Source organism: Eubalaena glacialis, chromosome 2, assembly GCF_028564815.1.
Source record: "Eubalaena glacialis isolate mEubGla1 chromosome 2, mEubGla1.1.hap2.+ XY, whole genome shotgun sequence".
In the NCBI taxonomy this organism is placed as follows: Eukaryota; Metazoa; Chordata; class Mammalia; order Artiodactyla; family Balaenidae; genus Eubalaena; species Eubalaena glacialis.
In genome coordinates this window covers 122,929,305-123,001,393 of record NC_083717.1, presented here as the reverse complement: position 1 = coordinate 123,001,393, position 72,089 = coordinate 122,929,305, and positions in this window count along the sequence as shown.

Below are 72,089 nucleotides of genomic sequence, written 5' to 3'. Positions count from 1 at the left end.
CTATATTACCTTTTTAATCCTCATCAAAAAAAATTTTTTTAGGAGAGGAACCAAGACTCAGAAAAGTTCAACATTTGTGCACTCACATAGGCAGTGAGTGGTGGAGCCAGGACCGTGAACTCGGATCTGATTGGAGAGAACGTATTCTTAATCACTGTGTTGTACTGCATTGCACACAGTGACAATTATAGCTATTAATTTAAACAACAAACTTATTTTGCAATTATTCGGCTAAACTTTTAATAGCCATTATCTTGTGTAATTATCACAACAACCCCATGGGGTAAGCACCGTTATTTATTGTTGTTTTACAAAGGAAACCGAGTCAAAGACAGGCCTTGTGCAAGGACACCCAGCCAGTAGATTTGAGCACTAGCATTTGAAAACAGACTGTCTGACAATAAGAAATTTCTTCCCCAAACGTTTGAAAAATTTTTAAATTTGCAGGGAAGTGCTAAGAATAACCCAATAAACACCCATGTACCATCATCTAGATTCACCAATTGTAACATTTTCTACATTTATAGAACCACTGCCTACCACTATAATTATGTAGCTGAATTATTTGATCAGATTAAATGCTAGAGGAATTTATTTAAAAATTAAATTAATAGATAAGAAAGGCTTCATAGAGGTGGGTCTTGAACTAGTTCTTGAAGTTTTTAGATGAAATAGAAAAAAAGAAGTTCTGAAATAGGGACACTCTGAACACAGCGGGATGATCATGCAGGCATATGTGGAGGAAAGATTTGGGGTGAATAACAGTAGAAAACAAATTTGGGACCAAATTATGAGTATCTGGAAGCCAAGAAAGGGGTTCAGGCTGATTAACATAGAAAAAAGGGAGCCTCTGGCAGCCTTTTCATCAGGAGAAATAGCAGCTAAATATTGGCATTTGTAAATAATTAACTTCTCATTGTTTTTTAAGAACTTCCATACAGTACCACTGCTCTGAGGGAACATACCACTCTTCTCATTCAATTCCAAGAGCTCAGGACTCAGACAATGCTTTTGAAAATCAGTAACCTGAAGAATTATTGCAATGACATTGTATTGAGTGGCCCTTGCAAAAATTAGCAAAACTGTAACAGAAGGAGAATGTGGGTTTTTTTTCATGATTTCTCTACCCACTTTTAGCATCTTCTCTTTGTTCTCCTTAACTAGGACAAGGAAGAGAACAGTTGTATTGACAGCAATATTTGCTTGCTGTCATTGAGACTGCAGATATACTGCAGAATGGCACTTTATATTCCAGAATGTTCCCTTTTTCTCCAACCAAAAATTTACCTGACCTGTACCCTATGTTCATGTTCTTAGGGCCCTCTTAAGTCATATTATCCAAGCTAGCTAACCTAAAGAATTTAGGTGCTAGCTTATAAAAGTGTAATGTATTCCTCTTAACTGATGTGTAGGGGTGAAGAGATTTAGGAGATAATAAAAAGCTGAAGACATGGAACCCTTCGAATCTTACCACATAGGTGGCAAAAAAATGGGCCAATGCTGTGTTCATCCCTGAATGTGGCCACTGGTGTTAATAAACGGGGAAGCAAAAAGTATGCTGAGCTGTAACACTGAATCACTGAAGGTTTTAGAGTTTTACTGCATTCTAGAGGTGTGGATTCATGGTCACTGAGCAGAGGAGCTGGAAAAGGAAAGCTCTTTTACCATCTATATCTGAAAGTCATATTGCCTGTACTTCCCATGCTTGACAGGAAGAACTGAGATGAATATTGCAAAACGAATATGCCAGCCATGTGTGTGATATGCTACTAACATTTCAAACATGTTGCAAATACATGACATGCCTGTCATCCTAACCTTGTAAATCCCTCTGGTTTTCAGGGTGGTGAGTTGTAAACAGTAATGTTTCCAAGTCAGTAGTATTCTCTGCTATTTCAGGGTCAGAAAACCTTGAAATAAACAATAAACACAAAAGTTTATTTTTCAATATTAGTCAAGTTGAACCAATCTCATGCAAAGATCTAAATGGTAACGCTTTCCCTATACTATCCTTCACCAAAACAAAGCCCAAGGTAATTTAACTTCTGTAATTATATTGGGTGATGTTTTAAAAAAAAGTTTATTTTGTTCAAAAATTAACCCAAGGCAATCTGAATAGTTTTTGATATCATGACTGCAGTTTTTTCCTATTACTTGAAAGTTGATGGCATGCAGGAAGCCTTAATATTGAATCAAGAAAAAAGAAATGAATAATCTAAAACTGTTTCACTGCTGAAGGATTTCAATCAGTTTTCAGGCAGTCTTGAGGTTGAAGCAATGATATGAAAGTGTAATAGTCACTGCAAAACTGTATTGTCCTTGTGCCACTTTCCCTCAACTTTGTCTACAATTTCTTTACTGAATTACCATAAATGGTTCTTTACAGGGTAGTGATTCAATGGTCATTAAGAAGTTTACCTTAATACTCGATTTAAAAGAAACATAAATAGTCATAAATATCATTGTGTAAAGAATTACTGTCCTAATTTTACCTCTAAAATATTGTCTATAGCTAGGTAGATAATAATGGAGAAAACATTGTTTTTTAATTGTTAATAAACTTTTTATTTTTTAGAACAGTTTTAGAGTCACAGCCAAATTGAATGGAATGTACAGAGAGTTCCCCTATTTCCCTGCCACCGCACATGCACAGCTTTCCCCACCATCAACATCCCCCACCAGAATGGTACCTTTATTACAATTGATGAGCTTACATTGATAAATGATTATCACTCAAAGTCCATAGTTTACATTAGGATTCACTCTTGGTGTTGTACAGTCTATGGGTTTTGACAAATATATGATATTGTAATATGTATCCACCATTGTAGTATCATAGAGATAGTTTCCCTGCCCTAAAAATCCTCTACACTCTACCTATTCATCTCTCACTCTATTCTAATCCCTGGCAACCACTAATCTTTTTACCGTCTCCATAGTTTTGCCTTTTTGAAAACATCACAGAGTTGGAATCTTACAGTATATTACTTTTTCAGACTGGTTTCCTTAACTTTTAGTAATATGCATTTAAGATTCCTCCATGTCTTTACATCACTTGCTAGTTCATTTCTTTTTTAGTGCTGAATAATATTCCATTGTTCGGATGTACCACAGTTTACTTATCTACCCACCTACTAAAGGACATCTTGGTTGCTTCCAAGTTTGGGTAATTATGAACAAAACTGGGGTAAGCAACCATGTGCAGATTTTTGTGTAATCCTAGGTTTTCAATTCTTTTGGGTAAAAATGAAGGAATGCAACTGCTGGATTGTATAGTAAGAGTATGTTTCATTTTGTAAGAAATTGCCGAACTGTGTTCCAAAGTGGTTGTACCATTTTACATTCCCAACAAAAATGAGTGAGAGTTCCTATGGGAAGAAACTTACTGTAGGGAGGAAGAGTGACTTCTCTGATAAGCATGTAGGATAAAGAACTAAACACATTTGGCTCAGTTTCCATTGGGGTCTTTCTCTATTTCAAAGGTATCCTATCCATACAGCACAGACCTTTATTCTCAGGCTCCTGCAAGGGAGACCTATGGTTGTCCAGTGTTGTCTGTGATTGAATGGTTTAGTGTATCTATTTCAGGGGTGGGATGACAGCAAGACAGTTTGTCTATAACCCTAAAGCCAAATTTTCCATTTGTCTATCTTATTTCGTCTCAAACTCAGGTAGGCAAATAGAATCAATACCGTATATTGCCCTTCCCAACACCAATAGTAGTAATTTTAACTGGAAAAAAATAATACATGGTATAATAAAAGATGATATAATATAAAAGGTTATGCACTGAACAGTTATTACACTTCCCACTCCTGGTTCTAATCAGCCTTCCCAGAGTCAAAAACTAGGTTTTTGGGGGTTTTTTAAAGAAATATTCTATGTATAATCACGCACATGTGTATGTGTGTGTGATTATTCTATATAAATTGTTCCTTTTTTAAATTTTATTTTTTAAATAAATTTATTTATTTATTTATTTTTGGGTGCAGTGGGTCTTCGTTGCTGCACGCGGGCTTTTCTCTAGTTGTGGCGAGTGGGGGCTACTCTTCGTTGCGGTGCGTGGGCTTCTCATTGCGGTGGCTTCTCTTGTTGCAGAGCAATGGGCTTCAGTAGTTGTGGCACGTGGGCTCAGTAGTTGTGGCTTGCAGGCTCTAGAGCACAGGCTCAGTAGTTGTGGTGCACGAGCTTAGCTGCTCTGCAGCATGTGGGATCTTCCCGGACCAGGGCTCAAACTCGTGTCTCCTGCATTGGCAGGCGGATTCTTAACCACTGTGGCACCAAGGAAACCCTAAATTGTTTCTTAATCTTGCTTGTTTCACTTAAATATGTAACTTGGTGATCATTCAATACAGTACATTTGAGGGCTATTTCATTCTTTTTAATGGCAGAAATGTATTCCGTGTTACAGCTGTACTAATGTATTTGGCCAGTACCTTATCTATTGACATATAGGTTGTGTCCATTCTTTTGTTACTAAAACATTGCTTCACTAATACCCTTTGTGTGAGTTAGTACATTTGTAGACTATATTCCTAGAAGTGAATATGCTGTATGAAAGGGTAAGTGCAATTAAAATTTGATACTTATAATTATTGTCAAATTGCTTTCCAAAGGGAATTCTCCTACCAATAACATTTGAGAATGCCTGTTTCTCTGTATCTTTACTAATATTGCATAATATCAAATATTTTGAACTTAACAATTTTGCTTTTTATAAAGAAGATTAGACTTTCTCAGTGTTGCTGCAAATACCATCAGGATATAGCTTATTTACTTTATTGTTTGGTATGAAAAAGCAACAAGAATGTATCAGTTCCCTTTAACTCTCGATGAAAGTAGTTTAAAGAAAAAGGTGTGTGTGTGTGTGTGTGTGTGTGTGTTTGTAAATTCTCTGTTCTTACCCTCATACTTCAAACCCCAAATTCAAACATACTTTTAGGTTTCTTTAAAAAGCACGCACTTGGATACAAAACATTATTCTAATTTCTAGTGTGAGCAGCCCCATCTGCAAAGAGCAAAACTAACTATACAGGTATGTAATTTCATGGTGTCTTATACAAGTGGTCATATTTTGTGAGGAGAAAATGCCAATGAGGCATAGTTAAAGGTCACCTATTTTAATGAACCGGTTTATGACTCATGGTTTTACCCTTACTTTTCTTTTGCTTTTTTCATAGATTATACTTTGATTAGCATATAGATTGTCTAATAATTGTAGTATTTCAGGTTTAAATAATTCCTTATCCAGTGTGCTTCCTCATCCAGAATTAATGGTGAATTCTTACAAGTTGGGGGAGGGGGTGGGGAAGACAAAGGAGGGAGGGAGAGGGATGAGACAGAGAGAAAGAGGGATTACAAAGGTGAAGTGGGAAATGGCTTAAGGAGAAGAAAGCTTAGGTCTCTATTTTGTTAGATTCTCTGTTGCTAGCATCCTGTTGAGGTAGGAAGCTTTCTCAGAGGAAAAGAAATGAATCCTGTGTTCCAGGCTGAGTTGATGCTATATTTTTTCATGTGACTTCATTTTATCTGTTATATTTACTTAGATTCAGTTTATCTTTACTCCTGACTCTGTCGGTGATAGAACGTGGATATCACATAAGCAAAGTAATAACCAACTTAATTCTTCCTAAATGATGTTAGTCCTCTGACTCATTCTCCAATCCCCATGTCCAGCTCCCCCTCCAGACTTTTAGGTGGCATTGGACCTCTGCTCTGATGATTTAAAAAAATACTGTATTGCTGCCTCGAATTATATTTAAACAACTCGAAATTCACATTTACCCAGGAGGGACGACAGCAGAGTTTCATAGTGTCCCTGTGGGTTTCTCTAGGAAGTTATTAGTTAAGCTTATATTAGTTGAGCGCCTTCTATATACAGGGTCAATGTGCTATTTTATTGAATCATCACAACCCCTATGAAGTAAGTATTGTTATTCTAATTTTATAGATTAAGAAACTAAATCATAGAGGCCAAGGACATTGTCTAAAATCACAGGGCTGGGCTCAAGTCACCAGAGCCAAGTTTTGAGCCTGCTCTAACTTAAAGCTGCATGTTTTTCTACCACACTACTTTGCCTAAATGTGTTGACGTTTGTAGGTCCTGTAAGATAATGTACACAAAAGTATCTGTAAAGTATTATGTTAGCAAACTGTGTTATTAATGCTCAGGGATAGTTTTCCTATGTGTTTAATGACTATATTTCCTGTAACATAGAGTAAACAGAAGTGCACGATTAAATAATTTAAAACTTAACAGACCTATGAAAAGATATAATAAGTAATATATACCCATATCCCCACAACTCAACCTAAGAAGTGAAACATTTCAGGACAGTTAAAGCTGTGCCCTATCCTCTATACTTCTCCCCTATCATTTACATTCCTTCCTACCCTTTCTTTTATCTTCCTGAAGAGAAAACCACTATCCTGAATGTGGAATTTATCATTCTTATTTATTTCTCTAATCCGTAACTAATAGAGGTATCTCCTACTTTTCAAAAGTTTGCTTTACACCACTTCACTTTTACGAAAGACCTACATTAGTACCTGTTTTTGCTAACCAGAAGAAATTGAAGAGGACTTTTGCTTTTAGGAAAAAAGGTAAAAAGTGAAAATAGCATTCAGCGATGGTTTTGCAGTGAGCCCTTATAGAGGCAGTGCACCCTGAGCAGCGAGAATGGCACTGCCAAGCTCCTTCTCTGGGAATGACACTCAGCATCTGAGCATCAAACTGCCATAGCTTTGAACTGTGTCTGTGCGCATCTGTCTTTGTCTCGCTTTATTCTGTGCATCCGTTAGCAAGATGTGTCCTAAGGTAATTGTTTCTTTGCTTTATGCCATTGCACCTTAACAAAAGTTTTCATAGGAACACTGTACTTTCAAATAGTGGGAGAAACCTGTACAGTTGACCCTTGAACAACATGTGGGTTAGGGATGACCCCCCTTCATCCCCCCTTCCTGGCAGTCAAAAATCTTCCTATAACTTTACATTTGGTGGTCTGCATCCATGGGTTCAATCAACCACGGATTGTGTAGTACTGTGGTATTTACTATTGAAAAAAATGCACGTGGAAGTAGACCCATGCAGTTCAAACCCATGTTAGGGTCAACTGTATATAGTAATATATTTGGTTTTTAAAATCTCTGTATACATTCTATCATGCTTTATACAGTCATAGGCAACTTGCTTTTTTCATTCAAATTTATGTTTTTAGATTCATATACGTTTGTAAGTATACCTCTAGATTTTTAAGTGAAAACATTTAAAATATTTTTCTGAAAAGTGGATAGTAAAAATAATAACTTGATTCAATGAGCTAGGCCCTGTAACTGAGCACTTTACATATTAATTTATTTAATCTTTACAGTACTAGATTTTATTATCCTTATTGCTGAAGTGCAGAAAGTTTAAATTATTCACACAAGGTAACAGCTAGTCAATAGCAGAGCTGGAATTCCAACACAAATATTTATAACCCCAGTTCTGTACTTTTTCTCTTTTACACTGCACTGACTACCTTTACTGAATTCCAACTTTTCATCTCATTCAGTTCTCTTCAAGATCAAGGCTCCAAGCTCCTGGCCCAGGACAAGGCATAGAGCAAGAAACAGTGACCCCCAAGTGTGCAGAAGCTGCCTTGGTAATGCAGCCCCAAGGGTTACCACCTCCCCACTGCCTCTCATTTACAGAGGCAATTACCCTCTACTGTTACTGTGCTGTGTAGTGACATTTGGCATCACCTAGGGCACCTGTTTCCTGAGACATCCTACCCATAAAAGGAAATAACTACTCCAGGAATCCATCCCCCAACTAAAACCTAGGCCAATTCACTACCATGCACCATGATTGAAAAGATGCCATAGAAAAATGTAACAGGCCTTCACAAACCAACCAACAGAGCAATTGTTAAGCAAAATTGCTGGGTCTACAATTACTACTATTACAAACTATCTATTAAAGAGCAGCCTCTGTCTCCCTCTTGACTCTTTCATTAGCACAATACTCCCACATTAGTACCCAATTATAAACAAGCCCTGTCCAAATTTACACTGCTCTCCAAATTACATACACAGACTGATTACTGTTTCCTTAAAGAGCAAAATCTATGAGAGCACTAAATACTCCTTTCGTTTCAGAGTGTTGTGGCTTTATAGTTGGACCCTTTTGAATACATGTGGTAACAGCCTTTTAACGTGGTCTGCAGAAACAGGCACTGTACTTGGAATGTTTCTTCTAAAGCAGAAATCAAGAACAGCAGGACCCTGCCTACTTCTCACATCATCTAGGAGCTTTCTCCTCTCTCATTGAACCTGCTCCAACCACGCTGTCCTTAAAAGTTCTCAGACTCACCACGTTCACTCCTGCCTTAAAGCCTTTGCTGTTGCCATTTGCTGTTTCCTCTGCCTAGAAGATGGTTTTCCCAGATTTCAGAAAGGCTGACTTCTTGTCAATCATATCTTAGTTCAAGTCTCATCCACCCCTTTGCAGGTCTTCCCTAGCATATATTATATGCTCAATAAATACTTGTTGAATCAATCAATTAAAAGTTGCCAGTGCATTTAATTTCTATATAGCATACATTTTGTATCTGTTGACCTTGATGATGTCATCTGATGTGTGTTTCCATTGAAAGCATGGGTCCAAAAGTTTCTGGTGGGAGGAAGGAAAAAGGCCATTCTATATTATTGTCCCCTGGCTCCATCAGATCTTGCACTCCCTCTGTTGTTCGTTTATTGGGAGGCTTCGGCCTCATGTATAGTATTAAAGTTTGATAAAGAGATGCATAAAGTGGCATAATCGTTTTTTAAAACATAACTAACACCTGATCGAATCAGTGAAGAGGATCAGGAAGAGACAGTTAAACTTTGATATGCAAGTATTGAGTATTTCTTGATATCAAAGTATTTCTTTGTGTATTTTTCACAGTCATATAGCTTCTACACTACCCATCAACAAGTAGAAAGCAGATATTCACTGGACAGACAAGGTAATCTATCATGATATCATCATATCTTGCTTTCTGCTGCCCTATTTAAGGTTGTTGATCAACATTTCTTCAACTTCCACCACTTTAATTCAAGAAAAAACTAAAGCACATTTTGTATATGCAAAACATACTTTCAGCTGTTCACAAGTGCACCATGTCTACCAATACTGCTTGGAGGGTGGAAACAGCACAAAAACAACCTTTCACTTATCATCCTTTTAGATATGGTATATCTAGTTTCTTCTACTCGAGTGCAAACCTGACAAGTGGTAACTCCATAAGTTCTTGTCTCTTTAACTCTTGTCTTCTATATGAGAATGAAACTGATCAATGTGACCACAAACTTATAATAGGATTTTAGGTACATTATCACTGACATAGTAAAAACCCTCTTCCCTCACTGCCATGAGATAATTCTTTTGATCCAGCCCAAAATAGAATTGGCCTTTTCTTTCCTGTTTCTTTGTCAGCAGCTATTTTTGCAAGGTTTTCATTACGTCTTTTTTTTTTTTTTTTTTTTTTAAACATCTTTATTGGAGTATAATTGCTTTACAATGGTGTGTTAGTTTCTGCTTTATAACAAAGTGAATCAGCTATACATATACATACATCCCCATATCTCCTCCCTCTTGCATCTCCCTCTCACCCTCCCTATCCCACCCCTCTAGGTGGTCACAAAGCACCGAGCTGATCTCCCTGTGCTATGCGGCTGCTTCCCACTAGCTATCTATTTTACATTTGGTAGTGTATATATGTCCATGTCACTCTCTCACTTTGTCCCAGCTTACCCTTCCCCCTCCCCCAGGAAGCTTATTAAGCTGTGTTCTCAGGATCAACAACTGTGCAAGGGAGGAGAAAAGAAGGGAAGAAAACAAGAGTGGGCTGTGAAACAGTCACAGCAAAGGCCTCAGCCAATCCCAAGGTGAGCTCTGAAACTAGGAGAGTCCTTTGGAGTTGTCCCACATTATGATGAGCTTTATACTTCTGTCTTGACCCATTCTTGACTACATTTGGTCCCTGGGAAGGGATTATGAACTTAGAAGAGGCAGTCTCTCCAGCTAATGGCAACTTGCGGAGAGGATTGGCAGCTGAGGGCAGTCAGCCAGAGGCATTCCCAGAAGCTGGGGAATAAGCCCTTCAGTCCTTAAGTGGAATCTTTTTTTTTTTTTTTTTTTTTTTTAAACATCTTAATTGAAGTATAATTGCTCCACAATGGTGTGCCAGCCCCTGCCCTACAACAAAGTGAATCAGTTACACATATACATATGTTGCCATATCTCTTCCCTCTTGCATCTCCCTCCCTCCCACCCTCCCCATCCCACCCCTCCAGCCGGTCACAAAGCACCGAGCTGATCTCCCTGCGCCATGCGGCCGCCTCCCACCAGCTATCTACTTCACATTTGGTAGTGTATATATGTCCATGACACTCTCTCACCCTGTCACATCTCACCCCTCCTCCTCCCCATACCCTCAAGTCCATTCTCTAGTAGGTCTGTGTCTTTATTCCCATCTTGCCACTAGGTTCTTCATGACCTCTTTTTTTTTTTTTTTCCCTTAGATTCCATATATATGTGTTAGCATACTGTATTTGTTTTTCTCTTTCTGACTTACTTCACTCTGTATGACAGACTCTAACTCCATCCACCTCATTACAAACACCTCCATTTCATTTCTTTTTATGGCTGAGTAATATTCCATTGTATATATGTGCCACATCTTCTTTATCCATTCATCCGATGATGGACACCTAGGTTGCTTCCATGTCCTGGCTATTGTAAACAGAGCTGCAATGAATATTTTGGTACATGACTCTTTCTGAATTATGGTTTTCTCAGGGTATATGCCCAGTAGTGGGATTGCTGGGTCATATGGTAGTTCTATTTTTAGTTTTTTAAGGAACCTCCATACTGTTCTCCATAGTGGCTGTATCAATTTACATTCCCACCAACAGTGCAAGAGTGTTCCCTTTTCTCCACACCATCTCCAGCATTTATTGTTTCTAGATTTTTTGATGATGGCCATTCTGACTGGTGTGAGATGATACCTCATTGTAGTTTTGATTTGCATTTCTCTAATGATTAATGATGTTGAGCATTCTTTCATGTGTCTGTTGGCAATCTGTATCTCTTCTTTGGAGAAATGTCTATTTAGGTCTTCTGCCCATTTTTGGATTGGGTTGTTTGTTTTTTTGTTATTGAGCTGCATGAGCTGCTTGTAAATCTTGGAGATTAATCCTTTGTCCGTTGCTTCATTTGCAAATATTTTCTCCCATTCTGAGGGTTGTCTTTTGGTCTTGTTTATGGTTTCCTTTGCTGTGCAAAAGCTTTTAAGTTTCATTAGGTCCCATTTGTTTATTTGTGTTTTTATTTCCATTTCTCTAGGACCTGGGTCAAAAAGGATCTTGCTGTGACTTATGTCATACAGTGTTCTGCCTATGTTTTCCTCTAAGAGTTTGATAGTGTCTGGCCTTACACTTAGGTCTTTAATCCATTTTGAGTTTATTTTTGTGTATGGTGTTAGGGAGTGTTCTAATTTCATACTTTTACATGTACCTGTCCAATTTTCCCAGCACCACTTATTGAAGAGGCTGTCTTTTCTCCACTGTATATGCTTGCCTCCTTTATCAAAGATAAGGTGACCATATGTGCGTGGGCTTATCTCTGGGCTTTCTATCCTGTTCCATTGATCTATATTTCTGTTTTTGTGCCAGTACCAAACTGTCTTGATTACTGTAGCTTTGTAATATAGTCTGAAGTCAGGGAGCCTGATTCCTCCAGCTCCATTTTTCGTTCTCAAGATTGCTTTGGCTATTCGGGGTCTTTTGTGTTTCCATACAAATTGTGAAATTTTTTGTTCTAGTTCTGTGAAAAATGCCAGTGGTAGTTTGATAGGGATTGCATTGAATCTGTAGATTGCTTTGGGTAGCAGAGTCATTTTCACAATGTTGATTCTTCCAATCCAAGAACATGGTATATCTCTCCATCTATTTGTATCATCTTTAATTTCTTTCATCAGTGTCCTATAATTTTCTGCATACAGGTCTTTTGTCTCCTTAGGTAGGTTTATTCCTAGGTATTTTATTCTTTTTGTTGCAATGGTAAACGGGAGTGTTTTCTTAATTTCACTTTCAGATTTTTCATCATTAGTATACAGGAATGCAAGAGATTTCTGTGCATTAATTTTGTATCCTGCTACTTTACCAAATTCATTGATTAGCTCTAGTAGTTTTCTGGTAGCATCTTTTGGATTCTCTATGTATAGTATCATGTCATCTGCAAACAGTGACAGCTTTACTTCTTCTTTTCCGATTTGGATTCCTTTTATTTCTTTTTCGTCTCTGATTGCTGTGGCTAACACTTCCAAAACTATGTTGAATAATAGTGGTGAGAGTGGGCAACCTTGTCTTGTTCCTGATCTTAGTGGAAATGGTTTCAGTTTTTCACCATTGAGGACAATGTTGGCTGTGGGTTTGTCATATATGGCCTTTATTATGTTGAGGAAAGTTCCCTCTATGCCTACTTTCTGCAGGACTTTTATCATAAATGGGTGTTGAATTTTGTCGAAAGCTTTCTCTGCATCTATTGAGATGATCATATGGTTTTTCTCCTTCAATTTGTTAATATGATGTATCACGTTGATTGATTTGCGTATATTGAAGAATCCTTGCATTCCTGGAATAAACCCCACTTGATCATGGTGTATGATCCTTTTAATGTGCTGTTGGATTCTGTTTGCTAGTATTTTGTTGAGGATTTTTGCATCTATGTTCATCAGTGATATTGGCCTGTAGTTTTCTTTCTTTGTGACATCTTTGCCTGGTTTTGGTATCAGGGTGATGGTGGCCTCGTAGAATGAGTTTGGGAGTGTTCCTCCCTCTGCAATATTTTGGAAGAGTTTGAGAAGGATAGGTGTTAGCTCTTCTCTAAATGTTTGATAGAATTCGCCTGTGAAGCCATCTGGTCCTGGGCTTTTGTGTTTTGGAAGATTTTTAATCACAGTTTCAATTTCAGTGCTTGTGATTGGTCTGTTCATATTTTCTATTTCTTCCTGGTTCAGTCTCGGCAGGTTGTGCATTTCTAAGAATCTGTCCATTTCTTCCAGGTTGTCCATTTTATTAGCATAGAGTTGCTTGTAGTAATCTCTTATGATCGTTTGTATTTCTGCAGTGTCAGTGGTTACTTCTCCTTTTTCATTTCTAATTCTATTAATTTGAGTCTTCTGCTTTTTTCTCTTGATGAGTCTGGCTAATGGTTTATCAATTTTGTTTATCTTCTCAAAGAACCAGCTTTTAGTTTCATTGATTTTTGCTATTGTTTCCTTCATTTCTTTTTCATTTATTTCTGATCTGATCTTTATGATTTCTTTCCTTCTGCTAGCTTTGGGGTTTTTTTGTTCTTCTTTCTCTAATTGCTTTAGGTGCAAGGTTAGGTTGTTTATTCGAGATGTTTCCTGTTTCTTGATGTAGGCTTGTATTGCTATAAACTTCCCTCTTAGAACTGCTTTTGCTGCATCCCATAGGTTTTGGATCGTCGTGTCTCCATTGTCATTTGTTTCTAGGTATTTTTTGATTTCCCCTTTGATTTCTTCCGTGATCACTTCGTTATTAAGTAGTGTATTGTGTAGCCTCCATGTGTTTGTATTTTTTACAGATCTTTTCCTGTAATTGATATCTAGTCTCATAGCGTTGTGGTCGGAAAAGATACTTGATACGATTTCAATTTTTTTAAATTTACCAAGGCTTGATTTGTGACCCAAGATATGATCTATCCTGGAGAATGTTCCATGAGCACTTGAGAAAAATGTGTATTCTGTTGTTTTTGGGTGGAATGTCCTATAAATATCAATTAAGTCCATCTTGTTTAATGTATCATTTAAAGCTTGTGTTTCCTTATTTATTTTCATTTTGGATGATCTGTCCATTGGTGAAAGTGGGGTGTTAAAGTCCCCTACTATGATTGTGTTACTGTCGATTTCCCCTTTTATGGCTGTTAGTATTTGCCTTATGTATTGAGGTGCTCCTATGTTGGGTGCATAAATATTTACAATTGTTATACCTTCCTCTTGGATCGATCCCTTGATCATTATATAGTGTCCGTCTTTGTCTCTTGTAATTGTCTTTATTTTAAAGTCTATTTTGTCTGATATGAGAATTGCTACTCCAGCTTTCTTTTGATTTCCATTTGCATGGAATATCTTTTTCCATCCCCTCACTTTCAGTCTGTATGTGTCTCTAGGTCTGAAGTGGGTCTCTTGTAGACAGCATATATATGGGTCTTGTTTTTGTATCCATTCAGCCAGTCTGTGTCTTTTGGTGGGAGCATTTAATCCATTTACATTTAAGGTAATTATCGATATGTATGTTCCTATTCCCATTTTCTTAAATGTTTTGGGTTTGTTATTGTAGGTGTTTTCCTTCTCTTGTGTTTCTTGCCTAGAGAAGTTCCTTTAGCATTTGTTGTAAAGCTGGTTTGGTGGTGCTGAACTCTCTCAGCTTTTGCTTGTCTGTAAAGGTTTTAATTTCTCCATCAAATCTGAATGAGATCCTTGCTGGGTAGAGTAATCTTGGTTGTAGGTTTTTCTCCTTCATCACTTTAAGTATATCCTGCCACTCCCTTCTGGCTTGCAGCGTTTCTGCTGAAAGATCAGCTGTTAACCTTATGGGGATGCCCTTGTGTGTTATCTGTTGTTTTTCCCTTGCTGCTTTTAATATGTTTTCTTTATATTTAATTTTTGAAAGTTTGATTAATATGTGTCTTGGTGTGTTTCTCCTTGGATTTATCCTGTATGGGACTCTCTGTGCTTCCACGACTTGATTAACTATTTCCTTTCCCATATTAGGGAAGTTTTCAACTATAATCTCTTCAAATATTTTCTCAGTCCCTTTCTTTTTCTCTTCTTCTTCTGGGACCCCTATAATTCGAATGTTGGTGCGTTTAATGTTGTCCCAGAGGTCTCTGAGACTGTCCTCAGTTCTTTTCATTCTTTTTTCTTTATTCTGGTCTGCAGTAGTTATTTCCACCATTTTATCTTCCAGGTCACTTATCCGTTCTTCTGCCTCAGTTATTCTGCTATTGATCCCATCTAGAGTATTTTTAATTTCATTTATTGTGCTTGTCATCGTTTCTTGGTTCCTCTTTAGTTCTTCTACGTCCTTGTTAAATGTTTCTTGCATTTTGTCTATTCTATTTCCAAGACTTTGGATCATCCTTACTATCATTATTCTGAATTCTTTTTCAGGTAGACTACCTATTTCCTCTTCATTTGTTAGGTCTGGTGTGTTTTGACCCTGCTCCTTCATCTGCTGTGTGTTTTTCTGTCTTCTCATTTTGCTTATCTTACTGTGTTTGGGGTCTCCTTTTCACAGGCTGCAGGTTCGTAGTTCCCGTTGTTTTTGGTATCTGTCCCCAGTGGCTAAGGTTGGTTCAGTGGGTTGTGTAGGTTTCCTGGTGGAGGGAACTAGTGCCTGTGTTCTGGTGGATGAGGCTGGATGTTGTCTTTCTGGTGGGTTCGTCCACGTCTGGTGGTGTGTTTTGGGGTGTCTGTGGCCTTATTATGATTTTAGTCAGCCTCTCTGTTAATGGATGGGGCTGTGTTCCTCTCTTGCTAGTTGTTTGGCATAGGGTGTCCAGCACTGTAGCTTGCTGGTCGTTGAGTGAAGCTGGGTCTTGATGTTGAGATGGAGATCTGTGAGAGATTTTCGCCGTTTGGTATTACTTGGAGCTGGGAGGTCTCTTGTGGACCAGTGTCCTGAAGTTGGCTCTCCCACCTCAGAGGCACAGCCCTGATGCCTGGCTGGAGCACCAAGAGCCTTTCATCCACACGGCTCAGAATAAAAGGGAGAAAAAATGGAAAGAAAGAAAAAAAGAGGATAAAATAAAATAAAATAAAGCAATTATAATAAAAAATAAGAAAAAAAATTATTAAGAGTAAATTTATTAAGAAAAAAAATTTTTTTTAATTTTTAAAAATAGATTTATTAATTTTTTATACTAAAAATAAAAAAATTATTTAGAAAAAATTTATTAAGAAAAAAAATTTTTTAATTTTTTAAAATAAAAAATATGAAAAAACTTATTAAAAATTTTTTTAAAAATAGAAAATAAGGAAAAAATTATTAAGAAAACATTTATTAGGGAAAAAAAAAATTTTTAAGCAAAAAAAAAAAAAAAAAAAACGGACGGACCTAACCCTAGGACTAACGGTGAGAGCAAAGCTATACAGACAAAATCTCACCCAGAAGCATACACATCTACACTCACAAAAAAAAGGAAAAGGGGAAAAGTTAATATATCCTGCTCCCAAAGTCCACCTCCTAAATTTGGGATGATTCGTTGTCTATTCAGGTATTCAACAGATGCAGGCACATCAAGTTGTTTGTGGAGCTTTAATCCGCTGCTTCTGAGGCTGCTGGGAGAGATTTCCCTTTCTCTTCTTTGTTCGTACAGCTCCCGGGCTTCAGCTTTGGATTTGGACCCGCCTCTGCATGTAGGTCCCCTGAGGGCGTCTGTTCCCCGCCCAGACAGAACGGGGTTAAAGGAGCAGCTGATTCGGGGGCTCTGGCTCAGTCAGGCCGGGGGGAGGGAGCGGTACGGAGGAGGCGGGGCGAGCCTGCGGCGGCAGAAGCCGGCGTGACGTTGCAGCAGCCTGAGGCGCGCCGTGCGCTCTCCCGGGGAAGTTGTCCCCGGATTACGGGAGCCTGGCCGTGGCGGGCTGCACAGGCTCCCGGGAGGGGCGGTGTGGAGAATGACCTGTGCTCGCCCACAGGCTGTTTGGTGGTGGCAGCAGCAGCCTTAGCGTCTCATGCCCGTCTCTGGGGTCCGCGCTGATAGCCGCGGCTCGCGCCCGTCTCTGGAGTTCGTTTAAGTGGCGCTCTGAATCCCCTCTCCTTGCGCGCCGCGAAACAAAGAGGCAAGAAAAAGTCTCCTGCCTCTTCGGCAGCTGCAGACTTTTTCTCGTGCACCCTCCCGGCTAGTTGTGCGCTAGACCCTTCAGGCTGTGTTCACGCAGCCAACCCCAGTCCTCTCCCTGGGATCCGACCGAAGCCCGCGCCTCAGCTCCCAGCCCCCGCCCGCCCCGGCGGGTGAGCAGACAAGCCTCTCGGGCTGGTGAGTGCTGCTCGGCGCCGAGCCTCTGTGCGGGAATCTCTCCGTTTTTCCCTCTGCGTCCCTGTTGCTGTGGGATCCGCGCTGATAGCCGCGGCTCGCGCCCGTCTCTGGAGCTCGTTTAGGCGGCGCTCTGAATCCCCTCTCCTTGCGCGCCGCGAAACAAAGAGGCAAGAAAAATTCTCTTGCCTCTTTGGCAGCTGCAGTCTTTTTCCCGGACTCCCTCCCGGCTAGCACCGAAGCCCGAGCCCCAGCTCCCAGGCCCCGCCCGCCCCGGCGGCTGAGCAGACAAGCCTCTCGGGCTGGTGAGTGCTGGTCGGCACCGCTCCTCTGTGCGGGAATCTCCGCTTTGCCCTCCGCACCCCTGTGGCTGCGCTCTCCTCCGTGGCTCCGAAGATTCCCCCCTCTGCTACCCGCAGTCTCTGCCCACGAAGGGGCTTCCTAGTGTGTGGAAACCTTTCCTCCTTCACAGCTCCCTCCCACTGGTGCAGGTCCCGTCCCTATTCTTTTGTCTCTGTTATTTCTTTTTTCTTTTGCCCTACCCAAGTACGTGGGGATTTTCTTGCCTTTTGGGAGGTCTGACGTCTTCTGCCAGCGTTCAGTGGGTGTTCTGTAGGAGCAGTTCCACGTGTAGATGTATTTCTCATGTATCTGTGGGGAGGAAGGTGATCTCCGCATCTTACTCTTCCGCCATCTTCGAACACCTGCCCAGACTCCTCATTACGTCTTAATTGTTCAAACTTCCTATCTTCATTTTTCTTGTTAAGGACCAATTTTACAAATGAGTTCATTATCTCTACCATTTTAGACTCATCATTAATTTCATGCTCCTCATTTATTAGTGGACCTATTTTCTCTTTGGTACTTCTTTTCTCACTGCAGTATTTGTAAAATGCTGTTGTTTTCTTTGAGTCCCCTTTACGAGCTTTATTAAGTTGTCTTTATGCAACTGGTATCTTTCCTATGTTTAATTGATGTATCTTGTTATTCCAAATTGCAATTTTTTTCTTCATTGACTTAATTTTTTTTAACATTTTAGTATATTATCCCATTGCTTCTTTCTATCTATCTATCTATCTATCTATTTATTTTTGGCTGCATTGGGTCTTCGTTGCAGTGCGCGGGCTTCTCATTGCAGTGGCTTCTCTTGTTGCGGAGCATGGACTCTAGGCACACGGGCTTCAGTAGTTGTGACACGCAGGCTCAGTAGTTGTGGCTCACGGGCTCTAGAGTGCAGGCTCAGTAGTTGTGGCGCACGGGCTTAGTTGCTCCACAGCATGTGGGATCTTCCTGAACCAGGGATCGAACCCATGTCCCTTGCATTGGCAGGCAGATTCTTAACCACTGTGCCACCAGGGAAGTCCCTCTTCATTGACTCTAATATGAGATGTTAAAATACATTTATATTTACACTTCATATTTGCACACCTCATTCTTCAAATACATTTTAAATCTGCTGTAGTCTTCCTAAAATATCAATAGAAGAAGTACTGGCAGAAAGAAAATTGAGACAATTCCACATCTTATAAATGCATTACTTTATACAATAAATTTCTTCATCCTTAATTAGTGAAGATATTCATAATAGTTTTATCTGTTAGGCTGATACAGAACATTATTTAACAATGCCCTTGGCCAGGGCACATAGCAAAGCCAAGGTATAGAATTTCAGTTGCTAAACTTGTAGGCATCTGAGGAAAGAATGTGTAGGGTAGAGGTAAATAGCATTGACCAAGATATGGAAGACCTGGTTCTAGATCATGAACATTCCTAAATACTTTTAACCAAGTCTCTTGCTCTTTCTGTCTGCTAGAGTTTCTGCATCTCCATTTTGATCCTCACCTCCCTGTATTTCTTAGAAACATGGGGATAGGGGTGGGAAAGGGAGAGGATGTATTTGCAAGTAGAGCACGCTGGCAGAATCTAGGCAGAAAAAAATACTGTAATCCATGATTCTTGCCGCGATACTACAGAGCATTGGATTAGGAAACAGGAGGCCTGTGGTTTTATTGTAGGTTTCCTATTTTATGACTTCTTGGCAAATGAGCTTTCTCATTTGTAAAATGTGGGACTTGAATTGGATGATAGTTAACATTCCTTAAATTTGGAGTTTATTAAGTCATTCACTAGGAGGTTTATTTATGTATTGGAATTATTAAGCTCCCATTAAGTTCTTCAGTCTCTTTCTTGGAACTCTAAATGAGCCTGACTGTTTCATACACCACGTATGTGCCAGCCCTCAAAAGCAAGTCCTGGATACCAGCCTATGTTTGAAGTTAATACCCAGGGTTCCTGTTTGCCTAATCCCCCAGTGATTTTGTTTATACTCCAGTTTCACTTAGCTTTGAACTCTTGGTGTTGAGGTCTCTGCTGCATATGGCCTCAGTGTTCTCAACTGAACTAGGTCACATCTTTGACTCTAAACTTACTACTCAGGAGGGAGCGCTCAGCCAACTGTAGATCTAAACAACTCAGTTTCTACAAGTTCAAACAAACTAGTTCCTGACTCTCACTGACCTTTGTATGGTTGGGATCGTGCATCAGATAATTATTTATTAAATATTTTGTCCTAGGGAAAATTTTTCTCTGAGACATAGCTCTGCCATTTGTAAAAACTACTTACCTACTTTATCAAATCTGCTATGAAAATCTAATGAAATAATTTCTATGAAGTTTCTTTGTAAAATATCTTGTGCATCCCTGTGTGCAAGTACCTAAAATAATAACTTCTCTGACACTGCTCCTTATTCTTTTTAAACTTCCATGTGCATGTGTTTGTGTTTTTGTTTGTTTGTTTGTTACACATATTCCCACATCTCTCCCACTCCTTGAAAGAGTCTCTATCTTTTTTCAGTCTGGTAGACTCCTATTCATTTCTCAAGACCCAGCTCAAAGGTTATCTCTTACGTGAAGCATTCCTATCTCTTCCAGGCAGAGAAAGCCATGTTCTCCTCCACAGTCATTTTGCACTTTGTTTACATCTTTAGTCATAGTTACAGCAGAAGCAGCAGCAGTCCCATAGGTAATAGGCTTTGAGCACTTCATTACAAGATTGCATTGTACATGTCTTATTTCATTCTGAAACAACAATATCAAGAAACACGTGACCTTGTAAAGCACTATACAATTTAAAGAATCTTCCATTTAAAAAAAAAAATAGGTAACTTTATTAAGGTCATTATGGGAAACTAGGGTCAGATAACTTGCTGAAGATCTACCAATGTAAGTTCAGAAAGGGTCTAAACTTAGACCGGAACCCAAGCCTTAGTCTTCTCACCCCACCATATGACCTTTCAAAGCATCATCTCACGGGAATTGGTAGACTCTACTTAAGCAGTTGTGACTAAGGGTGATGACTCTGCCCTCATCCAGAGTTTCACTTTATTCTCACTATCACAGCTTTGCAGTGCTAAATTTCCCTGCTCTGTATCATTTAATATTCTATTCTACTTTTTGCTATTCTACTTTTTATAATTCTTGCTTTCTTATAATTGGCAGGACTTTTTAATAATATTCACATTAAAGCTCTTAGTTTCTCTGTTTGGAATTCCTCCAAGTTTATACTATGTTCAGAATTATTTATTTTGTTCTTCTTTTTATTTCCAAGGAAGTTTGCCTTCCCTGTAAAATGCCTTCCTTCAAGTCTAAACATCTTGATTTGACTATTATCTGTCTAATTTAGTTCAGCACTGTGTGAGCGTATCTCCCTAATCTCCAGTCTTGGTGGGAGGAGTTATAGAGTCCTCTGGGTTTGTGGCAGAGAGAAAGCAGCTCCCAGGTTAATGCTGATCTTCAAAAAGAAGCCTTCTGCACAAAAGTCCTAGATGTTCTGGTACTTCCCATGAAGTACTGTAGTATTATGAAACAACAGTCATTCTTCCCCTTACTCTCAGTTACAGCCATGAGATATTTGACTAAATCCACTTTGTATCCACTTTGCAGAGGCTCTACCTTCATATTAATATTTTTATTCCCATAACTTTAAAACACTTAGATTGTGTCTCCACTTAATGCCAAATAGCTACAATGTTCAAGGCATCCTGTGTGCCTCCTTAAGTGTTACTCAGCTCCCAGGGACTGGCTTATCAGGCGAGAATGAGTCTGTTACTAATTTCTGAGAATATTACACAGTAAATCTTGATCAACTAGATAATGCAATCCAATTATTTATATTAAATACTCTCTAAGGAAAAAAGGGTGAAAAGCCAGATTAATAAACTTGTAGAGACATTATGAAATCCATAACCTGCAACATATATATTATAATCTTCTTAATTTTGTATATTGGAATTTATGATGATCCTAGGTGTTCACAATGATAATTCCATAATTTTCAGTGATCAAAGAAAAATGCATTTCTGATCCCTATGGTATTAAGGAAAGAGAAATCATGTATTTGAGAAAGATTTTCGGTAATAAAAATTGAAATAGAAAGAGGTGTCTGTTTCATCACAGAATTAAATTAGCTAGAACATCCCATTTCTCAAACATTTCCATTAATCAAGGTTTTACTCTACTTTTAGATAGGAAGTCTAATCAAGACTATCTGAGAAGTCAGTGTATTGGAATGTCACTTACTAAAGGTTTCACATATGCTTTTCAGAGCTTTTAGACCATGACTTTTAGGGAAAGTTCTCTGATCAAAAGACCATTTGCCTGCACAATATCACATAGTACCTTAAACAACTGTCACTAAAATCTCATTTCCTTGTCAAACAGAGGTGGCTTTATTTCTACGATTGTGTGTCCAGATACATATAAATGCACAATAAAATGCAGAAATGTGTTGATATATTCAAGGCATGGCTTAAAAAATGAAGAGACCTTCCTGGAATCAAGATAGCCTTGTTTACTGGATCCAATTGCTCTTTAGACACTTGAGCGATTTAGGCAGAGATGCAGTTTTTGGATCCTTTTGTTTTAAATTGTATCATCCATTACCTAAATGCATTTTTACCCAGCAAGAAATGGCAGAGCCCAGGATTTATAACAACAGCACTCCCAGAATGAGAAAAATGGTGATTCGGCTCATGGTTTCTGAAAAAGTATTAACATGCTTATACATGTCTGTCCTTTCCACATTCCCCCCCAAACCTCAAATATAATATGAATATTTTATAGTGATGTTTAGTAATGAGCACCCAATCCAACCTTAAAATGACTCCTCTTTTAATTAACACATTAGTCACTCAGTAAAAATTGAGTTGGATGAATTATTCAAATAGAATTCAGCAGAGATTCAGGAGCAAATCTGAAAGACAGTGGAAAGAAGAAGCAAGGCTGTCTAGTATTTTTCACTCTCAGAAGGTTTAAGAGGGATCCTGCAAAGCTAAGGAGAGGGACTCATAAGGGCTGTTTGTTAACAGAAGAAGCTGTAGAATGTGTCTGATGCTGCCAGTATCTGAGGATGACCTTGAAGTACTGATAAACACCAAGCAAAGGAGGGGAACACATGTTGGTGAAGTAATACTTCTTTATCTTTTGCTTTCATAGCTTAAATTAAACCCTAAAGAGTACTTCTGTGTACATTTTGGGATGAACTCTCACTAGGCATTCACCTAGTGCCTAAAATACTTTGAACTGGAAAGAAACATTCATGTTGAAGTTTTGTTGCCTCAGGATAATTCTGTAATTTAATGCAGAGAAATGGTCCGTTAGCAGTTGGGACCAGCAGGGGGAAGCTAACTGGAGTAAAGAGGTGAGAGAGAGAGTCAGAACTTTATTCCTCAAGCACAAAAAAAAAAAAAACAAAAAACCAACTGCTCAAGGGGAGAGGAAGTGGGAAAAAGCCGAAGGAAGTAGAATTTAGTAAGTCAGTGGCAGTGATAATTGGAAACAAAAATGACTTTTAAAATACTGCAAGGCCAAAGTCCATAAAAACAAGCAGGGAAAAATCCCCTCAAGTATTTAGATTTTCTCATGAAATTGTTCAGACGAATGGACAATAAACAAAGCATGAACCCTGCAAGATAGATCCCTATCCCATAGGTTTGGGTGAAGACAAGAAATGACAGGGCTGAGAGGAGAGTAGCCATGAAAATCAGCCTGGCTCTCCAGGTAATTTATCTGCAAAGGACATTTGCTTGAACTATTTGTTTTTGGTTGATATTCTCTTTCCATTTCACGTTGCTTTGTCAGAGAAAAACACTTGAAGGCAGGAAGCCTGCTGCGTTGTACTTTTTTCATGCTGAGTGAGCCATTTCCCTGGGCTCAGTAGGAGCTAGTTTGACTTTAGCCTGATGTGCAACCTTAAGGAGAGATCTTGACTTCAAGAAGCCAGGACTCTGGGACTTCCCTGATGGTGCAGTGGATAAGAATCCGCCTGCCAGTGCAAGGGACACGGGTTCGATCCCTGGTCCGGAAGATCCCACATGCCACGGAGCAACTAAGCCCGTGCGCCACAGCTACTGAGCCCACATGCTGCAACTACTGAAGACCACATGCCTAGAGTCTGTGCTCCACAACAAGAGAAGCCACTGCAATGAGAAGCCCACACACTGCAACAAAGAATAGCCCCCACTTGCTGCAACTAGAGAAAGCCCGCACACAGCGATGAAGACCCAACACAGCCCAAAATAAATAAAATTTAAAAAGAAAATTCTAAAGAAAAAAAAAAAAAAAGCCGGGACTTCTTCAGTGGCCATTTTCATGAGGTAGGTTAATTTATGACATCCTTGGCTGGTTCCAGAATATTTGGAATAAATACGGGTCCAGACGTCATTACCGAGTGGCCAAAATCCACATCAGTCTCCTAGAACTGACCCTGATTCACTTCCACTCTAAGAATGGTCATCCATTTATCTACATGCCCACCTGAGCTGTCAGACCCAAATTTAATCTATAGGCTTAACCCAGAAATAACCATCATTTTACTCAAGCGTACTTTGCTTCCCACTAATCATTTTCTGTAATTGTTTGACCCCAGAATAGCCTTGGCTCACAGAAATCTGTTCCTACCTACAGGATACCACTGAAAGGCTAGCAAAATGCTACACAGACCAGGGAGTCTCTTTCTCCCGCTTGGCCCTCACAGGAAGTGAAATTCTATTCCCAGCTCCAGCCTATGAGGGACATATGGAAACTAGTTCATTTTAGTTGAAATTATATTGTCTTTTAACTTGTTTATTTGATCCATGCTAATGTGTACTAATGTGTTTTTTGCTACCCTTGTTACCCATCAAAATGTTAAGCAGCTCTGAGAGAATAGGAAACAAGATTTGGTACTTGTCATCCTGGGTACCCTGCACATAGTGAAACAATAAAGTGTCTAAAATTAAAATAAACAGTAAATGTTTTTCTCACATTCTCCATAGGTAGCCACAATTAATATTTCTGGTAGCGATTATTTCAACTTTTATTTCTTGACAAACTTCAGACAGTTCTAGATATATGAAGATTTGAACATCATAATCCACTTACCTCTGACTTTTGTTAACTATATTATTGTTTTATTGTCAAGTTATGTAAAATTTATATTCTGACTTATAAATAATTCTCATTTTCTTTATTCATAGGTCATCTAATAGCTTAAACAGAATAGAAGCATTATTTTCAGTTTCTTGTTATACATATGTTATTCACTCTAGATCTATTTTGTATGACTGAACTGATAGAGAAAGGAATATGATTCTGCCATTAAATCTCTGCTCAAATGAGAATGATTTGTGTGCAGAGATTCAAGGCATTTCTTTTTAATTTCCTTTTTGCTCTCTTTTATTCTGTCGAGATCATATTTTGCTGCCACTGTTTCTTCTGTATCACATTACCCTTTTTCTTGTATTACTCTTTTGCTGCTTTGGAATGTTGTCTTGAGAGGTCGTATAATTTAGAAATCCATGCATGCTCCAAAGTGTCTTTATGTTGCCTTCATATTGGTTGTTGAGTTCATTTTAGCTAGAATTCTTTTACCTTTTAGCTTGTTTACTTGATTCCTACTAATGTATTTATTGCTATTCATGTTACCTAACAAGATTTAGGCAACCCTGAGGAAACAGGACATGGGATTGTATAAATTTGGTGGGGGGCTGGGGGGAAGTAGATTAACCTGAATGTAGTTTGAAAAACAAAGGATCTAAAATAAGTGTGGCCAAGAAAGATAGACAAGGTGAAAAGGCAGAGGGCTATGTACCAGATGAAGGAACAAGATAAAACCCCAGAAAAACAACTAAATGAAGTGGAGATCGGCAACCTTCCAGAAAAAGGATTCAGAATAATGATAGTGAAGATGATCCAGGACCTCAAAAAAGAATGGACTCAAAGATAGAGAAGATGCAAGAAATGTTTAACAAAGACCTAGAAGAATTAAAGAACAAACAAAGAGATGAACAATACAATAACTGAAATGAAAACTACACTAGAAGGAATCAATAGCAGAATAACTGAGGAAGAAGAACAGATAAGTGACCTGAAAGACAGAATGGTAGAATTCACTGCTGCAGAACAGAATAAAGAAAAAAGAATGAAAAGAAATGAAGACAGCCTAAGAGACCTCTGGGACAACATTAAATGCAACAATATTCGCAATATAGGGGTCCCAGAGGAGAAGAGAGAGAGAAAGGACCAGAGAAAATATTTGAAGAGATTATAGCCGAAAACTTCCCTAACATGGGGAAGAAAATAGCCACCCCAGTCCAGGAAGTGCAGAGAGTCCCATAAAAGATAAACCGAAGGAGAAACACACCAAGACACATAGTAATCAAATTGGCAAAAATTAAAGACAAAGAAAAATTATTGAAAGCAGCAAGGGAAAAACAACAAATAACATACAAGGGAACTCCCATAAGGTTAACAGCTGATTTCTCAGCAGAAACTCTACAAGCCAGAAGGGAGTGGCATGATATACTTAAAGTGATGAAAGGGAAGAACCTAAAACCAAGATTACTCTACCCAGCAAGGATCTCATTCAGATTCGATGGAGAAATCAAAATCTTTACAGACAAGCAGAAGCTAAGAGAATTCAGCACCATCAAACCAGCTCTACAACAAATGCTAAAGGAACTTCTCTAAGTGGGAAACACAAGAGAAGAAAAGGACGTACAAAAACAAACCCAAAACAATTAAGAAAATGGTCATGGGAACATACATATCGATAATTACCTTAAACGTGAATGGATTAAATGCTCTAACCAAAAGACACAGGCTTGCTGAATGGATACAAAAACAAGACCCCTATATACGCAGTCTACAAGAGACCCACTTCAGACCTAGGGACACATACAGACTGAAATTGAGGGGATGGATAAAGATATTCCATGCAAATGGAAATCAAAAGAAAGCTGGAGTAGCAATACTCATATCAGATAAAATAGACTTTAAAATAAAGAATGTTACAAGAGACAAGGAAGGACACTACATAATGTTCAAGGGATCAGTCCAAGAAGAAGATATAACAATGATAAATATATATGCACCCAACATAGGAGCACCTCAATACATAAGGTAACTGCTAACAGCTATAAAAGAGGAAATCAACAGTAACACAGTAATAGTGGGGGACTTTAACACCTCACTCACACCAAAGGACAGATCATCAAAAATGAAAATAAATAAGGAAACAGAAGCTTTAAATGACACAATAGACCAGATAGATTAAATTGATATTTATAGGACATTCTATCCCAAAACCACAGATTACACTTTCTTCTCAAGTGCACGTGGAACATTCTCCAGGATAGATCACGTCTTGGGTCACAAATCAAGCCTCAGTAAATTTAAGAAAATTGAAATCATATCAAGCATCTTTTCTGACCACAACGTTATGAGATTAGAAATGAATTACAGGGAAAAAAACATAAAAAACACAAACACATGGAGGCCAAACGATATGTTACTAAATAACCAAGAGATCACTGAAGAAATCAAAGAGGAAATCAAAAAATACCTAGAGACAAATGACAATGAAAACATGATGATCCAAAACCTATGGGATACAGCAAAAGCAGTTCTAAGAGGGAAGTTTATAGCTATACAAGCCTACCTCAAGAAACAAGAAAAATCTCAAACAATCTAACCTTACACCTAAAGGAACTAGAGAAAGAAGAACAAACAAAACCCAAAGTTAGTAGAAGGAAAGAAATCATAAAGATCAGAGCAGAAATAAATGAAATAGAAACAAAGACAACATGAGCAAAGATCAGTAAAACTAAAAGCTGGTACTTTGAGAAGATAAACAAAATTGATAAACCATTAGCCAGACTCATCAAGAAAAAGAGGGAGAGGACTCAAATCAATAAAATTAGAAATGAAAAAGGAGAAGTTACAACAGACAACGCAGAAATACAGAGCATCCTAAGAGACTACTACAAGCAACTTTATGCCAATAAAATGGACAATCTGGAAGAAATGGAGAAATTCTTACAAAGGTATAACCTTTCAAGACTGAACCAGGAAGAAATAGAAAATATGAACAGACCAATCACAAGTAATGAAATTGAAACTGTGTTTAAAAAATCTTCTAACAAACAAAAGTCCTGGACCAGATGGCTTCACAGGTTAATTCTATCAAAGAGCTAACTTAGAGAAGAGCTAACACCCATCCTTCTCAAACTCTTCCAAAAAATTGCGGAGGAAGGAACACACCCAAACTCACTCTATGAGGCCACCATCACCCTGATACCAAAACCAGACAAAGATATTACAAAAAAAAGAAAATTACAGACCAATATCACTGAGGAATATAGATGCAAAAATCCTCAACAAAATACTAGCAAACAGAATCCAACAACACATTAAAAGGATCATACACCACGATCAAGTGGGATTTATCCCAGTGATGCAAGGATTCTTCAATATACACAAATCAATTAATGTGATACACCATATTAACAAATTGAAGAATAAAAACCATATGATCATCTCAATAGATGCAGAAAAAGCTTTTGACAAAATTCAACACCCATTTAAGATAAAAACTCTCCAGAAAGTGGGCATAGAGGGAACCTACCTCAACATAATCAAGGCCATATACGACAAACCCACAGCAAACATCATTGTCAACGGTGAAAAACTGAAAGCATTTCCTCTAAGATCAGGAACGAGACAAGGATCTCCAGCCTCACCACTATTATTCAACATAGTTTTGGAAGTCCTAGCCACGGCAATCAGAGAAGAAAAAGAAATAAAAGGAATACAAATTGGAAAAAAAGAAGTAAAACTGTCACTGTTTGCAGATGACATGATACTATACATAGAGAATTCTAAAAATGCCACCAGAAAACTACTAGAGCTAATCAATGAATTTGGTAAAGTTGCAGGATACAAAATTAATGCACAGAAATCTTTTGCATTCCTATACACTAATGATGAAAAATCTGAAACAGAAATTAAGGAAACACTCCCATTTACCATTGCAACAAAAAGAATAAAATACCTAGGTATAAACCTACCTAGGGAGACAAAAGATCTGTATGCAGAAAACTATAAGACACTGATGAAAAAAATTAAAGATGATACCAACAGATGGAGAGATATACCATGTTCTTGGACTGGAAGAATCAATATTGTGAAAATGACTATACTACCCAAAGCAATCTACAGATTCAATGCAATTCCTATCAAATTACCAATGGCATTTTTTATGGAACTAGAAGAAAAACTCTTAAAATTTGTATGGAGACACAAAAGACCCCGAATAGACAAAGCAGTCTTGAGGGAAAAAAACGGAGGTGGAGGAATCAGACTCCCTGGCTTCAGACTATACTACAAAGCTACATTAATCAAGACAATATGGTACTGGCACAAAAACAGAAGCATAGATCAATGGAACAAGACAGAAAGCCCAGAGATAAACCCACGTACCTATGGTCAACTAATCTATGACAAAGAAGGCAAGGATATACAAGGGAGAAAAGACAGTCTCTTCAATAAGTGGTGCTGGGAAAACTGGACAGCTACATGTAAAAGAATGAAATTAGAACACTCCCTAACACCATACACAAAAATAAACTCAAAATGGATTCGAGACCTAAATGTAAGACTGGACACTATAAAACTCTTAGAGGAAAACATAGGAAGAACCCTCTTTGACATAAATCACAGCAAGATCTTTTTTGATCCACCTCCTAGAGTAATGGAAATAAAAACAAAAATAAACAAATGGGACCTAATGAAACTTCAAAGCTTTTGCACAGCAAAGGAAACCATAGACAAGACGAAAAGACAACCCTCCAAATGGGAGAAAATATTTGCAAACGAATCAATGGACAAAGGATTAATCTACAAAATATATAAACAGCTCATGCAGCTCAATATTAAAAAAACAGACAACCCAATCCAAAAATGGGCAGAAGACTTAAATAGACATTTCTCCAAAGAAGACATACAGATGGCCAAGAAGCACATGAAAAGCTGTTCAACATCACTAATTATTAGAGAAATGCAAATCAAAACTACAATGAGATACCACCTCACACCAGTTAGAATGGGCTTCATCAGAAAATCTACAAACAACAAATGCTGGAGAGGGTGTGGAGAAGGGGGAACACTCTTGCACTGTTGGTGGGAATGTAAATTGATACAGCCTCTATGGAGAACAGTGTGGAGGTTCCTTAAAAAACTGAGAATAAAATTACCATATGATCCAGCAATCCCACTCCTGGGCATATACCCAGAGAACACCATAATTCAAAAAGACACATGTACCCCAGTGTTCATTGCAGCACTATGTACAATAGCCAGGTCATGGAAGCAACCTAAATGACCATCGACAGACGAATGTATAAAGAAGCTGTGGTACATATATACGATGGAATATTACTCAGCCATAAAAAGGAATGAAATTGGGTCATTTGTTGAGACGTGGATGGATCTAGAGATTGTCATACAGAGTGAAATAAGTCAGAGAAAAACAAATATTGTATATTAACACATACATGTTGAACCTAGAAAAATCGTAGAGATGAACTGGTTTGCAGGGCAGAAATTGAGACACAGATGTAGAGAACAAACGTATGGACACCAAGGGGCATGGGGTGGTGGTGGTGTGATGAATTGGGCGATTGGGATTGACATGTATACACTGATGTGTATAAAATTGATGACTAATAAGAACCTGCTGTATACAAAAGTAAATAAAATAAAATTCAAAAAAATAAAAAATAAGAGTGGCCACTGTAAAGGGCCAGAGAGAAAATATTTTAGGTTTTGCAGGCCGTAGAGTCTCTGTCACAATTCAACTATTGTAGTGAAAATGCAGCCATAGATGATACATAAATAAATGAGCAAGGCCTTGTTCCAATAAAACTTTAGTAGTGTACACTGAAATATGAATTTCATGTGGTTTCATGTGTCATGAAAGTGATTTTTAAAAATTATTTAAAAATGTTAAAACTCTTCTTAACTTTCAGACCGTACAAAAACAGGCAGCAGGCTCAATTTGGCCTGCAGACCATATTTGCCTACCTGTGGTCTAAAAGGAAAACAAGAGGTTTTCCTTTCTCTCCCCATTATAATTTAAAAAAAATTTGAAACCTAAATGTGTTTCAATTGATTTTTTCCTTAATACTTTGAAGACTTAGTTCTATTGTTTTCTAGCATCCCAGGTTGCTGATGAAGAGTCTGATGGTGGTGTTATTCTCAGTCCTTAGTAGGGAACCTGCCCCCTCTGCCTCCTCTGTATCTTCAAATGCTGAAATTTCACCAGGATCTGTACGAACGTGGATGTTTAAGGTATATTTTGCTTGATTCTTAGTGGCTGTGTTCTATCAGAAGGCTGTTACTGTTCTCCAGCTCAGGGAAATTATTTTGTATTTATGTGATTTTATTGCTTTTTCCTCTTCCTTCCCCCTGCCCTTCTATAATTCCTAATAGAATGTTATTAAATCTCTTCTGTATATCATTCATGAATCTTAACTTTTTTTTTTGACTCATTCTCTTTTAAACTTCTTTCTGGGAAATTTCCTCAATTTTATCTTTTAAGTTAGAAGCTTCTTGCTGCTCTTCCCATTTGATTATTTTGTCTATTCATTGGCTTTTCAAAAAAATATGTCCTCATATTTTTAATTTAAAAGAATTACTGTTTACCCACAGTGAAGTTTTGTTGCATATTTTGTTGCTTCGAGTTTTTGGAGCCTTTTCGGAGTACAAGGATGACCCACTCGTATGTCAGTTGTCTTCCCCAAAGGTTTCTCTCTGCTGTTTCTTTATTGATCCAGTTCCTCTAGACTGTCTTTCTTTCAGTAAAACTTGTGCTTCACTTCTGATTCTTTTTTAGTCCTTCTTACTCCTCCCCTCACCTCCCACAGTCCTAGAACTGTTATGGTTTCTTTTTATTTGCAGATATTCTTTTTGTCATTTTCTTCTTGAGAAGGAAGAAAATAGATGTATGTCCTCAGTCTGTTATCTTGAGCAGGTAGATAAGGATGAGGACAGCATATAAGTTGATGGGAGTATAGGAAAAAGGAAAAGATGTTGCTTGGATTCCTGTGGAACCTCATTTGGGACAACATGGGAGGAACTGAGTACACTATAGGCAGGAGGGAACAAAATCAAACTTGGACCCCTTGACAATTTGGGGAAGAGGACAGAAATGCAAAACCTTTCCTAAAACAGAACCTACAAAATTTCAACTAAAGTTGTGTAGCTAGTAGATCCAAATACTAAGTAAGGAGTTTCATAAGTTGAGGTGGTACCATTGATTTGTTATTGAGATATTGCAAACATGTTTGCACCAACCCATGACTTCAGTCGTGCAGAAATGGCCAGTCTAGTTTTATTTGATTTCCTGGAGACCTAACCAATTGACTATGGATAAGAACAAGATGACAACTATGACAGATTCCACTAAGGTCTCCTTTTCTGTATGATGAAATAATTAATGTCTATTTAAATATGTTAGCAAATTTCCCCAGTATCAGTGCCTGTGATGTTCTCAATTAGTAGATAGGCCCACCAATTTTAATGTTTTCTTGTCTATAAAAGCATTTTAATCTTTATCTTCTCAGTGAATGTCAGGTGTACATCACAGTAAGACCACATTTTGGTGTCAAAATATTTGTGAGAGTGGCTAAATGTAGACATGGTTTAATCCTGTTCCCCAAATTCCTTCATGTCATTAATAACCACCCTCAGAGTGCAGTTTTCTGGCCATATCACCTTTATGTTCTTCCTTTGAATGGTCCACAGTTTGCACGAATGAGACTCAGAAGGGTACTCTGTCCGAGTTTTAATGATGTTCATGAACTGAGTAGAACTTGGGAAGAAAAGATAAAGAACATTAAAAAACCTGCCTAACCTAAAGTGTGGAGCTGTTCCCAGAGTGTACAGACCATGGATGTTCATTTTGTGTGCAAATAAAATCTAATCTTTTCCTCTCTCTCTCTCTCTTTATAATGTAGAGCAGCTGTAGCAGTTTGGTCTTTTCCTCTGAGCTCTGTGTTGCTGAATTGAATAGTAACTTGAAAACCAATCTGTAGCCCAGGGAAGGAAAACAGAAATTAGTTCTTAATCCCCTACTCTTTATACTATATGTGTGACCCTTAATTACGTTCACAGGGTCCTATTCAGAATGTGTAATGCAGGCCTAGGAGACAATGGAGCTACCATACAAAATCAGACAAAAAAGATAACCCTGCAAAGCTTTTGTTTGTGAAATAATACCATGCTGGGTTATAAGTTTTACAAGAAAAAAATACATGAGAATAATAGGGTTTTCTAAATCAATTTGGGCTTCAGAGTTTCCGTTTGGGGCTCACCCACATAAATGAAAGCAATGATATTAAATTTATTTCAACCTTTTCATCAGTACTGAATTTAAATAGGATCATACATGTAATAGAAAACACTGTGTTATCTCCTCAAGCTGATCTTATCTCTCAGGATGAGGTCATACCTAAACCTGAAACCATTGTTACTGATTTTAAGGCCAATGTGTTAATTTATATGTATCCAACATTTTTTTAAAATTTGTGCATATATCAGACATTTAAAATGAAACATATTAGGAAATACATAACAATCTAGTATACCAAAATCACTGTATGTATAACATTTCATACGTGCATGTATTATCAATTTTAATACATAAAGGAAGGAAAAATGGCTAGGGCAATGATTCACTGATCATTAAGAACTTTGATATGACTGCATATTTTTTCTTGTTAATATAAATAAATAAGTTTGTCTACTACTACTTGCCAGTGGTACCTTGGCTGAAACCTGATTGGTGTGTATCAGAAAACATTAAAATGTTAATGTCACTTTACCTTTCTGTACCTCAGTTTTCTGATCTACAAAATGAAGGAGTTGGGATAGATTATATCTAAATTCCAACTTGGCACATAGAATTTTTAGTGGTACAACTTAGTTTGTTCACTCTCAACCCACCAATTGGCATAATTTACAACAAACTTACCTTTTCTCATTGGAAATCTTAAGACTTGAGAAATCAAAATTGAAAAGGAAAGGAAATCAGACTGGAAAGAAAGAGGATGCATCCTAGTTTCTTACTTCCTTAGATGACTGGTTTTATAAATAGTCCAAAATGTAAATGTTTAAACTGTATGTATATTTCTCTCATAATACATTCCTTCCTCAATTCAAAAATCATTATGATTGCCAACTATATGCTTGAGTCTCCAAGTATATTTCCCATTTGCTTGCTAAACCCTGGTGCCATGTTAAAGAAATTAAAGGCCACTGTTATAATTAGAAGGAAGTTTTAAAAAGCAATTACCCTAGAGGGGCAACCATTAATTTAAATTTAGAGTAGAATGTAAAGTTTATAAAATTATTTGTGAGCACAGGTTTATATTTTACAATGTAATTGAGGTATAGTTGATATAAAATGCAATTTACATATTTAAAGTATACAGTTTGATGAGTTTAATATATGTTTATACTTCTGATACCATCACCACAGTCAACACACTGAACATTTCTAACACTCCTAAGAGTTCCCTTATAGCCCTTTGTAATCCAAGCTTCTTTCACCTGTCCAGCTATCTCCCAGGAAACTATTGTTCTGCTTTCTGTCGCTATAGATAAGTTTACATTACATAGAATTTAATATAAATGAAATCATACTGCATGTACTCTTTTTTAACTGGCTTCTTTCACTCAGCATGATTATTTTAAGATGAAATCTATGTTGTTGTGTGTATTGATAGTTTATTCCTTGCTATGGCTGAGATTCCACTGCATGGATATACCACAATTTGTTTATGCATTCATCAGTTGATGGAGATTTAAGTTGTTTCCAGTTTGGGGCTACTACAAATAAAGCTTCTACGAATGTTCATGCACAAGTCTTTATGAGGTTATATGCTTCCTTTCCTCTTGGATAAATACCTAAGAGTGAAATGGCTGAATCATATAGTAGGTGAATGTTTAACTTTTAGAGAAACTGTCAAATTGTTTTCAAAGTGGTTGTACTATTTTCAGTTCCCACCAGCAATGTGTGAGAGTTCTAGTTGCTCCATACCAGAGATCAGCAAACTATGTCCCATTGACCAAATCTGGCCTGCCATCTGTTTCTTTATGGCCCATGAGCTAGGAATGGGTTTTACATTTTCAAGTGGTTGGGAAAAAACTCAAAAACCACTTTGTAAAATGTAAGAATTGTGTAAAATTTGGATTTTAGTGCCCATAAATAAAGTTTTATTGGAACATAGCCATATACATTCATTTATGCATTGTCTGTGGCTGCCTTTGTAGTACATTGTTAAATAGTTGTGACCAAGACCACATGACCAGTGTGCTCTTGATGTCTTTCCATTTTTATATATTTTTAGATTCAGCTAAAATTTTGTTGCTAATTTTACATCTATAGTTATGAAGAATATTGGTGTATGGGTTTGTTTTATTGTAATGACTTTGTCTTGTTTTCATATCATGGTAATGCTAGCTTCACAGAATGATTTGTAAAATGTTCCCGCTTCTATTTTTGAGAAGAGCTTGTATAAAAGTGGTATCACTACTTCTTTAAATGTTTGGTAGGATTCATCAGTGAAGTCATCTGGGTTTGCACTTTTCTTTGTTGAAAGATATCTAACTAGAAATTCAGTTTTTCTAATAGATACACAAATATCCAGGTTTTCTATTTCTTCTTGAGTGAGATTTGGTGGTTTGTCTTTTTCAAGGCATTTCTCCATTTCATCTAAGTTATCACATGTATTAATATAGTGTTGTTCAAAATATTCCTTTATTGTCTATCTATTAAATGTCTATAATATCTGTAATGATAGTTTCTCTTTCATTTAGATGATAGTAATTTATGTCTTTTTTTTCCTGTTAAGTCTGGATAGAGGTTTCTTATTTTTGTTAATTTTTTAAAACAATGAGTTTTTGTTATTATTGATTCCCTTTCTTTTTAGTTTTATTTATTTGATTTCTGCTCTTATCTATATTACTTACTTCTTCATCTTACTTTGGGTTTAATTTGTTAATCTTTTTCTAGTTCTTTAAGGTGAAAATGCAGGCAATTGATTGCAGACCTTTCTACTTTATTAATATAAATGTTTGATGCTATAAAATTTTTTAAGCACTGAATAAGATGCATACCACAAATTTTGACATATTATCATTTTTATTCAATTCAACATATATTCTAATTTCTCTTGTGATTTCTTATTTGAACCACAAGTCATTTATAAATTTGTTTTCAAATTTATGTTTGGGAGTTTCCAGAGAACTTTTTGTTATTTATTTCTAATTTAGTTCCAATTTGGTTAAGAACATTCTTTGTAAGATTTGATCATTTTAAAATTATTAAGAGCTGTTTATGGACTTTCAGAACATAGTTTGTCTTAGCTTTATGTGTATTTGAAAAAAATGTTAGGTGGAATGTTTTACAAATATCTACTAGGTCAACTTTCTTGATAATAATATTTGTGCCTTCTATATGCTTACTGACTTTTGATTTAATTCTCCTACATATTATTGAGAATAGAATGTTGAAATGCCAACTATAATTGTGGCCTTCTCTATTGTTCCTTGCTGTTTTTTCAGTTTTTGTTTTTATTTTGAAGCTTATTATTAGATGCATAAATGTTTAGAATTTTTACATCTCATTAAAGAATTGACCCCTTTATCATTATGAAATAATCCTCATAACCAATCCCTAGTAATATTCATTGCTCTGAATTCTGCTTTGTCTGGTATTAAAATAGATACTCTAGCTTTATTTTGATTAGTGTTTAGCATGGAAATTTTTACTATCCTTTTATTTTTAACCTATCTATTTCTTTATATTTAAAGTGAATTTCTGTATATTTAAAGTGAATTTCTTGTAGACAGCATGTAGTTGAGTTTTTCCTTTTTATCCAATATGATCATCATTGCCATTAATTGGGGTATTTAGACCATTTACATTTAATAGGATTATTGATATGATTGGGTTTAAATCTATCATTTTGTTTGATTTGTTTGTTGGTTTTTATTTGTTCCACTTGTTCTTTCTCTCTATTTTTGCCTTCTTCTGAATTAATTTGGTAGTTTTCATAGTTCTATTTTATCTTCTTTATTGGTTTATTAGCTATCCCTCTTTTTTTCTGCTTGTTTATTTATGGTGGTTACTTTAGTGTTTATAGTATATGTTTTCACAGAGTCATGAGCACCTTCAAACATTCTTCTTCTTTTCATGTAGTATAAGAATTTTACAGTAGTATCCTTCCATTTCCTCCCTGTTGGCTTTCTTGTTATTGTTGTCATACATTTTGTGTCTACATGTGTTATAAACTACAAAACATTGTTATTGTTTTTGCTTTAAATAGTCATTTATTTTCCAAAGAGGTTTAAACATAAGAAAAATATGTCTTTCATATTTATCTGTATATTTGCCCTTTCCATTACTCTTCATTCTTTTTTTAGATCTGGTTTTCATCTAGTATTATTTTCCTTATGCTTGAAAGAGTTATTTTAATATTTTTGTAGTGTAGGTGCTTCTGGTGATGAATTCTTTCAACTTTTGTATCTCTTTAAAAGTCTTCATTTCAGCTTTATTTTTTCCTTGGGTAGATAGTTTCCCCTGTATTTTAAAGGTAATATTCCACTGTTCTCTAGATTGCATTATTTCTGAAGAGAAATTTGCTGGAATCCTTATCTCTGTTCCTCTGTTCTCTGCATTTAGAATTATGCCTGTCACTGTTTTAAGCAGTTTGATTAAGATGCATCTCACTGTAGTTTTATTCATGTTTCTTCTACTTGGGCTTTGTTGAGCTTCTGGGATCTGTGTGTTTATAATTTTTATAAGCTCTGGAAATTGCTCACAATTATTTATTTAAGTATATTTTCCTGATTCTACCTTCCTACTCTCTCCTTCTGAGATTCTAATCACATGTATGTTAGGTTGCTTAATACTGTCTTCTGACTCACTAATGCTCGATGCATTTATTTTCCTTTCTTTGTTTCATTTTAGATAGTTTCTATTTATGTCTTCAAGATCATCAATTGGTTCTTCTGTGGTGTTTAATCTTCTGTCAGTCTCATTTAGTGTATTTTCATCTCAAGAAGTGTGATTTGTATATCTCTATATCTATATGCATGTATGTATCTATAGTATAGTATATATGTATGTGTGTGTGATATCTCTCTTTGCCCTGTTCATTTTCCTCTACTCTCTTGAACATATGAAGTATATTTCTAAATGCTACTGTCATATACTTCCCTACAAATTAAATTATTCATGTCATTTCTAGGTCTGTCACTATTGATTGGTTTAGCTCCTTATTTTGATTAGATGTCAGATATTATGAATTTTGGTTTTTGGAATGATGGGTTTCTTTTATTCTTTTAAATCTGTTGGGGCTTTGTGCTAGGATGTCATTAAGTTGTTTGGAAACAATTTGATCCTTTCAAGGTTTGCTTTCGGGCTTTGTTAGGCAGATCAGAGAGCCCTTAGTAATTTAAGACTTAGTAATAAGACTAATTTGGGCTTTTACTGAGACATTACCATTTTGAGGACTCTGTTCAATTCTCTGTATATTGAGAGGTCTTTCCACACTACTGTTTGAAAATCAAACTGTTTCCAGTTCTGTGGGGTCTCTGCAATTTGCTCGACCTGCTCCTTTTTGGTAGTTCTTTCTCCAGCCTTACTAGTTTCCTCCTGTGGATGTGTTGATAAATATTCAGCTGAAGGTACAAGGGGAATCCTCTACAGATCTCTAGAGTTTGCTCTCTCTCTCTACATAGCTCTCTTCTGTCTGGTTTTCGGCCTTGTGAATTCCGGCTGCTTGGCCTCCTTGAACTCTGAACTCTGTCCCTTCTACCCAGTAAGACCAGGTCCCTGTTTCCTACCCCCCATCTGTGACCTAAAACCTGATTTTATGCAATAAGCTGAAACAATGATAGAATGCACCTCATTTATTTCCCTTCCTTCAGGGATCACATACTGCCTGCCTATTTTCCAATTGCTGAAAACTGTTACATATATTTTGTCTGAATATTTTTGTCATTTAAAGTACAAAGTTTCTGTGGGGAGTGGTCACTGAAAATAAACTATGCCTGCTGACATGTGTGCCTACAGCTTACCCTATATCTGAAGCTTACCCTATATCTGAAGCTTACCCTATGTCTGAATTCAGCTTATTTGAAACTTTTGTGAAAAATGTTACCTTTCGGACATAATCCCTTCTGAAGTTATGCCCAAGATTTATGACTGAGAACATGAGTATGTCTGCATAAAAACAGGGTGAAATAGAAATATGAATAGGAAAATGAGGTGTGAGAAACTACCTCTAACAGCTTTACTTCTAGGGACTTCTACAAGTACCAGGTACTTTAGTTTGATAGATGAGAAGTTATAATAGCATAATTCCATCCTTTAGCTCTTCAACTTGGCATCCTCTGCTGTCTTCGATTTGAGAGTCCATGACAACATACATAAACACTAGAGGCTTTATCACCAGGATAGGGGTCTCACAATCTATTATGGATTCAGCATTTATATTTATTTCTTATTTTTATTCATGGGTCCTCAAGTAGGTGTTAAATGATACAGAGGGAATGGTAGAAATGTTTTATCTTGGTATGCCAATCATAGCAAGAGAAAGCCAAGGTTCAGTACCAAAGAGCATGTCTCTTGTTTTCGTATCTATTTTTCTGCAAAATTGCTGGAAAACAGCCTTGCAATTCCTGGATTTTTTTACAGAATTTTTACCATATGTTCATCCCAAAGAAAAGACTACTGTACCTCAGAATTGCTTGATTCTATATGTCAGTTCCAGGAGGACATACGTTTGTACCATTGTGAGTATAGAATAAAAAGTATCACCCTTGTACATTTCCTAGGCTCCCTCATTATGATGTAATCATCCAAAAACTTATATTTAACTTTTGCTCTTATCTTATCAAGGATAGATGGGGTTCCTGCATTCTGAAAACATATAAAATGCATATGTATACTATCTATAAAGGGTGGAAAGTTAGAAGTGTTGATAAGGGATCAAATTTAAAAAAAGATGAAACCAGTAATTTTGTGTTTAATAGATAGTATTTACAAATATTTAAGAAACAGAAATTGCTGAATTTTGAGAATATTTGTGGCAAACCATGCCCTCTTCAATTTATGTGATATTACCTATATTTAGGAGGTAGTATTTTCCAGTTCATAACAAAATTGGGACATTCTTTCCATATTCCTGTTTGTAGGAGGAAGGAATTCTGGATGACTAGAAGTTGACTCAACTTAAGATTCTCTTGTGATTAGATCAATACAATTCACTTTTATACACTTGAATTCAAAAATTACACTCTTTGACTGATTGGCTAACTTGTTGATAGTTCAGGAAAAGCTCAGTAACTCTAAATCCAATAATAAAATTTTCCTGTCCCACCAGGACCTACAGTTCAATAATCCTACAACCTTTTTGTTGTCCCTCACCTACCTTGTTTTTTCCCTATCTCTCTTAAGACCTAAGGCAAATGTCTTTACTTTCCAGCATGCACCTTCAACACCCTTTGGCACCTCTGGCTTCATCACATTCACCTGAAACAACCCCAACCTTTCTTGAACCTAAATCCCAGACATTTCTATTCTTAAATTAATACAAGGTGATGTGTACAAAAATATACATGATTTATTAGTTGATCTAACTTTTTAACTCATGATGACTAACTTCAAATGGAACCTTGGTACTTTCCAGATATATGATTATATTCAATCTACCACTATGCTTTTAAAATTTATAAATCACTTCTTATTTCACTGAAAAAATTGAAACAATCAAGGAGAAATTTCCACAATTTCCTACTACCACCTTTATCACATACCCACATCTTTATCTCTGTGCTTTTCCTGCTTGCCTCGTATTATGGATGAAGTATCCATGCTTTTGTCTGAGTGCAACTCCTACCCTTGTCCACTAGGTCCCATTCCCTCTTCCTTACTGAAAGACATCACAACAGCAATTCCATACTTGCCTTGTGAGTCATCACTTTTTCTCCCTTTACCAGATCACTTTCCATCAGCATTCAAAAGTGCTGAAATTTATCTCTAATTAAAAAATATCTCCTAATCTTAAGTCCCTCTCAAGCTAATGCTTCAGTTTTATCCTATATAGCAAGACTCCTCAAAAGAAGTATCTACATGGGCTGTCTCCCATTATTCTTCCTTTATCTTCTGTTGAATCCATACCAATAAGTCTTCCTCTCCACCTGATATGCTCTGGTCATATTTACCAGTTAACCCCCATGTTGCTAAATCCAATGGTTAACTCTTAGACCCCCATCTAATATCACCTCTCAGTAGCATTTGATAGAGTTGATCATTCCTTTTTCTTTGAAAGACTTTTGTAACATGGCTTTAAAATGTCACTGTCTTCTTTGGAACTTCTTACCTCACCAACATATTCTTCAGTCTCCCACTAAACTTTTCAGGGCTCTGGAGCCCAGTCCTCAGGGCTTTTTATGATCTATCTATACTCATCTGTAAGACAAACACTTCCAAAATTTATATTTCCACCCTGGACTTGTACTTTAACTCCAGGTTTATATATCTGGCTGTTCATTAAATACCACCACTTGGATGTCTAATAAGCTTCTCAGATTTTATGGGCCCAAAACTAAACTTCTGACCTTCATCTCCAATCTACAGTCTTCTGCATCTTAGTAAATGGTAAATCCATCCCTTGGCTCAGGTAAAAAATTTGGGAGTTATATTCGATTTCACTCTTTGCTACATACCTTATATCCATTCCCTTAGCAAATCTTGTTGGCCTTACCTTCAGAATATGTCCATGTTCCAACAGGTTGCCACCACAACAGTGGGGCACTACTGAGGGTATATGGCATCATCAGTGCTCTCTTGAATGTCTGTAATAGTCTAATTACTTATGTCACCATTTCTACTCTGGCCTTCCCACTCCATGCTCTGTACAGCTACTAAAGTGATTCTTTTAAAACTTAGATCAGATCATGTTCCCCCCTCTGCTCAAAACCCACTAATGACCTGCCCTTTCACTCAGAATAAAAGCCAATGTCCTTATAATCACCTCAGATTGCTTCATGGCTTTTTTCATTACACCTTTCAGCTTTTTTCAAATGTCAGCTCCACAGTGAGGCTTTCGCTGACCACTCAATTTAAAATTGTAAAACATCCCCCAAGCCCTAGAACTTCCCATTTCTCTTCAATTTTTATTTATTTATTTTTTTCTGAAGAACTTACTAACCACACCATTGCATACCGTATATTTTATCTAATTAGTTTTTATTGTCTGACTTTCCCAATAAAAACTGAAGTCAGAGAACAGGGCTTTTTCCTTTTTCTGTTTTGTTCCATGTTGTAATCTTAGCATCTAGAACAGTACTTGGTACTTAACGTTTGTTGAAAGAATGAAAGAAATAGGGTTTTTATAGAATCTGAACAATATATTGAGTTTTCAAAAATACCTTTATAGGGACTTCCCTGTTGGTGCAGTGGATAGGACTCCACGCTCCCAATGCAGGGGGCCCGGGTCCGATCCCTGGTCAGGGAACTGGATCCCACATGCATGCCACAGCTAAGAGTTTGCATGCCACAACTAAGGAACCCATGTGCCACAACTAAGGAGCCCACCTGCCGCAACTAAGACCCAGCACAACCAAATAAATAGATAAATATTTTTTAAAAAAATACCTTTATAATTAAAATATTATAAGCTACATGAATATCATATTTTTTATCATACTCCTAGGTATCCATTTATTGTTAACCAAATTAAAGTATCAGGGTCTACTTCAGTAGTGATGTTGATAAAGGCATATGAGTTTATGTGCATGTGCATGCGTGTGTGTTCTTCATTCACCACTCCTGCCCATAATGCATCACTGCTTAGTTTCAAGGTTCCTAATGGCTCCAAATTTACACACACACACACACACACACACACACTTTCCAGACTTAGGCATACCTACCTGTCTAATACAGTTCACATCACTTCTCACCAAGGACCTACCATTTCTGCAACTCTTTTGCCTCTGAGAGCACTGTGTTCTCTTTACACCCAAGCCATCACCTATGAATTTCCCTCCCCTTGAACACCCTGACATTTCCCCTCTATCTTAGGAAATGCTCACAGTTCTCTTTAACAAATGTAGCCCGTACTGACTTGCCTCTTCTCCCTATACTTACAGACATGATTGTTTATATCATTCATGTAACATTTATCCTAACCTGCCTTATAATTGAAGTATGTGTGTTATATGGCTCCATTGTCCTTCCAGAACAACCACCTGTGAAAAGCTAATCTGACTGAATTTAACTACCTATCTTCTGTGAGTTTATACCCCTATTGCTGAGCACTAATGGGGATAAACTCAGCAGATTGATGCTACTCTAAATTCATGATATCCAAATTCAGCCGGGCTGCCACTGATTTCCTAATTAGTCCTCACCCCCATTTCTTTGCAACAGCTATTTCCAACCTTCTCCATTCTCCTTAAACCTCTGTTCCTGCCAGTTTGCTTCTCACCCCTCAGCATATGTCCTAGCCTCCTACTTCAAGGAGAAAATAGAAGCCTACTAACAAGTTTCTCAAATTCATGCAACCAAAGCAGCTTATTTGCACCCACATTTACCCTCTCCTCGACTCTGTCCTTTCAGTGTATGAATTAACTGTCTAATGCTAATTTCTCCACCTGTGCTCTTGATCTCCTTCTTTCTCACCTTTTCAGCATTCTCACTCTACGAATCAGGGAGGATTCTTTCTCTGTATCTTCAACTCTACCATCATTTTTGGCTTCCTTTTCCATCAGTACCAAACATGCTCGCCTAAGTTTAAAAAACCTCTTCTTGATATCACATTATTCTCTAGCCACCACCTACTTTATCATCCTTCTTTCATAGATACAGACTTTGAAAGTGTTGACCATTTATGTGGTTATTCTTTTCTTCCCACTCATTCCTCCATCTACTGTATTCTAGCTTCTGTCCCTACCAATACACTGAGTCTGTAACTCTAAATCTAGGATGAAGTCTTAATTTGTAGCATCATTAATAAAATGCAGAAGGCTGCCTTTTGATTCCCACCTCTAGGCACACCTTCCTCAGTGTTCCCATGCCCAACCTTTCCCCCTCCCCCGACACTATGCACCACATCTTAAGTCTTAGAACATATAGGGATCTCTTTCCTTCTCTAACCTTTGAGATTTCACATCTTGTGACTTTGATTGGTTAGCATTTGTATATTCTCCAAGTCACACTTGAGACCTTACTTTATTCAGAAAATGTTTCTGACCTTCGTCTTCCCCAAGTCTGAGGCTGAGGTGGTCTGTGTATGTTGTCACATAGCAAGTTGTACGTCCCTTCACATTGTAATTGCTCATTTAATTGTCTTTATCCACCACTAGATCGCAAATTTCATTATGGCATGAGCCACATCTCCTTGTTTGTCATTATATCCTTGGTTGCCTACTATAGAGCTTGTAGTATACATACTATGGCATCAGTCATTGTGATATTTGAGATATACATATTTCAACAATAAACCTGCCATGTTTTCCCATTTGCAAACACATTAGGGTTTGTAAGGCAACAGATACAAACACAGGGTTACGTTGTCACTGTAGATCATCACATTGCTTATCATTTTTGGAATTCTAGAGAATCATTTCCATACCTCTCTTTAACTGCAAATATATTTCTCCAGTGATATAGCCAAATTTCAATATAATATGCATGTACTATTAATATATGTTAGTACAATATAGATACTGGCTATGATATTAATATTAGAGTTCCCAGGACTTAGTTCTTGATCCTTATCTCTTTCTTGTCCATCATTCTTTTGATAATTTTAATGAATCAGGTTGTTTAAATATTCTGTCAGTTATCTGTTGCTCTGTAACCAATCACCCCCAAAGTTGGTGCTGTAAAAAACAACAATTTATTATCTTTCATGGTTCTGTGGGTTGACTGGATGGTTATTCTCCTGGTGACACTTGGCTCACTCATGTAGCTGTGTTCAGCTGGAAATTAGGCTGAAAGGTCCATGATTACCTCGTATGTAGGTTTGGCAGTTGGTTCTGGCTGTCAGCTGGGGTGCCTTGGTTCTCCTCCTTATTGCCTCATATCGTCCCACGGGTCAGATGGGCTTCCTTACATGGCAGTTTCAGGGCAGTGTTCTAAGAGAATGAAAGGGAAAGCTCAAAGACCTATATAGACTTAGCCTCCGAAGTCATATTATCCCTTCTGCCACAATCTGTTGGTCAAAGCAAGTCACAAAATCTATGCACAAATAAGAGATGGGAAAATAGATTTCACTCCGTGATGGAAGGAGAACAAAGTCATATTACAAAGGTACAGGCAAACTGGGACAGGATGAATCTGTGTCTATGCACAGGGAAACATAATAATTTATATGATAATGACTCTCAAAATTTTATCTTCTGCCCACACATCTTTATCAGGATTAGACATATATCTGACTGTCAACGTAACATCTACGTGGATGTCTAAAATGAACGTGTCCAAAACTGAACCCCTCATCTTTTCTACTCTGGAAAACTGCTTTACTCACCTCCTTCACCATCCCAATTAATGGCAAATCCATCCCTCTAGCTGCTCTGGCAAAATCCTTCATGTTGCCTTTGTCTAGAGTGGCTTTTAAAATCTATCATCCAAACCGGGATACATTTGGGAGAGAAAACAAAAGTGAAAAATAATTGAAATTATGTAATTTTTGAAGTAGGTCTTTTTCAACAATTTGATCTTATTATGGATCTAGAAAACATTTTATTCAAAACTACTTTCGAAAATAATATTTTTCTAAAATAAAATTTACATACATTCTTATATTTTAAAAAATACAAAATAGTAATTTTTGAATTGCTGATACATTCAATGGATTCTTCTCTGTACACTATAATATTTTTAAATGAGAAAAATACTATAAGTGCTGAAGTATCTAGGAAGCTCAGAGAAAATTCTGCTAAAAGGAGGACACCCCAATTCTAATTTTTTTTATTAAAGTACATACATAGTTCATTTCAAATATGCCACAAGTTCTTCCTTTTTGCCTCCATCAAGAGAACCTTTCTTTAATAAGTATTTTTACTTTAAAAATTTTGTCAAATAATTTTCTCTACATATGATTCCTGTGACTGTTTCATCAAATTTAGATGCTGCAAAACCATCGGACTTTGCAACTTTATTCCATTGGTCAGAATATACGTATATCCAATTAAAAATAGGAGATCTATGAAAAGGACTTTTCCACACTTGGGATATTGCAGAGTGAAGTTGTTAAATTTCAAAATGAAATCATGTACATCATTTGACCTGTTATCACTTATATTTTTCTGTTATCTCTGTTTTTATAGAAATAAATTTGGAAGTCTTTCTGTTTTCAGGCTTTAGTTTTAATAATTAGCTATAATTTATTACAGTCTCTAGTAACTGGAGTTTTGTTTTGTTTTGTTTTAGGTTTTCTCATTACTGAATACTTCAAGTAAAGATTTCCAACTGATTTGAATGAAAATCAATCAACATTTAGAAAACTCACTTTGAAAAAGTTCATTGCCACATAGAACACAATAGTAACTCAACACTGTCTTGCTAAAGTTTATTTGTTGTTGTTGTTTTTTTTTAATGAAACATCAGCTTTGTAGCTTTATTTTCCTGTGTGTGTGTATGTATGTTGTGTGGTTGTGTGTGTGTGTGTGTGTATATATATACACATATATATATACTATTTGTAAATTTTGACAGCTTCCATTTTCATTTGTAATATATCACCACAAATTTAGACTTAATTCTGAGTTATTTACGTTCCACAATCAATTCCAATATATTTCTACTACACAAAGATCTTAATTAGTAAGAACATTGTTCTTTTTATTATAATTATGATACTGTATTCCCCAAAATTTGCATTCAAATTTTCACTACAAAACAAGCAATTTTACCTTTAATGTTGCGCCTAACCAAGTGTCATTTGAAATAATATTAGAAATTTCACCTGCAAAGGAGTGAAATTTTAAAAGCTTTAATTTGAACTAGATGAATAAAGTAATCAAACCATTAGAAACTTAACTGATTTTCTATTTGAAGAATCTGATGGAACTCATATAGCACCAGAATCACTTAATTATTCACAAAGCTCTTCAACTATTGGATCACAAGAAAACTTGAAATAGAAGATGAGCAAAAGTAATTTAAAATAATGAGCATTGATCTAAATGAAAAGTCCTTCTTCATTTAGTAATCTATTAACCTACATTTGGCAGGTGCAACTATAAAATAATTTGGGAGGACTGTCTTCTTAAAAAAAAACCTCACTGATGCTTCATCATTAGGTTTTTGTGTTTTGCTTTTCATGTGACCTATGGTATCATTAATACCACAATGGAAGATGGTAAATATCAAGGAGAGTTCGTGAAGTTTGCATATTTATCAACAACTTTCTTGAGAAATGAAAACTCAGTACTTTTTGTTATTATTAAACATGAATTTACTGTTTTATAGTTTAGCAAAACCAAAAAACTTTGTTGAAAACTATTATGAAATTGTTATAAGATAATAAACTGTTTTAGTTTTATGCCATACACTACACGACATATAATAATATGTGATAAAACCACGGTAGCAAGAATGCTCAGAATCTTTTCTAGATAGGACTAGTCCATTTCTGATTTCCCCTTATATTTCACAAGCCATTGTGACCATCAGCACTGATGATTGATGATCTGGTGGGATTGTGTATCTCACAGGCCCAGCAGGCACAACTGGCGAGTACACCGAGTGGTCAGCAGGAATGACAGTGCTGAATGGTCTATCCACTAGAGAGCATGAGAGTTTGTAAGGGAGCACACTTCATTTTGTCAAAGGAGTCTTCTCTTCTCTTCACCCAACACCCAGTCCATTACTACATCCTGTTTTCCCTACCTTCAAAATTTATTGCGAATCAAAATTTATTGAGAATCTTAACATATCTACAGCTTCGTTGGCTACCTCTCTGCTTCAAGTAACCATCATATCTAACCTGGATTCCTGAAATAGCCTCTTAACTGGTCTCCATGCTCTACCTTTGTCCCTCAGCAGTGTATGTTCAATACAGCAGCCAACTGATATTTTTTAAATTTAAGTTAGCACCCTTCCTTCCTCTTTTAGAAACCCTGCAATGGCTCCCTAGTTAGCTCAGAGTAATAGCCAAAATCCTTATTCAATCTCCAAAACTCCACTCCATCTGGCCCCATTACCCCTCTGAACTCATCTCCTGATACTCCCTGCCTTTTTTACTTGCTCCAGCCATGGAGGTCCCCAAATATTCTAAGCATCTTCTCACCTGAGGGTCTTTCCTCTAGCTGGTGCTACTGTCTGGAGTGCTCCTTCTCCAGATATCCTCTTGGCAAAATTCAGTCACTTTATTCCAGAATGCAAATTCAAATCTCATCTCCTCGGTAAAGTTTACCTGGCTATCCTATTTAACACTGCTATCCGAACACACCCCTATCTTACTATTGACCCTCTGCACTCTGTTCTACATTTTCCCTTTTTCCCACAGTACTTATCAGGGTCTATATACTATATTAATTACAGTACTGGTCAGCTTAGCCTATCATACTTCTATCATACTATGGCAACAAAATACCGCAATGACTTACAACACCAACTTTTATTTGCATGGATTGATAGAGGCCGTGCTTCAGTGTCTTCTTCATTCTGAATATTCCATGCTGAATTGCCTTTCTTCTGGTAGAGAGAAAAGAGAGACAGCAGAAGCTTCTGGCATTTCATTAGCTAAAACAAGTAATATGGCCAAACCTGAGGTCAACAATGTAGGAAGTAAAATCCTCCACAGAAAGGGGCTTAATACTAGTTAATGTTTATGATTTATTGCATGTTCCTCCCACTAGTAACTCAAGGGCAGGGCTCTTTGTCTGTCGTGTTTGTTTGTTTTTTCCCTGATGAATATTAACTACCTAGTACAGAGTTTGGCACATAGTAGCTAGTTAGTAAAATTTTATTGAATGAATGAATGAATGAATGAGAGAAAATACACTGTTTTTTTAATATGGTCTTGCATTTCACAATCATCCAAAATCTTTTAGAGTTGCCATGGCTAAGGTGAATGCTATGTCTGTTATTAAAAAAAAAGATTATAGGCTTATCTGGTAATTAATTTATTGTTGATATTTAACTTCTAGAGAGGATATAAGAGTATGGTGGAGGATAATGGATGACTTTCCAGTGGTCAGGAGATGAGGGTTCATAGCTGGTTCTGTAGCTTTGTCACTGGCTACTTGCCCTTGAGAATGTTTCCTTTGTTACCAGAATCCATATAACAATGTGCCTCACCCAAAGGAATGTGTCATGATTGGTCTAGGCCAATAATGGCACTACTTTTCTTCTCTTAGCCCTTACAGAGTTTGTTCTGGGATGATTTCCTAAAGAGGAAGTTTGCTGAGGGCATCTGGGAATTAATTTCCTCCCTAATCGAAGAGAGTGTTATAGCGAGAATGTCTTTTTTAGCCCTCCTCTCCTTATCTTCCATCTTGGATGCTATTGGGTGAAGATGACATGCCTGGAGTTATGGTAGCCATTATGTGACCATGAGGTGACAAACATGAGGATAAAAACAAACACATGGAGGATGAAAAATTAGAGCAATGGAAAAAGCCAGTGTCCTTTATCACATTGTTGAACTGCCAAAACAACCCTGAAATTGCCGGCCTACAAAATTCTTAGTAAGTAAACAATGCATGCACTTAAGCAGTGGTTCAAAACACTGTAATTTGGGTATTTTGTTCTGGCAGCTAAATGCATCCTGAGACAGATCAGTTGGGTCAAAAAAAGATCGTAAACAAATATTATAATATCTCATAAAACAATAATATGTTTCAAAAACATCTGAAATAAGTAAAGAATACAAATTAAAAGAATAATTTTGGCATATTGCCAGTATATTTGATATGGTCAAAATGCTAGAATGGGGAAAAACTTTAGAAAATAACTGATTTTTACTTACATTGACTCAAAGAAGTCGTTTGAATATTTTTTTATCTGTCAACCAGCTGTTTTAAAATCACATAGATTCAGTCATAAACTGAAACACTCTACCCATGGTTTATCACCACTTTAATGTGAAAATACAAAAATATGTAGTAATTATTTTACTATTTACCTAGCATACAAGCTTGGCTTTGAAAGGGTCTAGTACTAATTTGGAGCTAAATATGTTTTTATAATTTTAGAGGCAATGGGACATACCTTTGGAAGCACCTGGCAATCAATATGAGACTTTGGGTATTAATGTATCACCTCTGAAAAATGGAGGTTTTGCTCCATATTTAGGAAGACACTGTGGGTTTCAGAAGGAAACATAAGCTATATTTGCCCCTATGGAAAGAGGTCAGTGACATGAGCAAGGGAATAAAAAAATGGCATTCCTATTGAATTGAAAGGTGTATTAGTTATTAATCCATTTAACAGTAAATAATAGATAATTCTATTACCATGGCTTAAATAGGTTTTTGTTTTTTTTTTTCCCATGAAGCAGGAAGTTAAAGGTGGGAAATTCAGGACTGCCATGACGGTTCAGTGATGCCATTAGGAACTAAAGCTGTTTCCATCCTCAGCTCCTCTATCCTTATTATGCATTTATTAACCCTTATATTTCCTATCTCAGGGTTGAAGAATGGAATTTTCACTTTATATTGGCATTCCTGGCCAGCAGAAGGGGGAGAGCTTAGCCTCATTAGGTTTTGCCTTTTGATTTGAGGAGGAAAATCTCATGATATCTCATTGGCCAGAACTGTGTCACAAGCCTGCCTCTGGCAGCAAGGTAGAGTGGGAAGCTATTTTAACTTTCTAGCCTTTATAGTAGAATAATGCAAGGGTGAATAGAATCATAAGTGGGTTCTGGACTCAATAAAGAGTGTAATTATGTGGAAAACATTTTTTTTGGGGGGCGTCTCTCTTGTCTGGAGCTGAGAAAGTACTTATGAATCTTCATAAATACAGAAGGAAGAGGCATCTCTACCATTCCAGTCCCATTCTCCCTGCCTGCAATCCATTCCCTTCTTCAATGTCTATGATATAAACATTACTCATCTTCAGGATCAACTACATAATTTTTGGTGTCCTGGGCAGAATGAAAATGTGGCGCCCTGACCAGTGGTTGAAAAGTCAATCTCCCATTCTGATGCGACCATCATGCCAACCCATGGCAATGGGTGAACCCACCCCCCAAGGGATTGCAGCCTCTGTGCCAGGACACACTTCATACCTGGATCTGGAGTGGATGAGAAACCTCTACTGAGCTGCCACTGAATGTACCTTTCCCAACTCTTCCAGTTCTGTTTAGTCTCCACTTGTGCTCTGTATGTGATCATAATTCCCTAGCCTGATTGTAAGCCTCTTGGGTGGTTGTAGCTGTGCTTTACACTATTCTTAGTTTCACTCCAGTGCTGAGCCCTTGGCAGATCCTCAGCACATCATTAATTGTCCTTGTCCTTTGTCCTTAACTGTAGCAGGTAGTCTCTTAATGGTAGTCACAATCCTGCTATCCAGTGGCCAGCAGTGAAGTCCTGCCCTATACTGCAGAGATAAATGTTTGCACAGATAATTTTCTGAAGGTTCTTACCATGCTCCAGGTCAGTGTTCTTCCTGGGGGCTCCATGGCCAAGGCTTCACAGAGGACCTAAGGCCAAATGCAGCATCCCTGATTCAAGAAGGGCTATAGAGACAGAACTCATTTTTGCCCTCCTGGATTTAGATTTAGTTTCTTCTTTAATTCCTATTATAAGCTGGGGCCTGACATTGTCTATTCTTTGTGCAGTGTCATATTCAGAGAAATAGCTCAGCCATCAAAAAGTAATTAAAAGCAGTCCCACCTTTTACTGATATTTCTTGAAGAAGGTCCAAGAGATTTAATGCATAATTCATATCAATATCTTCATACTCTGTCGCTGCCCCCAAAATCTCGGTGTCCACACCTTATAATCCACATCCTACAAAAACTCTTATAGAGCACATTTTATTTGGCTCTTGGAATCTTCACGGTCTCCCTCACTCTATCAGATCTTCTCTTTTATTATTATTTTTTGGTAGAAGTGTAGTTTCTCCTGATCTCTCCACCCCAATATTTCCCCTACCCCACAAGATGCATAGAAAGGCCCAGAGGCTTCTCTGACAGGCTCAAAATTTCCCTTCAGTGTTTGGAAACAGAGAGACCGAAGAGGCAATGAGAGACTTCACTTTGTGGGGAGAGGGAAACATTTATAATTAAATATCTTTTAAAATTCCCATTTCTCTGAGAATCACTACCCGTGCCTGCCTGGACTCCCTTCCCCCAGGCAAGGAAAAGATCCGTCTCACTGAGTACACACACAACTCTGCTCGGGGGCAGAGCGCCAAGATTGGTTTCTGTTTATCATGGAAAAGAGCTCAAGGTACTTAGTTTTAAGCTGCACTGAATCTAGTATCATTCATCTGTTTACGTTCTTTTAAAAAAGCCTTTAAAGATTCAGTGCAGAACAACCACCACAGCAAAAAAGTAAATTGTCCTTTGATTCCATAATGGCTTTTATTCCCCAGAACTGCGGTGTGCAAATAAAGGAAAGCAAATTATGTTCTGAATTAAACTTTCCTTGCTTCAGCTGGGCTGAGTCACCTTTGACGTTCCATTTTTTGAACAGAGCCAGCCGTACGTCTAGAGCTATTTTAAAAGATATCACGTACAAACCTGCAAACTTTAGGATGTTCTACTTCAGGAAAGTCACCTAAAGGAAGGTAACTGAGCTGAATTTACCCATGTATTTCCCTAGGCTTCAGTTCCCTCCCAAATCTTCTGGTATCTATAGAGCATCCAGAATATTAAAGTACAGTCATTACAGATGCAGGCCTCTCTGGTCCTCTTGTATGCACCACAGATGGTAAGATGCAATCAGAGGGAGAAGATAAATGCATTAAACTTCTCCTTGCATATATCCCATGGTAGGGAGATAAGCAAATGGTAAGCAGTTTTTCAGTAAACAACTTCAGAATGTTTCTTAGGTTTTCAAATAGCCAAGAACATAAACGAGAGCCTACAGTCCTAATAACTTAAATACGTCCATGGTAGATTCAGACAGAATGTTATCTGTGGAGGGTGAGAGGAGAGTGAAATCAAATGTATATAATCAACATCAAGCAGAAGACCTAAACATTAGTATTTTATATCTCTGTGTTCTTTCTATAGAATTCGTTTTTTCAACCAGAACTGGACATGAAGGCATCCTTAGAGCCTGTACAATCAGCAGCAACTCCTAAATTTCTCTACAGGAGGGGCTTGGGCCATCAGTCTGGTGAAAGGACAAATGCAGCTAGAGCAGAAGTCTGGAAACGATGTTCATTTACAAGTACACTAGTTTAATTTAGATTAAACTAGTATGTACATATTAATGTAAGTATTCAGGGTATCTAGAGGAGAGCTGATGGGAATTATTTGAGGAGGGGGGCGGCTGACTAGCACCCTTCCAAGCCACACCTGCCTTGATGCCGTATCTACGTACAATCCAATCTTCCAAACAGTGAGGTTAGCATTCTAAAATATTTCTAAGAAAGAAACTCTCACTTGGCAATGGTTAGAAACAAACTTTCAGAGGAAGCCAGGGACCCAATTAGACACCTCTGATTTTTTTAGAGGTTTAAAGGAGACAGTTTGATGTATGGCCTCAGGCATGGATTTTAGAGCCAGAGACTTGTTTTCAAATCCCAGTTCCACTGTTTATTTGTTGTTTGACCTTGGGCAAGCCACTTTACCCCTCTGACTTTCACATTCTTTATTTGTAAGTAACCTACTGCCTAGGGTTTTGTGCATCAAGATGGATCACGATGGTACATACAGACCTCCTAAGACATTGCTTGGCACCTTCTAGATGCTTAGAAATGGTAGCTAATATTATTAATGTCATCATCAATGTTATCGTTGCATTGAAACAATATCTGCTCCCATGTGTTGCCCCTCAATGTATTATCCTCATTCATTGACTCAACAAAAAATAATTGAGTCTACCTTGACTTATGCCTTGTTGTAGGTCATGAAGACACCAAGAAGTTGAAGATTTGGGAAAGTGGACTTGCACATGAATTTCTAACAATAACCTGGTAATTATGTACAAAGTACTAGGGGTGTGCTGAGGAGAAGGCCCTGAATGGGGACTGTGGGGAACGGGGTAAGCTTCGTAGAAGAAGTGACATATTTTTGCAGGTTCTAAAGGATGAATAGAAGTTCATTAGCTGGGGATTGGGATATGGGGGTGGAGAATTCCAGATGGAGAGAAGGAACAGTGTGTGTAGAGGAAAACGGGTTTAGAAGTACAAAGTCCTTTCACGTGAGTAGTCCTAAGAAACCAGAACATAGGTTTAAGGAAAGGGAGATGCTTGTGAGGTTGGGATAGGAGAGGAGTGGCAGGATATGAATGTGAATTATAGTCGGAAACCTTGTAAGGCTGACAAGTTCACGCTTACGCTGTGTGCACCGCAGTGCCACAGGGAGGTTTTGAAGCCAGGAAATGTCACAGAAAGATTTGTGTTTTGGAAAGATAATTCTGGTATGTTGTGAAGGGTTTATGTGGGAGAAATATGAGATGAGATGCAGGGACACTAATTAGAAAATTTTTGCAATAAGGAGGCATTTTAGGTCAGAGGCAGTGGAAATAGAGAGATGAAGGTGTATTTCAGAGACAGAAAGGCAGGACCCTAAAGTGAAAATATTTATGCCTTACTACAGAGTCTCTTTTAACTATTCTAAGACAACTGTTGTCTGTTGTGAGTTTTCTAGATCTTCCGTTTGTCAAAGCAAACATTTCCCAGCCCTTTAATTGTTTCAGTTTAGAGCTGCTTTGTCTTCCCTAGCATACTTTTTTGTGAGTGATCTAAATCTGTCATTTTCCTCCTTTAAAATGAGAGCCTAAATTGAAACCCATACTTCAACTGTAGACTCATCATCCCTTGCAAACCAGACAATGTACATCTAGTAAATTATTATAAAATGCCATTGTCTTTGTTTTTAGTCTTGTCATAATCTTTTGAACTCGTGGTCAACTAATACCCCCAGATCTTTTTCTCTTTAATAGTTGCTAAGCCACCTTTTAGCATTTGATTTGCAAGGTTTCCATTTGTCCACATAATCTGATCATTTGACAGGCTGAATTGGGCAGGTGTCTGGGAAAACCCCTGGACAGTTACATTTTAAAAGAGCCTATGTTGCTATATAAGTGAGAATGATATATGAATAACCATATCTATTAAGCTGTTTGGTAAGCTGTTGGTGTGGAATTCTATAGAGTCAGCCATGGTTCAAAATATTTATCTTAAATCTGGAGTCCAAGACACCTAGCTCTGAAATACCCCATCCCCCAGCTATTTTACAGCAGAGGAATATGGGGGGAAATGAGCAGTCTGTCTTAAAAAAATACATTTAGACTTCATTTGATTTGTAGATCATCAACAAGTTCACCCATCATTTCCCATAAACCTAAATCATCTGTATAAATACAATAAGGTATAATGATAGTTCATGTGAAAAAAAACTAAAGATTTTTGTTGATAAACTCATCATGTGGCCTTCAGCATATCATCTTCTTAGCTGTGCCTTAGTTTACTCATCTGTAAAGTAGGGAAGACAACAATAAAAATAATAACAATAATTCATGGGGGTCATTATAAGGTTTAATCATATTTGTGAGATAATTAGAATTCTTCCAGTCTTATAAAAAGCGCTATATAGTAAGCACAGTATAAAAGTTTGTTAACTAAGAAAGTGTCATTCTCTCCCGTCACTACCACAGACATGCAGCCAACCTTCCCCCACCCCTTTCATATTCTATGTTCTTTAGCTTACACTCATTGGAATGAAAATATTTGATCATTCGTCAAGAAACATTTATTAAGCACCTACTATAGTCCAGACACTATTTACCTTGTGCTTATACAAGATTAAGAAAGCATGATCTTTACTTAAAAGATTTAGAATCCAGTGGTTTTTAAAAATGCTTAAACCATCAATTATAGCATAGGCTATATGGACAAATCAGTGACTTCCAACCTGTGAAGTTATTGTAAGTATTTGAGCATCTATATCCATTTACATATTTTCTTTTAAAAATGGTTACTAGATGTATGACTGTTGCATGTGATAGGAAGCTGGGGACTGTAATGTGTTTTATCCTAAAAATAAGTCCTTAAAAATGTAGGCACTGTTGCTCACTTAGAAACAGATGAGAATTCTCTGGTGCAGAGGTGACTAGAATACAATAGGGATAAAGCCAAATTAATGTTGGTAAATAATTATGGGCGTATTTATGCATCATGGAAGTTATCTTTGCTAGACTGTTTCAGACATTGTCATCTCAAGCCTCTTTTGCAATGAGATAATAAATATCATAACCTTATCCACATTTAACTGTGCATATTTGACACATGGATCAATAAAATACCTTTTCGTATGTATGCCTTCCAGCACCCCACACATAAACCAGAGGTCAAATGGCATTGTGAAAACATTGATCTTTCACTACCCTACTATTGTCATTTTAAACATTTCCAATCATTCTTCACTGACAGTACTATTATGTCAATTCACCTTGCAGTAACCTATACTTACTAAACTGACAACTGAAATGGTCAGACTAGCTGTATAGCATTCTTTCCTGCCTATATCCAAAGTCTAATTTACTTTTTTCAAACATAACAGAAGATGAAGCTGGCATAATAAGACTGTATCCAATCACTCTCCCAGCTCAGAGGAACTTAAACTATTTCAATTCATTACCACTCCCTTTCCTCCATCATTCCTCCTTCTCTTGGGATGACAGGTGTTCCGGAGTATTGCAGGATGAAATTGCAGTGATACACTGAAAAGGACCAAACTAGATCTGCAAGCAAAGAAGGGCACCACATCCTTTGGGACTTTACTGAGTGAACTGGGGGCTTCCCAGGAACGCCAGTGCTCCCCTGCAACAGATGGGAAGGCAGCCCAGTTGAAAACTTGGCTTCAGGCTTTGGACGGGCCTCACTGGAGTGAAGGCTGGATGTTCTGCAAATTATGATATAGTGTCTACAGAGCTTTTGAACACACCACAGATTGCCCTGCTGGAAGTAACTTGGCTGAGCCATCTCTCATTCCTGTACGAATCCTACAGATTCACCATGTTTCTAAAACTCCTTATTTTCTATCCTTTTTCCTCTCAAATGCATTGCCTCCATTTTTATGCTTTTGACACAGAGGCATCTAAAATAATGCATCTAATAGAATTTAAACATTTGAAAACACTAAAGGCAGATTGGCCGGCTATTTCTGCTTCCTACTCTGGTAAACTTGAGGACATGCACCAGGAACCTACTAATGGCATGAATAGAGGTATTTAGGGGGAAGAAGGGGCAGGTTGAGAGGGGTGAAGACTATAAGCTAGAAGAAAAAAAATTGATTAGTATTTCAAATAACTCTACAGCAGCTCAATTATGCACAGAGGCCTCCCACGGTTCATGGACCCTGGACTGAAGTTGCAGGGATTCGATTCCTGTTCAGGCACTTGCTCAGCAAGTCAATTTCAACAAGTGATTTGATCTCTCTAGGCCTCAAGGATGTCCTCATGTGCAGATGAGGATAACACAAGCACTGTTTCTCATGGGTTGTTATGAGGATTAAACGAGTAGGAGCGTGCACGTAAGAAACACTCAAAAATTGAAATGCTTCAACAAACTGTTAGAACTCTTATTACAAGTGAACTCGTTTTATAGACTCTCATATTTATAAACCTCAGGAAATACATTTTACCAATCCTAAAATCACCCACCTGTTAGGAAGGGTTAGACTAGTAATCTTGTTATTATGGTCTCATAAAGGGTAACTACTAAGGTTCTGTAAATATGCAGACAAAAGGAGCTTTGGGACTGAGCTCGAGTTGCAGTGGATGTAAAGACAAAGGAGAACTTCTCAAGTTTAGGGAAGAAGAGTCAGGAACAGGATGGAAAAGAGATTTCAAAGCTGAGCCAGAATCTCTTAATTAGCCTTAAACTCAACCACCCTCTAAACGACTTCCATGTTGGCAGGTTATTTTCTGCTTTTGTTTTGTTTTTGTTTCTAATTCTATTGGAAGATATTTTCCATGGGAACATATTTCTGGCTATAAATAGGAAATCATGGTAAAGCAGGTTTCACTTTGCTGAACTTATCGATTCTATAAAATGAAAGCAGCACATATATACATCTGGCCAGGGCAAAGGGCACTCTGCGAGGAGTCAGGCTTCTTTCTTTCTAAACTGCCTTTCTTGGCCCTTTCAAACCCAACAGGGCTGAAAAGGAAAAGGGGTGTTCTTTAGCTTCACACAAACTCACAGCCATTTTGATGACAAGAAAGCAGTGTTGCTTCCCAATGTGTCTTTGTTCAAGTGATAGCAGGCCCACTGAAACCTCTGATGGAGCTCATTGAAAATAATAGGCCCCATTATCTTCCCTGGCAATGCTGCCATGAGAGCTTCAAACACTGAAATAATGACAGCACATATTGGACGTTCAGCAGAAAGGCAGAGCGTGATTATGGGCAATTTCTGGCTCTCTTCTACACACCTCTGTGTCTGAAGAGGGGGCAGGGGGGCAAGGCAGGAAGGCACAAAGAAGGGGCGTTTCGTCTATGCCCTTTGGGGATGTCTGTATCTTTCAAACGTAAATGTTTTGTCTTAACATAATTTGTAAAAGTGAAATACCAATTTCAGAATCGCTGAAGAAACCAGGGTTTGGGAGTAATGGATTCTTTAATTTGGTATTGAAATTCTGTCATATTTGGTTACTCCTAGGGATGGCCACTGCAGAATTGGTATGAAATTTCTATCTGAGAGACAGCAAATGCAGTAACACAGGGTGACCCGGGGCTCAATCGAAAGAGGACGGTTCCGGTGAGATCACAAAGGCCTTCGTTTCCCCAGGTCAGCTCTCTGTGTAAACCCTGGTGTTCCCAGCAAATCTGATTTTCTGGAGTTGGAAGGAACAAATGGGAAGAGGCAGAAGCCTGGAAGGGAGGAAAACATTAGCTCCCAGGAAAACATACAGAGCGGGAACAGGACTCAGGCTGTGAGAAATTACCAGGAGGAACACTCTCCCGAAGGCTCAGTGAGAGCTGAGCAGGAAAGCCTCTCCTCCCCCCGGGGAGAACTAGCTCTATTTCCTTAAAGGGGACAGGGGGAGGAATATTTGCTTTGGGGGAAACTCTCTTTTTGTCACTTGTTATTATCTCTATGTTTTCAGAAATGAAGTGTCTGAAAACCACCACCCAACACACACAGACATTATTTTTTTCATTTGAAACAAGTCTAAAGAACACAATGTGCCATGTACATCACCCCTGAGGCTCGTGTTTAATATCAGAACAAGATGGTCTCCCTGCTTCCCTTGTGCCTGACTAGAGCTGGGGAGAGGCCCGTGGCAGTAACAGCATCGTCCGGCTGCTGTGGCAAAATGATGAGAAGTGACAGGAAGGAAAAGGATATCTAATAGAAACTGCCCACAAATCTATGCAGTGGTTGAGGCTGGCAGTCACATTTCCCCAGTCCCAGGTAGGGAGTATTGAGAAGCAACTGTAAGGGTTTATTGGGACTTGCATCTATACGAGAAGTAAACTTCCTCTCCACCCTCATCCTTCTTCTGTCATATGCCTCTCTATATTCAGTCTGGCGTGTGACTACTTCCTTCAAGGGGCACAGTCCAAGTGACAGTGTTATTTTATTTGAGAGGTGTACCCCTTGGGAAACGTGTGCCAGTCTACCTTACCAGCATGTGTGATCGCACACGTGCACGCTGATGCCACACATGGCCCCTCCATGTCACACTAAACCAGAGAGGCCTGAACCAGCAAAAGGCAAGTGAGAATTTTCTGGGTGGCTTGGTGTCTGCATAGCAAGGTGCTGGCCAGGTCTCTACACCTTGATGCATCCATTTCTTCAGCTAGACTAAAAGCTCCTTCAGAGTGATGACATTTCTGTCTCCATGTCTGGCACCTAATGGATGCTACAGAGATACTTCTGAATTAAACTCTCAATCGAATATAAAAATCATTACTACTAAAAGTAAAATGTAAGCAGATTTTAAGAAAAAAATTAAATATCTTGTTTATAGCTTCTTAAATTATGTAATTTTTGCCTTTCTAAAATCTCTTTAAAGTGGAATTCAAGGCCAAAATTTCATTATATTTATTAAACTCTGTCTTATTCCCTTCAGCCTTCTATACCAAAACACCAGAGGCTGCGTAGCTTAGAAACAACAAATTTATTTCTCACAGTTCTGGAGGCTGGGAAGTCTAAGATCAAGGTGTTGGCAGATTCTGTCTGGTGAGAGCCCACTTTCTGGTTCACAGATAGAGGCTTTTTTACTGTGTCCTCACGTAGCAGAAGGGGCTAGGAAGCCCTATGGCGTCTCTTTTATAAGGGCACTAACCTCATTCATGAAGGCTCAGCTTTTGGGGGTACACAGACACTCAGACCACAGCAAACTCCAAATAAGATGTCTTCTCTTCCCTTTGAATCTGGCAAGGCATTTTACTCTCAGACCATTTCACTATTACAGGTGCTTTCCCCTGAAATAGCTCTCTCAACAGCAATTCATCTTCTTGTCTACCATGCTTGTTTTGTCCTATTATTGGGGTGGTGGTGGTAATATTTGTTTATTTACTTATTTCCTTTTTACAAGTTTGTTTATCCTTTAAACCAAAGTGCTGACTTGGTGAAATCAAAGTCTTAATAGTCAATAGGAAAAAAATTACAAAAAGGGTTCCACTGTTCTGAGATCTATAATTTCTTAATATTTATTAAAGTTTAGTCCAAGAATAACTTAAATGGGATTGCTGGTTATTTAAAAAACAAATTCTAGGCTCTACTCCAAATCTTCTAAATTGGAAGCCTTGGGGATGGCCTTCCGGAGTCCTGCATTTCCAGATGTCTGTCCAGCTGGGAACATCCCAGACAGTTCGTATCCAAACAAGTACATGAGAACAGTTAGTTTCAGGCCTCAGAAAGCATAGCTGGACCCATGTTTCTAGGTGAAACCTCACAATTATAACTTCCAAACAAAATGAATAATTCTGTATCACCTCTCAAAAGCAATCTCTCAATATTGCACTGTTTTCTGTCCATAGTGTAAATAACAGTATTGAAGAACTTTCCAAAGCCATAGATTTTGTTTTAAGGGGCTGGAAGGAAGATATGTTACAATGTATCAGAGAATGTGTTTCAACTCTTAGGGCATGTCCTGCTGTAGAATTGGCTGTGAATTAAAATCTGTGGAGTGTTCAATAGTGTGGTCTGTTAATAGCACACACAAAGCACTAACCCTCTTTCAAAAAACGGTGCTTAGGGAACTTTTTAATCTCTCCCTCTAGCATACCTAGAGTATTTAACCCTCCGAATGGACCAATTAAATTATTTTCAGTAATGAGCATGTAATAATCAGTGATAATCATTAATTTCTTGATTTATCTCTTATTTTTAAAGCAAAACAGTAACAACTTAAAAAGAATATATTTCAACTTTAAGTAAGTTATTCAAATTTGTTGTATTATTTCATGTATAATCTAAAACTTGCACTTGCCAGCAATATACAGTTCACTTGTTTCACTCTTGCAAATTTTAAACACACGTACAAACTTCAAGTAGTCACCTAGAATAACAGAACTAATTCATGTTTTCTTTCTTCATTTTACAATCATGTGCAATCATTGTTCATCTCCTATTTAAACCCAGGAATATGTGGAACCACAGCATTTGAAGACAAACTTGAAGGATGTCAAACCATTTCGAACTACTTTTGAACTAAACTTGTATAGGTGGGTCCACATGTATCAGGGGCTACTGTATGACTGGGAGTTCTCTAAAGTACATTTTATGTAGAATATAGTGTTTATTAAGGAATAAATAATAAAATGGACTAATTTGAAGGTCACATATATATTATTAGAACTCAACGGTAACCTCAGTGACTGTTTAGAAATTAGATCAACAAGAAATTTTTTTTCAGTGGAGTATTTCATTATTCGACATTGTTTAGAATTGCTGGTGCACGGTGGTAATGAAAAGTGGACAGTTTTTTGGTAGGTTTTATAGTAATAATTTATAGTAAATAAATTTTAAAATTCTTTGCGAACAGTGCACCTTCTTTCTGTCTGCACCTGGGGTGGTAGATCCCATTGCACAGCTGTGGTTGGGAGTGGGGAAAGTTCAACGTCTGTGTTTGTCTCTCCTTTGATGGATGCTAGTAGTTTGCATAATTCAAGGCATTGAACTGTGTATCTCACCTCGGTAGTTAAGGGATTCTTTTTCTGCTTTTACTGGTTGTGTTCCATTGGATGGTGGCGAAATAGCACTGGTGGTGCTGGGCAGCTCAGGCTCCCATATTGATATCACTTTATGGCAGATGATACTGGCATTTCTTTGCCTGGAAGTAGTCACCTGGTTTTATACCATCCCATAACCTCATGTAACCTCCAGCTCTTCCCTCTACTCCAGCCAATCCAGTATTCTTGCAGCCAGGAGAGCAGGGTTTTGTGAAACAATTGAATGTTTGTGATTTAATTTCATCCTCACTGAAGTCACTGAAGGGATATTTTTTTTTCCTATTTTGTGGATGAAGCAGTGGAGTTTCAGTGAACTAGGAAGTGGCAGAGTTATAATTAGTGCCCAAGAGTTCTGCCTGTGTCCTTCACTTTTGCTTGTATTATCTCCCTCTTAGGAAACATCACTCTTATATCCTGGACTATGTAAATCCTTTCTAGTTTTTCATTCTCTCCCCCTTTTTCCCCGTAAAATATTCTCCCACTACTCCGACATCATGGAAATGATAGCATATAATGTGTGTCTAATATTTAACAGTTCCAAAGGTCTTCCATATTTTCTTATTTTGTCTTTCTAAATTAGCTCTTCCCTGAAAAGCAGAGGTTAACATGACCTTTTGGTCATATGGGTCATAGAGTTGCAACTGGAGTCAAGGTCTCTGATTCCAGTCCTAGACTCTTTCTACCACACACCACACCTTTCCAGTTTTGAAACAGCTTTTTGCATCTTATCTCTTGGGATTGCCTTCTATGCCATTCGAATATTATTTACTTTTTTACGTATGTGTTAGTCTTTTCTCTTTTCCCTAACTGATTGACTGAAAATATCTCTTTGCCAATTATTAGTCCTTTGGCTCTTGGCATGATTTATTTTCTGAATCTCTTCTTCATATTACGGGTACTTTTATCAGCATATTCTTATCATTCTCCACGGTACAATATTTTTACCTTTATTTAAATTATTATTTGAGCCCAGCATCTTTCCATATTTTGCAGCATCTTCTTGGCCTAAATTCCTCTACCTACGTGTTCAGTCCTTCTCTTGAGCTGTACCCTGTGATGTGTCACTATGCATTTGGTTTCCCAGCTCCAGACATGTGACTGCCTCACACTCTCTCACTGCAACAGTCATCCAGATGAAGCATGAGAGAGAAAAATTAGTAGAAGGAAGGGTAAACGTTTAGAAAATTCTGACTTTGAAATTCTGCTGGAAATTTCCATCCATGACCTAGTAACAGATGAAAGGTATATCTTCAGATTAGACAAATGCCCTAGAAATCACCTGAATTTGGATTAAAAAAAAAGAAAGGCTTGCTCACATGACTGTAGCTATCATCAAGACAGTAGATGGATACAATTAAATACCACTGAACTAAGAGTTCAAAGACTATGAACTCACTAGACTTTGAGGTCCTTGAGAGCACAAACTGTCTAATTATTAATATTCATATTCCTGGTGCACAGGTATTTTTGCCTTATATCATCCTCAGAAGTTTGTTAGTTGAATGAATGAATGAACAAAGTAAGAATGATATCAAGCACAGCTTCAACTCTGGCTCTGCCACATACTAACAGGATAACCCAAGGTGAGTCAATAATTTTCACCGTGACAGCTTCCCTATACATAAACCTGAGATTTGAAGTGAATAGCTACCTTAACCTTGGTGTTATTATGAAAATAAAATACTGCATGCTTGTTAATGGTAACTAGGTAATGAGCTTGTTAAATGGTAGTGCCATATATTTCGTATCAGTTAGAAATGGTTTTGGCTGAAAGTAACAGAAACATTTCAACAAAGAGCAGTTTATTTTTCCTATATACTCTAAAGACCAGAGGTTAGCTAATGCCGGTGTTGGTCAGCAGCTCAGTGATGTAAGGGTCCGGTCCGTGTCTCCTCAACTTCTTTCACTTTTTATGATCACAAATGACTACAGCAGCACCAGCTGCCGTACTGTGTTCTAGAAAAAGGCAGGTAGGAAGAGGAAAAGTGACGCCAGTTGTGTGTTTTCTTTTATCCAGAAAGCTAACATTTCCCTAGAAACTTCCCTAGTAGACTTTCTTTAAGATTTCATTGGACGGAACTTTTTAATGACTACTCCTAGGATTTTTTAAAGTAACAGAAGGGACTATCATGAATGGCTTTAGCCAATCATGTTTCATTACCTAGGGTTGGGCAAACTCTGCTCCAAACAAAATTAGGACACTGTAAGCCAGAAAAAATGCTATGAGAGGTTCTTGGGAAGACATCCAACCATGTCTTCCACGTACATATCTGGAGATGTTATGAAGAACAAGATTTTAGGAGAGAAAAACAATATGCCAGTGCTTGCACTGGGCGTGTGTGTGTGTGTATGTGTGTGTGTGTCGTGATAGTGATGGTGGGAGTTTAACGTTTTTCTTCCTTGATTGCTAACTGCCTAGTTTCGGAAAGGACTGGCAGAAATTCATCTAGTATGTGATGTCTTTAAAGTGGTGGATTCTCTTAGAATCAGTCAATTTTGATGCTGCCCTGTGGATATCCCTGCTTTTCTAGCTTTGCCAAGATAGAGTAATGGCCACAGTCTGTCTTTGCAAGAGCAGGAGCTTTAGCTGACTCTCCAATCTGTCATATACTTTACTCTTTAAGTTTTAATACTGAAAGGAGAAGGCATTCCATATCATCAGTGTGAAGTGCCTATTGAAGTGAGAATCATAAAAGTAATAATTATAGTGTATGGTAGAGAAACTCATTCGGTCCGAGAGGCTTCTGACTTATGTCTTCTCCCTTAATTATGGGATCAACCCAGTATGCCATTCCTGTAGTTTCTGGTGACCCACTGCTTCTTTTACATGACGATGTGTGGCATACTTAAATAGGGTATTCATTCCATCATCTGCTTGACTGCAATCCTAGCGCCCCCTCCTTCCCCTGTCACATCCCCTGGGAAATTCCTCTGCCTACCTCCCATTATGGAAGTGACTGGAACCTAGTGCTCTGACTCTCTGCTTATTTATGAAGTCAGTGTTTACTTTGTTGACCCATCAGTGTTTAAAAAGGAAAGGAGGGAGACATCTGTGACCCAGCCAATGACAAGAGGTCTCAATTTACGACTGCCAAATTGCCGAGTGATTTTATTAATACCAGCCTCTGAAACACAAGCAAAAGGTGCTTTTAAAGCCTTTTGGTCACATGGCAGGAATACAATCCTATATGAATTATCAGCTAAGTTTCTTTTTTTTTTTCTGCACACACAGTAGAGCCTGGATTATTTACAGTTCATCAGGATGCTTCAGGGTTATACCGCTGCCAACCAACAGATTTCTTTGTTTTAAGATTGCAATAGATACTACATATTTTACTATAGTAAATTTCTCATTTCTCACTATAGCCACATAAAAGCCAAAGGTCCTTCAAATTAGCTGGAGGGCACTTAGTAATAATTTATATCTACCACAATAATGATAGCCCCATCTTTTTATTAATTATACAGACTCCCTCAAGATACTTTATTTGCAATCTTGCTGGAAGTTTTCACTTTATTAGGCTTCTGTAGATTGCCTTCTGGATTCATATAGAAGCTGTTTAGAAGCTATCTTTGCTTCTGTTTTATCAGCCCAACAAAGTAAAATCATTCTGTTCTTGGCTATTCTTCCAAATTTGATTCTTTACCTTGGGGTCCATTTGGAATTAACATGAGTTGAACTATTCATTCCACATGAATTAGTAGGTTTTTAAAATTATTGTCTATTACTTGCTCAGATACTGTGGTTTATTTGAATCCAGGTCAAGTCAAACTATACTACAAATTCATATTAGGGAGCCTCAGTTGATATATTAAAGGTAAAAGCAGCAAGGCTTTTTTTTTCTTAAAACTCATCAATATTAATTGAGCAAATAAGGCATTAGAGACTCAGTATTTCAGAAAGATGGCTGATAATCTGCTCAGGCTGCCAAAATATGATAGACTGGGTGGCTTAAGTAAAAGAAATGTATTTTCTCACAGTTCTGGAGGCTAGAAGTCCAGATCAGGTTGCCAGCATGTTCTAGTTCTGGTAAGAACTTTCTTTCTGGCTTGCAGACAGCTGCATTCTCACTGTGTTCTCACATGGCAAGGAGAGACAGAGAGCAAGCTCTGTGGTGTCTATTCTTATAAGAGCACTAATCCCATCTTGAGGGTACCATCCTCATGACTTATTTGCCTCTCAAAGGCCCCATCTCCAATATTGGGGGCTAAGGCATCCACATATGAATTTCGGGGGTACATAATTAAGCCAATAACACTAGCTAAGATAAGTAAATATCCTTCAGCAGAAAACATGTAATACTGCTAATTTTGATAGACCAAAAAAACTGTAGGGCTTCCCTGGTGGTGCAGTGATTAAGAATCTGCCTGCCAATGCAGGGGACATGGGTTCGAGCCCTGATCCGGGAAGATCCCACATGCCACAGAGCAACTAAGCCCATGAGCCACAACTACTGAGCCTGTGCTCTAGAGCCCACGAGCCACAACTGCTGAAGCCTGTGTGCCACAACTACTGAAGCCTGCGCACCTAGAGCCTGTGCTCCGCAATGAAGGGTAGGCCCCACTCGCCGCCACTAGAGAAAGCCCGCGTGCAGCAATGAAGACCCAACACAGCCAATAAATAAATAAATAAATAAATAAATAAAAAATAAAATCTATTAAAAAAAAGAAGTGTAAATGTCAGTTGAATTAGCAAAAAAGAAAAGGAAATCTTCAGATGCTAAAAACAAAGAACTTTAAACAGAGAAGGTAAACTTACACTTAGGTTGACTAGAGTGGGTTATTGGCCAAGTAACATAACAGATTGGGTTTTAGTTCCCCATCAGAGAAAGAACATGAGGCTCTGGACCCATACTAAGCAAAGTGTTGGCACTACGACGTATGCATAAGTCTAAGAACTTGAAAGCGTGGACAAGAAAAAAAAATCAAGATATGAGGAGATGTTTGTGCTCTGTAAAATAAATCTGAGGAAATTACCAGAAAGAAGCAAGAGAAGTAAAAACACAGAAAACACGCAAAGGAGCTTAATAAACAGATACAATAAGGTTGTCCAACATTCCACTGATAGGATTCCAGAAATAAAAAATAAACAGGCAGGTAATAAATTCTGAAAACAAACAACAAACAAACAAGCAAATACATATATATATATATATATACACATACACATACATATATTTATTTATATACCACACCTAGGCACACTATAAACCAAATACAGAATACCAAAGACAGAGTAAACCTGAGAAGCTAATAGGCAGATCATAGTCAAAAAGCCATTTGACTGACAACAAACTGTTAAACTGCAATAACAGAGGTCAGATGACAATGGAATGATATCCTCAAATTGCTAAGTAAAATTACCTTTGAGACTAGAAATTTATATTTCGTTAACCTAGCCTTCAACCATGAGTCCATACTAAAATTAGTTAATGAATATATTTCTGGAAGAAAGAAAATTAACTTAGAAGTAAAATGGGAGATGCAATAAGCAGTGGAATGTATTTTATTATTTTTTATACTTTTCTGTATGTTTGAAATATTAAAAATAAGAAATTATAAAGACCTTTTTAACTAGTAATGAAAGCATGACTTTCTGACTCCCCCCGTCCCCTTTCCCTCTCTCCCTTTTTTGCTTTCTCTCTTTCTACTTTTCTGCAGAACTTAAAACTTATGCAAGACAGTTTAACCATTATGTAGTATAGGAAGAATATCTGGGATCTGTGAACTTTCAAGAATTTTCAAGAATATTTGCAACCTGTATACAAACTTTACTGTCTCCAAAATAATTTTTTTTTAAACTGCAGTCAAATTTTTAAATGTTTATTAAACTGTCTACTACACAAAATATTGACAACCTCATTAAACATTAAATTTAAATTCCATAAAAATTCTACTTCATAAGAAAAAATTTAGATTTTCTTTTTTACTTTTAAGGAATTCCTAAAATTCCAATTCAATAAATAACAAATTACTATGGAGCCAAGTAGTTTTAAAAGCAAAATTATTTTTAAAAAACTATCAAAACTGTTTACCTTCTGAATTTGTCTTTAATGTGGGATTTGATTATATTTTAATATGCTTGATATGATGTAGAATATGGTCTCCAAAAACAGAGAACACAGGGTCTATGATGGTTCTTCAGTGGCCTCCTCACCAGGAATATTCATTGTGCAACATGTACAGAGTATGGATAGATTTGGTCTGAAAACTATGCTTTTTACTCTAGCTCCTTTTCTTCTTCCTATGGCTATCACAAGAATAATGTTTATTGAGTTATCATATGTCAGACACTGTGCCCAGAGTTCCAAATACTCTAACTCCTTTAATCCTCATGATAACAGTAGGAAAGAGGCTCAGTTATCTTTAGTTTATAGATATGGAAATTGCGGCTTAGAGAGTTATGAAACTTGCCAAAAATCACACTGATAGAAAGTGTTGAAAAGAGTTAGGAAATGAGCCTTTCTGACTTCAGTGCCTTGCTCTTGCCCATTATGCTATGTTGACCTCACAATCTCTACAGAAAGTAAGAATATTGTTGGCAGGCCTAATATTTGCCAAATGAATTCAATTCACTTTCATTATAACTTCTAAAGCATTGGACAGAAAAAAATTCATATAATGATTGTTTGAAATTTCTAGTGATGGCCAGAAGGCAGGGCCTTTAGAGGTCCCAAGCACTAAAATATTATGGTGATTATGGAGATTTTTTTGTTCCTCTCCACCCTGCATCTAATCAAAATATTAAAAATACTAAACTATAAAATTAAGGGTAAGATAGCCAGAGTCCTATTTTTGTCCATGGTGATTGTTCTTTCTGAAATATCACATATCAGATTATTTCAAAAAAATTTTTTTTCTATTAAATTACCTTATTTTGCTGGTGTCTTAGGTATAAACTTGGTCTGTGTGATGGTTAATTTTATGTGTCAACTTGCTGAGCATTTTTGGAAGAAATGAACATGAACATTTAATTGGGGAACTGTGAGTAAAGCAGACTGCCCTCCATAATGTAGGTGAGCCTTATCCAATCCCTGAAGGCCTGAATAGAACAAAAAGACTGTCCTCCCTGTTCAGGAAGGAATTCTCCATCAGACTGCCTTCAGATTTCATCTGCATCTGCAGCTCCTATGTCTCCAGCCTGCAGGCCCACACTGCAGTTGGACTTGCCAGCCTCCATAATCACATGAGCTGATTCCTTTATAATAAACCTCTTTTTATATATATATGCATCCTATTCTGTTTCTCTGGAGAATCCTGAATAATACAGTCTGTCTGCTGGGTAATCCACATTTCCAAAGGCCTGCCCTCAGTCAAGTGTCCTAAATCTGTATTTTCTTTTTTAATGTTAATGTTTGAATTCTCAGCTCAGTACTGTCTCACTTTGCAGAACATGCAATTGAGTGTTTACTGAAAAAAATGGTGTTTCTCCCTCTTACTTCTGTGGTGCTGAGGACACGCTCCACAATTTGTCTTTTTCCTCAGGTCTCCTACTGAAATTTAACTTTGGTTTAAGAAACAAGGTAACATAATTGTGAACGCGGGTTTTGGAATCAGTCCTTCGTTTCAGTCCCAATGTCTTGTGACCTTGGGCAAGTCCCTTTGAGCCCCACTACCCACATTGGTAAAATATGAAGCTCAAAAGAGATATTGTTTGTAAGGTTGTTTCACAAGGCTGTGCTAATGCAAGTGTTCAATAAATGTTGATTATTTGGATTATTCTAGGTATTATATTATTAAGCATGTAAGCATGTATGTAATTCCTCACCTTTTTAGCTATAGTTTTTGGCCATTGGTGAAGATGGATTTAAAAACAACGAATTAAAAGGTCCTTTTGAAGTTGTCCTATGGGCCCATAGTGGAAGGGATTTGAGAGCCTGCATATTAACTGAGAGACCCTGAGTATGAACTGGGCATAGATATTGCTTTTCAACTATCCCCTGTCCTAAGTATGGCGGCAGTTTCCAAACAACTTAGAACTCTACAGTAACATATTACTCCTTGTTCTCCAGCTACCATTTTACTTAGCTCCACTGCTGAAAAATCAAGGCTATTCTTTTCTTGCCTGCTATCGAGCTACCGAAGACTCTGTGGGTGACTGTGCCTGATATCATTGTTCCCTTTTCTCATCTCCTCCCTCGACTGGTCTCACAAATACAAGTTTGGTCACTGCCTACTCTACACAAAAGGTGCCCCTCTGAGCATTTCTTAAGAGTCCAGCCCACCTGCTTGTGGGTTTTCATATAATTTTCAAGCTCATGAGAGACACATTTCCTACTTTTTAATATACCAGATATTGAACTGGTTCCAACTGATTCCATGAGATCCTCCTACCTTTCACCAGGAAAACATCAGAATATGCAGTACGGTGCACCTGTTAAATTTCTTTTTTGTGTCCAGATTTTTTTTATTTTAATATAAAAACAACTTCAGCTTAAAAAAAAATTAAATCCCAAATCCAGCAAGTTTTAGCACTGGTCGTAGGATTTTCCTCCATCCTCAAGAACAGGGAAATCAAGGGAGTTTCCATTTAAACCCTTCGAGAATCCCATGCTATTTGAGTGGAGGCCTTGAGAGCCATGACTTATCCTGTGTTTGCTGCAGTGTTTGGTTCTCAGAGACAAGGGTCAAAATGACTTTCTAAAGGCTGGCTTTCCCCAGAGGCTACTTTTTATGTAGAAACCCTCATCTCATAAACAACTGAATTAGTTCACATTAACCACTATCAATAGCAAAAGTACACAAAACATAAAGAAATCACCTAAAATAATGTTTTTGAACCAGCTGCTAAATTAAGTAACGTATTTGTTTTATTGCACATTTGCATAATAGGGCAAACTAGAAACTCTCTGTAACAGATGTGCTGGTGGCAGGGAGATTTGATTACTGGCTTTGGTTATTAATCACTGCACAAATCTTAAATGATTTGTTTCTACAGTTTGATCAATTTACATCTCAGAACGTATATTTATGTACACAATATAGAGATAAAGCATTTGTTCACACATTTCTGGAGGCATCAATATATTTATGGAAATTGAAGTTTTGTTAACCTAGGCACAGGAAACTTGGGCCAAAGACTGACAACTTTTGGAAAGATCCCATTATTTATTCCTCATCAAACTAGTTAATAAACAAAAACCATTTTGCTACTTCCAGAACATTATGTTCCAGTGTCTATTGTTTTGTCTCTTCCATGAAAACAAACAAAATATGTGATATTTGGAAGTCACAGGATTTGAACCACGGACATTTCTATTTCCTACAAATCACTCCAGAATTTTGAAGAATTAGAGGGTACCATGGTATCATTGAGAACTACTGTATAGAATTTTAAAAATTATCCTTCTCTTTTTAATTTTACATTTGACATTTCATAATCCTATATCTTTGATTTCCATCAGCATTTTAAATAGGTGTAATATATTTTAAGATGGCATGCCTAAATGAAAAATAAAAGTAAAAACATAGGCAATATAAATACTGTCTCATTAATTTCCAATTAAGCATGATAAATGTATTAGTTCTACACATAAGTGTTTCCCCAATAAGTCAAAACACTAGATAATATGATATTTTTTCAGTTGTGAGTATTGCAGTTATTTTGTAAGCAAAATTTTTAAAAATAGTTAAAATACCCATAGAATGAAGCTAACGTTTCAGCTTATTGGTTCCAAGGGTTGATTTACATTATAAGGACTTGCTATAATGATTTACCATTTGGATTCTAACGTTTCTTGTAATATTTTATTCATTTTCATATATATCCAATTTGATTAATTTTGACCCCTTCCAAAATCACAATAATCAACTGGTATGGAAGAGAAAGCTTTGGGAATTTTGTTTCTCATACAAATCTGTTTTCCTAGTTTGACCTCCTATTTCTACATGGTAAATAAAGAGTGAAAAAAAAAAGGAAAAAATATAAGAACTCAGGACTGAAATTAAATGCATCATTTCTGAAAACTGGATGAAATTTCAGATACAGGCTTTGTTTTTAATGCCTAGGAAAAAATTAAAATGTATATATTTTTCTCAGTCAGAGGCAAAACTGTTATGGTTGCAACCCCTGCCTTTTTATAGTTCATCCTGGGAGCTAATGAAGCATTGCATATTGGTTTCAAATTCAAAGCATATGTAGTCACTGAGGCATTTTTTTTCTTTATATAGCGTGATTTCAAAAGGAGCCCCCAGATGTGGTCATCTTACAAAATGTAATTTGGTCGAGTACTAAAGAACTTTTTCCCAGATGACAAAAACCTTCCCCTTTGAGTTGCCTGTGAGA